Below are 72089 nucleotides of genomic sequence, written 5' to 3' on the forward strand. Positions count from 1 at the left end.
AGCTGAAGTGTAACAACAGGCCAAAGCAGCAATAGATGCTGTAAGATTAAATTCCTGTTTACAAGCTTTTTGTTTTGTATTACTGATAGCATTCTGACTATATAAAGAAGCCTTCAAACAAGTCCAGACGTGATGCTGTTTTTATTGACAGTGTTGCAAGAGAGCATCGCGCCCATCTTGAGATGCTTTGGATTCTGATTAGTGCCTCTCTCCGCAGAGGCAGATCATAGCAGTACCCTTCAAACACTCACAAAGCTTCACCACCAGCAGCACTGATCTGTCCGTACACCAGTGTCCACACCAGGCATGTTTACTGTGCTGGTGCCAGGGTGTACCTAATCATACCCATTGACATATTTCTAAGTCATAGACTTTAACAGACCAGGTCGCATTAACAGGAAAAAAAAAAGGAATCAGGCCTTTTTAAATCTTGAAGTTCAGGCCAGGCCAGTATTGGACATGAAAATGAAGTATGTCATTCACTGCCCAAGATACTCTTGTACTAGCAATAAATTTACCTGATACATTTAAGTAGATGGAAGATGTCACAGCTCATCTGGACAGAATTTTATCAGTAGAAAGGTGCTTTCCATACTGCACAGTTTGTTTGCTTTTCCATCCAGCTATGTAGGGTAAACTGATACAAAATGTATTGCATACTACATTAACAGTTTTAACTACCATGCTATGGTATGGATTATAAGACAAACAAAGCCTAACCATTCAAAAATACTCCTTTTATCACAAGACAGTGAATAAACTGTAGGAAACTGAAAAGGATTTGTATTTGCAAGTGACATTAAACCATTCTCTAGAATTACAAAGAAATGACTTAAGGCAATTGGACAAGATTATAAAATTATATATTAAGTTAAACCTACAGTAAATGAGTAGATTTTTAAAAAACTTTTCTTGGAACAAGGACTGTCTTGGTGATATATGAAGTCATGCAGTAAAAGCAGAAAAGAGAAAGAAATCCTCTGTACACAGCATTAAGGAGACATACAGGAAAAGGGTTGATATAAAGGGTTTATCAAGGTCAATAAGACAACACTAAAGTAAAGTTATTGGCTACATGCATTCATAACCGTAAAGTGATCTCACAAATGGAAAAAATAAATGCAAGGACAACAAGGAAGCATTGCAACTCAAATGATGTTTTGTTTTTAGTTGATTATTGATACCTTTAGTTTTTCATTAATGCTACTTCCTGGCAGCATACACTAGCCTCAGTCTCAGCTTGCCTAATTTTTTGTTGTTGTTGCTGTTTTTGTGTATGTTTGTTTTAAGGGACAGCTCTTCAAACAACTCAGTGCCTGCCACTTTTAGGGATAACAGCAACGTACAGCTTCAAAACATACCAAGCATTACTGAATAAACAGTAATACATAAGTTACAAATACAAAATCTAAGCATTTACATATGTATCACATATAATTTAACTACTCAGTTTCACCCACAAAGTAGCCATACCATGTCAGAATTTGGCCATATGTTATAGGAACTAATGCTGTAACTTCTCCAAAGGACAACACTGAATTAATACTATGACAACATGTTTTGAAAGACAGAAGAATAGGATTTGATAGATAAAGTTGGTTAAAGATGTTTGTCTTCAAAATATTTCTTAGCATGACATTCAAATCCTGTCAAAATTAAGTCTCCAACCCTCAGTAAAGTTTTTTTTTTGGGGCTGCCAATAGAATTCTACGTTACATATCCATAAACTCCACAGCAAGATTTTTATATTTTACAGAGTTTTGAGTACTGGCAATAAGGAAACACAAATATTCTCAAGTATGTCAGACAAGAAGAGCTGGACTAAATTCTGTTGCCATATAAAGAAGTAGTAACATTGACAGTAGATTTTGGAGCAGTTCAAACTTTATTTTTTCTATGAACAGACAGTGCAACAGTCTTCCATTAATAAAAAAATCTCACTGTGCACTGTCACCAAATCATCAGTTTGCAATTGTGCTATAAGGGTAATGGCAATTTGTGGGTTATAGGAGTTCCACAATATATTAAAAATTGACATGAATGCATTAATTGGATGTTTCTATACTAAAATGCTGCTGTACAGCACTCAACTTAGCCAGACCTTTCTCACCCATTAAATAATTTCTTTACCAAAAGTGCTTGTTCTGTGATTATTGAACCTAGCTGAATTTGACAATTTAAGCAAGAATAAAATTCCACATAATCTGTGGAGTTCAGTGGTCACTTAACAAAATAGTACCAATCTACATGAGCAGCAATTAAAAATGCTTAAAAGGAAGCATATATGTCTTCACGGCAGTTAGCAAAATCACCCCATGTCTGAAAATGTTTTTATCCTTCAAAGCCATATAAGAAATTATAAGCAATCTATAATGCACTGCATCTTTACAGATCAATGAACAGCATCCCAACATTTTCAAATACTTTTTTCACTGCGCATAGTTCACATTGAAATTAATTATATTGTTTATATATATACATACACAGTAGATAAAATTAAAAAAAGTAAAAGACATCTTGTATAGTGAAAAACAAACTTGGAGGGAGACAGCCCTTAAGTTTCTACTTCAAGACATAAGCTAGCAAACTCTCGCTTTCTTCAGATTCTTTTTGATGCATTATTTTTACTTTTAAGAAAACAAAGAATGGAAATGTAGAAATTGACAAAAAGCTGTACTTTCAAAGAAAATAAAAAGCCTATAATAAATACAGTAAAATATAACATCCATATCAGGATGGATATACACAAAAATCAACCCAGATTAATGCATGGCCTAAGCCAGACTTTTAAAGTACCTTTTAGCACGTGCCTGCAAGTAAAACTGTCGTGGAGATCAAAACCAAGAAATAAAGTTCTAAGCTGGAAAGCAACAAAGTTCTAGCATAAACCATGCAGCAAGATTCCTTTTCCAGAGGCCAAATTCAACATTTGTAAATATAAGAAAGAAAAAAATAGGTAAATGCTTTGTACTGAGACAAACTCCTAAGAGCAACAGGACACTTACTCAAAATCAAGCGAAAGTATATAATGGCTTTCTGTGCACTTCAAGGCAATTATCTCACCACAAAACAGTATGGCTTGTATATACATTACCAGAAGTTTTCCCATCAAATCTTTAATTTACTCTAAAGAGAACCCTCAGTCACTGAACCCTACAGGGTTTGGCATTGCTCCAGGCTGTGCTGGCTGGCCCAAGGCAACTCTTGTCATACTTACCAGGTACATCCGATACTGTACATAGAACGTTTAGTAGAAATAATTCAGAAACATCTGAAGTATATTGCACGCTACCGTCTCTAAGGTAAGGAGATTTGCTTTCTGGATAAAACAGCAGTTCTCATAGCATCCAAGTGGTAAACGTTTAAAATGTTCACTTTCAGGAAGTGTTGCACAGAAATGAGTTTAAGAAAAATTACAAAGTAGCTGGTGTGGATAATATAAACAGATACCTAAATGAGTGTAAAAACTCTTCAGAGAAGAATGTGTGCATTTCTTATGAAAAAAGGATCACAAGCTTTTCTATATAGTATTCCCTACCACCACCTGGGATACCAGGAAGACACAAATAACGTTCAGATAATGATTTAGTCTACTCAGACTAAATAAAGGAAGGAAGCTAACAGAACTTTCAGAATTACAAAAACGCATAGCAATGTGCCACAATAGATCTATTTTTCAACTGCAAGACTTCAGAATCTCTCTCTTGTCTAGCACAGCATTAAGTCTCTTTGGGTCAAAGTTTGCTAGGATTTCTGCAGAAATTATTGCAAAGGCAAAAGGAAACCTATTACTTCAGCTCATGTAGAAGGTTATCCGTCATCTGAGTTGCAGTTTGCTCGGACCAATGTTTTTTCTTAGTTTAGCATAACCTGGCAAACTCTAATAGTGCTTTTCCAACACCAATTTGTTTGATCCCAATCAATAGTTAAAAATCTCTGGCCTTCCCTTCAGTTGCATCATTATCACAATTGTCTTGCATCTGCCCTCTTCCACTTTTGAAGAGCTTCACTACATGAGGTTTACAGCTTGGTGTAATTACTGACATCCTCTTCAAAAAAGAAAACCCTATACTACCACCAGCCACCACCAATTCTCTGAGAATCTTTAGAAATCCATCAAAATTGATCTTCAAGAACTGGTTCTTCCACCCCTCATTAATCCCTCCCAACCTCCTTTGCAAGTATGGCTTCTTTCCACATGGCATTCCCCCTCTTAGCTAATCAATACAACTCACAGGAGTATTTGGAGATCATTCACAACACAGGATTGTCTGGACTATTACTTAAAGACACCAAAGCCATCCATTACCCAGCACGATGCTTAAGATGGGAATTGCTGCTTGGGGCACATGACAACACACAGATACAAAACAGACTAAAAAGAGTCCAGAACTCCGTGTGAAAAACACACTTCAGTGCAAGATGCCCCCAACTTCTTTTTTCCCTGTAAATTCAAATAGCGTTACAAATCAAGACCTCAGGTTACATATGGTCTAAATCATTCTTACAGGTCTTCGGCTCATTTGCCTAGTGATGTGTATATACTACTACTTTCAGAATACTAATCTTCAATAAATTACCTACATCCAATAAAAAGGTGTGCCTTATCTCGTGCACATGAAATACAGGTACCAATTTTTTTTTGTAGACATGTTAATAGTTAAGAGGGATAGAGACGGGAGGGCTCTTCCCACGCAACAAATGAGAGTTCACTCTATTCCCCCTTCACCAGTCAGAACAACAGCTACTATTCTTTACTGACCCTTAAACTTTTCACTACCTTGGTATAAATAATAAATACAGATGAAAAGCAGCAAATTCCATCTGCCTTTTGAACATGACCTTCAGAGGAAGGGGTGAAATGAGGAACAGCGTGGATTCATCTTGAAAACCACCTACCACAGTGCAAGAGTCCTGTCCTCCAGTACAAATCTGACAAGCTGCTAACCGTGCCTCATAGCATTAGATACCTCAGTCCTTTTGGCTAGCGGTTCTACCTAATCCAATGACAACAAGCTGAACACAATTATGCTTTCCTTTTCTAAAAAGAACACATTTGAAATAAAAGCAAGTATAAAGATACAAATCATGAAATCACGGATCAAGAGTTGAGACAAATGTAAGCCAAAAGATGAGCTTTCAAGTATTCTGGAATGGATGTGGCAGAACATGGCTAAGGATTTTTTTATTTTTTTTTATTTTTTTAAAAAAGGCAGTGAAAAAAAAAATATATCCACAGCAATCAATGCTAGCAGCCTTGATATCAAAAAATAAAATAGGGAAAAAAAAAGAAAAAAAAAAAGATAAAAAGCATATTCTCCACCAAAGATGGCAATAGTCCAGACCTCCAGCTCTCAGGATTCTCAGAGCACATAACTCAACTTCTGCATAAAACAAAGCTTCTAGTACTTTACACTATGCAGAAAAGTCTAAAGATATGACTCAGATTTCAGTCACTACCTCCCAATCCCTAGCTGCATAGTCCTTTCAGTTTCTTGTACTAGCTCCACCACTCTCAATCATGCATTAAACTGATTCAATTTGCTGAGAAGAACGATTTTCACTTTTTCTTTTCATCTCAGTCACCTACTTGTTTAACATCTACCAAATCATCTCAGTGCAACATGGACAAAGCTAGGTGCAAGGTAGAATGTGAAGCATGAAGCTGGAAAGGAAAGAGGAGCACAAATTCTTCCTTTTCAGTAGCAGTAAACTGAGACACTGAACGGCTGTAACCCTGCTCTTTTCATCTGTAAGGATGTAACACTTGCCCTGGACAACTGCATTAACATCCTCCAGATAATATTGTAGTGCTGGGAAGAGAAAGGGCCCAGAACATTCATCTGAACAGATTTAACCCTGACCTGCTTGGCAGAACACACTCCAAATTGATCTAACAAATATGTTCCCAGCTGCTGAAGAAATGACAGAAGTTTAAAGGTCCGACCATGGAGCTTTTAAAACAAGAAAACATACCAGCACAAGTCAAGCAACCGTCGTCAGTGTTGCAAAACTGCTTAAAAACGCTCAAATACTAATTTTAAAAAGTAGTTAAAACCTGGGGAAAAAATATGGCAAGTGAATAAAATATCCTGCATTGTTTTTATCAGTAAAATGAAATATCAGTGGCAAAATATTTTCAATTTTGTATTTCTGAATTACATTTTAATATATTAAATAAAGGCTCATATTTCTACTATTCTGATTCTTTGAAAGTATTTATGAGCCTGATAGTCTGGAAAGTTTGTATACGTCCTGGAAACAATAGGCCAACAATTACCTGCATTATAAACCAAATCCCACATCAATATTCCCATCCTTCTGGATAGCTGCAACTGAAAATGGAGTATCAATTACTACAGCAGTTTCATTTTCCTTATTCAGTTCAACACTCAACTGTTCAGGTACTGCTACTTTTGAGACCAAATCCAAACTGGAACGAGTCATTTCAATTAAAACCAACTTTTTTTTTTTTTTTTAAAGAATTAAGTTTGAACAAACTTTCTTTAAGAATCACCAGAATTCACAAGGCTTCACTGCAAGCGTGCAGCACAACATAATTCTGAACTGCTTTACCAAGGATACAAGAAAATATACTAGCTTTCCCCTCCAAAGTTAGGTATTATGTAGCTACACTATCCCAAAGCTTTGTGTATCAGCAAGACAATTTAAAAAACATTAATGCTATAGGTCCCGTCCCCCCTTTTTAAATTAATTTAAATAAACTTTTACATACTAAAAAACAGCAAAAACAGGACAAGAAAGTCTTATCATATTTAAGATTTTCATGACAACCATTTGTCTAATCTGTTCTTTAAAAGTTACTGGCATGGGAAATTTATGGTCTCTTTAGACTTTATCTTTAAAGCCTCAGATGTTAACTATGCTTGGCCAGACTTTCAAATAAAGTAATAACTAAAAATCAAACATCCAGAAGAGGATACTGCAACACATATGCATTAAAACCTTATTTTTTTTCACAAAAATAGTTTTTTCAGGTATCAAGATGGTGTCTTTTTCCAAAACAGAAGCCATCATATCTTGAGGGGAAAAAAACATTCCAAACTTAAAGCAATTATTGACATAAGGAAGAAGGTTTACTACCCAATAATTTAGTATATGTTATTATTATTATTTTTTTTAAAGACACTGTTTTCTTCAGCTGTACAACAGGTATCCTCTGGAGAAAAGAGGAGACATCTCAGTACTACATAATTCCCTCTCTGGATATCCATCACAGGTTTTGGGGATTACTGGCAGCTTTGCCTCAAGAGTAGCTAAAAGTAATGAACGATGCTTCTGCATTCCACCATGAAAAGGTCCACACGTATTTCCATTCAAGGGTAGTAATCTATTTTAAAACAAGAATTTATTGTGTTATAGTATAAAGACACTAAACACAAAACAAAGTGTTTAACAACATCAACATTGACACAAAATAAAAGCAAGATCATTTCAAGCCAATTCTGTAACCATTTGATGTAAGAAATTCCAAGTGAAAATTACATACACAGGATCACCCTACAGAAAGGATGGCACCACCTTCATCTAATTTAAGCCCCTTTTCAGGGCATCATAGTATTGTCAGAATAGTTGCATTATTTTGAGGGCTTGAGTGGTATATAGGTTTTGTCCTTGCCCTCTGTATATAGGTGAACTTACCAACAGATCTACGAGAGAACCAATGGAGGCATTTCTACTGTAAACTAAAAGACTTGAGGTAATTTCTCTTCTAATCTATCTTGGATTTCTATTTCTCTATTATAGAGGGTTTCATAAAATTAAAGAGCAGCATAAATTTGTTTTACTTCATCGTAGTCCACACGATAGCATAGGTCAATAAAACATAAAATGCTTTGCATTACAATGCAGATCTTCAACAAAATACATACAGTAATAAAGCTTCTCTGAAACCATGTATTGTACCTAGGGCAATCCAACATATGAAAAGATGCGTGTATCTGACAAGATGCACTTGAACCACTTCTTCAGACACGTGACCTTGTGTCACAATAAGGTCTCTTCATTGTGGACTATTTGATAGGATCCATTATATGAACCAGCTATATGAAAATACATGAATTTCTCAAAGATGCGACAATCTTTTCAATCAATAATACAGAGCAGCTAACAAGAACATACAGATTAAGTATTCAGATAACTGCTCTTTCGTAAGAACCATTTTCAAAAATAACTGATTTGATTAACTTAAAACAATAAAATTTAGCTAAACAAAAAGTTAGGAGCACAACTATTTCATTTGCTTAAAATGATTATTTTTGGCTCTTAAAAGAATCTGAATTCTATGTTTTAAAGGCTCACTGTGAAAGTATATATACACATCAAATTTATATCCAAAGCTAGATTTTACCATTGAGTTTTAAAGGCCAAGAAATATTTTCAATACAGTAGAAAAAATAGCAGTTCCTGAAGAATATTGTAGCCTTACTTCACTGACAATATCGATAATTAAATTGCTGTACAAAATACTTCTCTAGAGTAAATCCATTTGAACTCTATCCACCCTGAGTTATGCATCTATGTTTTTTAAAAATGTTTTAAACATTAGGTAACAGAGAAGTATGTACAAGGCTATAAAATTTGTCAGTTATGATACAGCAGTAAAAAAAAAAAGTCATTATTATCAGCCAAATTTTTGTTTATTATTGTAGTTACTCATTCTGGGTTGTTTCATTGTTATTTTTCTGTTTTTTTGTTTTGTTTTGTTTTGTTTTTAATCAAGCAGATACTTGATTTAGACATTCATGTATTGACCACTTTATTTTTATTTTTTGAGTGCAACAATAAGGCAACAGTAAAAAAAAAAAAGTCATAGAAATTTTGCATACGTCGTAAAGGTATTAAGTTTATAAAAGTGCTTCCTAAAAAGACAACCTAATTGCAGTATCAAAATATTACAGAGTGGTGAGAACAACTATCTATTTCAATAAATGTTGCTCCATAGAAAAAACGTTTATATGGTTTTAGGCTTTTTCATCTTTTTTTGGTGAAGTAAAAGCCTAGAAAAAAAACAAAAAACGGTATGGCTGCGTGGGACAAGAAAGTTTAAGAAAATATATTTTAGTCTAAACTTAAATAAGAAGGTCCACACTTTTTTGTCAAAACATTAAGCCTCTGTCAAAAATGTATTTTTTTTCTTTTTATAGTACAGGATTAAAAGACAAGATGATGCTTACAAGGTAAAGAAATAATTTACATGAAAATATCTTCTGACAAAGCTTTTCAATCAAAATATTGTTTTGTAACATTCAAACATGACATACAACAACAAAAGAAACAGTGAATGCAAACAAAAAATGTTATATGGATTGCTTTCAAACACATAAATAAATGAAATATTGGTGTAGGCAGTAGGGCTCATGCTGATGGCTAGCCGGAAATAACAGTGTGCAATCTATTTGGAAAAAGCTCTAAAGTACAAATTACAAGCCCAATTACGGACTGCAGCAAGTTCAGTTATATCACTGCCATCCTCTCTTATCTCCAAAATAAATTCTTGATTAAATCACTCATACCCTAAATTACTCATACCTTTGCTTCAGAGATATGAATAACTATATACAAAAAGTAGTTTTATTTCACCATAGGGATAACATTGTACCTCCCTGCCAATGTTACTTGAAAAACCTTCCACGTCAAAACAATTTGACAGCAGATAAACAATTTAATAAATATGTAATGATCTTATTACAGTCCTTCAGCTAAGCATGTTAACTCATGCTGCTAGTTTTGTGATCACAGTGCATAGAATCCAAATATAAAAGAATGGGGTGGCTTTTAAGGTAATGGTAGATCCCTTGCTTATAATCCAAATATATCTGAAACTTTCACAAGCTCTGTCATGCATCAATCTTTTTGTGGCAGGAGCAAAACCTTTCCCTGGTACAATGTCCATTGCCGGCAATGGATGCACCAAAACCGCCAAGGAGCTCAGTGTTATTGCACAATATATGAAGACCTGGAATTCTTCCAAAAGCTTAAAATAAAAATAATGGAATTATTCTGACATTTCTGGACACCTGCATTAATACTGTATGACTAATAAAAGCATGTCAGTTGCATGGACTGAACCAGCGATCAACATGCGCCCAGAATGCACACTAGTAAAAATGCAGTCAAAGGAAGTAGTCTTCATTGCCTATAGGTCACTTCCAGTCAAAGGTTAAAGTTCAAAGACTGAATGATCAAAGTGCTCATTTTCTCAGTAGGACTATCTTCTGCTACGAGGATCACAAAATGGTGGCATCAACATGTGTCATCTTTAAAATAAAAAAAGAGTATTTATGGAAAACATGTAAACATTCCAAGTCCAAGTTAGCACGGCGCTGTACGCAGAAGCAATTCCTGGCATAGATATTAACATGCAGCAGTAACACACCAACTGAGTAAGCTTGCAGTTTTGTTCAATAACTTAGGAAAAAAAAAGGTGAGATTTAAAAAAAAAAAAAAAAAAAAAAAAAAATACTTCCAAAACACACATACACCTCTGAGCACATTAGTATTAGCAAATATTCCATTAAAAGGACAGTAATTTCCACATTTAATATTTAGAAAGCTACTCATTAAGAAAGTGAAATACCAAATATGCTTAACATTTTGCACCCCTTCAAGTACAGCAGATTTATCAAACTGGGAAATCCTTTATCAGAAATATGTAGTGATAAGAGTCAGCAGAGCTGACTTCTGATGCTTCCACTCTCAACCGTTTTTTTTGTAATTCTCAAATGTCAACACAAACTATAGCTGACAGAATTATGCCAAAGCAATAGATTACTACTGCAATACTTAACTTCAAATGTGAAAATAACTTATATTCATTAAATTTTAGACACTGTGACTGAGTATATTATGAAAAAGAGTATTCTAGGCCAGCCATTTCTGTGCTATGCTTTAAGATTTAAATGCAAGTATTTGCCTGAACAAGTTCTTCCTTTTAAACCTTCTATTCCACACATCAATTTGCGGTATATTTGCAGCTGGCAACAGTTGTTATTAAGCTTATTAACAGAAAGGAGACTTCCTGTCTGGTTATTTTTAATGCACTTACTTGTAACCTCGCAGACACTGAAAAAGTTGTCCTATAAACCATACAGATTACTAAATCTGTAAACAGTAGAAATAGAAGTAGCAACAAACAATTCTACATTCTCACTGGAAAATACTATGTCCTCAATACTATTACTAAAAAAAAAAAAAAAGAGAAAAAAAAAAGAAAGGCAGTTTTTCTGGTAAGAAGGCAAGGGACAAAAAAATTTACATGTAAAAAAATGGGGCAAGGATGCAAGAGAGAAGGGGTGTACTTTAAATGGTGTACTCAAAGTTTAGAACAAATACCATGGAAAACACTTCCTTATTGAAAAAGAAAAACTGAAAGCAGTAAAGAGGTGGTATTTGAAAATTAACACCATCACACTATTCTTTTTCACAAAAATATACCTCCTGACTATACAAAGAATACAGAACAGCTTTATTAAACCAATTTCAGCCTGGATGACCAAGAAAATCTTATCTGGAAGATCCTCCTTTGTCTTTTAACACAGCATGACCAACTTTGAAATTGTCAGCATGAAATTCAATGTACAGCTAAAGGAGACATTGGATAATCTAGAAATATTTTTAGTTATCAAAGAGATCATTAGTAAGAGGAAACAAGAGTTTTGAAAGACAGCTTGCAAAGACACTGAGTTTGTAACAAACAGGCTCTGTAATTCTGCTCATGGAATAAGTTGATTTGCTGAGGCAGGGATGAAATGAGAGATTAAAAAACTCAGTAATAAGATAGATGCACATAGAACCACATTTATATGTCAGAATGTATCTGTAAGTGCTACTTTATGCCTCTATGTTTACATTGGTTTGCTTTACATCACTTCCCCATCACACACTGCTTGTTCCCAGCTAAACAAATCCCAAGCACCTACTGGAAAACAAAATAATCTTCAAAGGCATATGTTAAAAATGATGACGATCTTCCGTCTTTTCACAATACAGATTCAATTTCACATTACAGCTAAGCTAGTTTAATGGCTACTTGACAGCAGAAGCAGCAAAACCACTCTGCATCTCCCTCACAGGTTCCCTTATTAGCACTGGCACTTAACTGTTTTTCTTTCTGGGCTTTCAGATTTTTCTCCCCTAATTTACCCAGCCCAAAGTAGTTCAACCACAAGGTTAGATATGTGAGACTTCAGCTGGAGCAGAAGCAGGAAAATAAGATGACAGAGCCACCTCTTCTAAGAGCTTGTAAATTTTTTCAGGTATACCTCAGCTTGAACATGGATCTTTTCCAGAAAGAAAGGGTTAAAATTAGCAGGCAAATTACACTTCCCATTTTAGTGTAATCCACCATGTCTTCAAACCAGTTAGGAAAGTACTGAAAATTGAAAGATCATCCTCTAGAAACTTTTTAGTATGGCCAGAAGAGAAACAAAATTACTATTAATTGAGAGAAGGAGCAAGGGGTGCACAAAATTTTAGGGGGGGAAAAAAAAAAACTCCAAAGTTTAAGAAAACTTTTGTCCACCAGAAATCAGTGTTTTGTTTTAATATATATACAAATTTAAGGGGGGGAGGGGAAGCCCAATAAACTTTAAAATATGATCTACTTTGTAATTAGTAATTTAAAAAGGAGTTAAAAAACAAATGAAAATATTATGAACAAACCAGCAAAAGTTATTTAGATAACTGACTTGTTTTCCCTTGCCTCTCTGGTTGGAGGAAAGAGTTTCCTGACTTTCAAAAAACAGCCAGAGAGTAATTACTTTGAAGTAATTAAATGATTTGTTCAGTAGACTATAAGAAGCTTGATTTCTTTGAGCCACAGTTATATAGCAAATTTCAGAGTCAGATAACCACATTTCTTCTCATACTCATTTGGAATTTTGCCTGTTTAACTCAAATTGAATTTCATGAATAAGAAATCAAAGTAGTATCTGCAGAAGGTTCTCCTTAAGACTTCAGTCCTGAATCAAAAAGAAACTCTAGTACAAATTCAAAGTAAACAAAGCATGTTTTAATCACAAGATAAAGCCACTAAATTAAAGTTAACTCATATCTCTTTAGAAATAACTAGCAAGTGAAAACAAAATTAAAAGTCAATAACAAATCTCCCAAAATTGCCAATAAAGAGAAAGCAAAACTAGAAATAGTTAAGGACCAAGCACATTGCAAGAGTGAGAAAAAAAAATGATTACTGAGTAATTTAGTGAAGATGAAAAATCCAGCCTATTATCCTTGTAGACAAGAGTATTATTATTCTTAGAGCCAGTTTTAAAAACAGCGTAATGTACAACCACGTGATAAACAGTCCTAAATTTCTTACATACTTGATAACCCCATGACATACAGCACTTCTCTTGTTGTGACTGAAATCAACTTGTTTTAGAGAGACTACTGGAGTATTATAAGAAACACAGTTTCACTCTGCTACATTACCATTTATCAAAAAAACATGGGGATCAGCAAGTTTTATAAAAAACTCATTTTTTTTTTTTTAATAATTATGGACACTATGAATTTAAGAATTTAAGTATGAAGGCTTTAGCATTTGCCTCTCCATTTCTGCTATCTCAAATTACCTGACCTCACTTCACATACAGAACAAAACGTGTCCTGGGGTGGGGAGACAGTGAAAAAATGAGGGTGTCTTATGACAGAGGCTTCAGTGAAATGTAGCAGTTAGACCAGCTCTTCTTGCACCACTCTAGCATGTAGTATTTTCTACTCTAATCCAACCCTTCCCCAAACACATAGGCTTCTGATAACCACCATTTGATAGTATTATCCTAGGGAAAGCAAAGAAAGTACTGGCCAGCAGGAGAAGAGAGAAGGAAAGCATAGTCCATCTCTACCATCTGCCCACTCTTCCTTTCCTTTCTCACCAACAGACCAGATAGGACAAGCACATACAACCAACCCCAGCTCTGGGAAGTTGACAAATGTTGAGCCAGAAGAAAGAAACCACACAGTATAAAGTCAGAAAGAGAGCAGATGGTTAGAGAAAAAAAACAAACAAACAAGCCACTAGCACTACGGACCCTGTAGTAGTACTATACATAGCAATTTTGGTGTGTATATATATATATATATATATATATATCATGTACCTGTAGAATCTTACTACTACACTACTACTACACTACTACTTAGGAACTATTAGTTCCTAAGAACCTTTAAGTCAGCCAACTGTCTCACAGTGAAAATTCTGATGAACAGTGGAAACTACTGAAAAAACAATGCTGCTTATAAACATATAGGTGTACTTTTAATGCAGTGAAAGCTTTTAAAGTGTTACCACCAACAAAAGAAAAAAAAAATGGTTTAATTAAGGACATTCCCCACCCATACCTTAAGACTTGTCATGGACTGATGCAGTTTACAAGAACTTTTATTCAAATTCAGTCCTACAATGTAAAACATGAATCTGTATTGTTTAAATTTCAGCCAGGAATTATTAAATTATGATATAAAGAAAGTCACAGCAGGTATTTCAGAAATGGGATTTTCATAAATTTTGGAAAATAATACTTTTAGGCTTTGAATGAATTTACACTACTTTCCTACATTTTAAGTGCCTTCAATCTAAAAGAGCTACAGAATTTCTGGTCCTAGTTAAATACTTACCATGATACCACCATTTTGTTTTCTTTGGATTCTTGTTACATGTTCTTACATAAAATGAGTTATCTGGAGGTCGCCTCTGCAACAGAAGAAAAGACCTACAAATAATCAAACAATCCTCATATTGTAAATACATGAACTATTTAATAAGTTTAAGAAAGGTTATCAACTGAATGCAATGACAACGAGGTAGCAAGCAGGGTGAGGGCCCTTGTAAGAAAAACTCAGGTAATGATTCTTACTGGAGATACTCAAGGCAAGATTCCATGAGAAATTCCAAACCACTTGAAGACAGATTGGGGTTGGGAGAGGGGATAATTAAAAAAAAAAAAAAAAAAAAAAAAAAAAAGCACGTAGGAAAAAAACAGCTTTTTTTTTTTTTTTTTTTAAAAAAAAAAAAAAAAGAATAAATTCCTTTGTGGTTTGGAATCTCATTTTTATATATTGAGTCCAATTCACATCCATAAATCTCAGCTTGGAGTGGGTGAAAAATGAGCTTTGTTTAAGCTGTCATCAAACAACTATCTATATCTCATCAACACTTCATATTCTTCAGCTGTCTTTATAAGTGTCATCAGAAAGCAGAGAATATAATACAAAGCAATCACGTGATATTTTTCTACCAAATACACATGACTATGAGTGACAGGGATGTAACAAACACACGTTTGGATATCACAGATATACAAGCTCTGACCAAATTAACTTCCACGGAAATTCTACTCCAAAACAAATGGTCAAGAGCAAACAAGTAGCCTACTTTACAAAAGAAGTCTGAGTGCCATTCATTTATGAACAAAAAACATCTTAGACATCTGCATTAAATACATGTAAATAGTCACTTTGTACTGCCTTTAGAGACAATCAATTTACACAGAATGGTATGAATTTAACTCCACAGTTAGTACAAGTAGAAGGGTTCTATCCATGCTGCTTTTCCAGCAATATGAGCAAGTCACCATAAAAAAAGCTTAAAAGAACTTACTACACCGCAAGTTTGCAGCTCTAGCTTGGCATTTTTTCAATAATAGAAATGCAGATATAGTACATTTACCTATTTTAGAATTTCAGAAACAAGAATCTTACTTTGCAAAAAAGAAAACCAGTAACTGCCACTTCCTCTACTCCAATGGTGCTAAGAAAAACCATACCTTTTCTTTGCAGCTGGAAAGCATGCTAATAATGCTAAGACAAACAGATTGCACTGAGAGCGCTGGAGACCAGTCTTCTGTTAGAATGGACAAACAGATATGACCGTTGCTATAAACATGTGGATGAACAGGAATATTGTCACCAGTAAACATGACCTAAAAAAAAAAAAAGAGAAACCACAAACACGTGTAATTTATTTTTTGTATTAATTGTTATTTATCGTCCAAGTTTTACTTAAAACTGCATGGCTTTTGGAAAAACAGCAATATCTTATTTAAGAAGTTGATTCTACCATTTTCACTTAAAATAAATGAGGCAATTTACCACATTAGATTCATTCATATTTGCAAGCAATTAATTGGAATGTAAAATGAAATTACAGAAGCCTTATTAACTAGTGAAGATGAAGTTGCATAGATGGTTAAATGGCAGTTTTTTTTCCTACAAATATCTATACAGAATAGAAAAAATGTAAAGGCAACAATATCAAACCAAGATTTTTAAATCTTGTAGCCTCAGTCTTTCATATCCTAAGAAATACAGTTGCATAGCCAAAACACTGGATTTTAATTGTTTCATAAGCCAAAATATTATACATAAGAAACATAGCGAGACTTATAAATGAGTATTTCTATAATCCTGGACACAACAAAGTAAGTTCTGGACAACTCATAAAGAGTTAAATGAACTAACCCAATTAATTATAACTTCTACAACCACAGTATGTTACCACATAGGAAATATTTTTAGATCGTTACTTTAAATAGAATTTGTTTTTATTTAACACAGGTGAACAACAAAAACAGCATTGAAAACCTTAACTCTTCTATATTGAAAGATAACATCACAGTCAAAAAAAGGTTAGAAAACCAGTTTTATCAATTATTGCTCTTACAGAAGTTTCTGTCAAACACATGGTTAGCTCAGGACCAATGGAAATGGAGTAAAAATGATATCCTCACAGCAGCATTAAACTCCTGGACTCCTTATCCAACATAACCACTGTAATCTGTTATGGTTATGAATGGTAGAGATTTGTTATGTCATTGTACAATATCCCACAGCTTCTTAAGTATTTCATAAGTTCACGTACATGCGCACACACACACCCATCTTGTTGTTGCCTACAAGAAGTATCACCTTAATCACGTGAACCTGAAGGGAGAGAGCTTAACCTGTTTGCCTAATGGCATGGAGTCTTCTATAGCAGCAGAAAAACTGGATGCAGAATGATCTTTCATAGATATTTAACAGGTATTTCTTAAGCACTGAAGAGCTTGCCTTCATAACCTGTAATGTATTTCATTTCTATCTAATGTCTTCACTTTACAGGAAAACCAGAACTAGGCAAATAAGTAAAAGCACGCATGTTCTGACAGATAACATATATTTAATGCAGAAAACAACCAACTGATTAAGCAGAGGAAGTGTGAACTGTCAATTCACAGTAAATAGATTTACAGGAGGGAAAATTATAGTCCAGAGGTTTGTAATATAAATGAACTCAGCGTACAGCAGCATGATGAAAATTCTAGACATTACAACAATCAAATACGCAGTACTTCAGTTCTTAATTGCCTTTTATGCTTAAAAAATAAATACATCTGTGTACATATACTGATCTAGATTGCTGTTTTACAATAAATTGCATACAGCCACACACACACACATTGGGTAATGAGCACAAACAGTACCTACTTGGAACCTTAAAGCGATTAATCTCTCATAAATAACCTACAAGTAGTTCACTGCAAGCCTGACAAAATGCAAGTGACAGTTTGTTCCTTAAAACCTGAGACTGAAGAGTCAGCATTGCAGTTTTTAACATAATACCTAAAGATACGTACGTTTACAGTTTAAGTGACTCTCATAGCTCCTTGCTTAAGCTTCAACAGCCATGAGAAAAGCAGAGATCACTCTTTGAACTTCAAGCTGAAACAAGGCAAGAACTAAGGAACTATCGCTTTTCTTCTTTCTTTCTGAGGATATCAGAAGTGATAGCCTAACACCTCTTACAAGCCTTTTTTTTTTTTTTTAAAAAAAAAAAAAAGCATTCCTCACAGGTAATGGACAGATAGATGTACAGAGCTCATTCTGCACCCTGGTAGTAATGCTGCAATTAATGTTAACATGAAAACAATATAGTAGTTTATACCTTTATTCTAACCACTAGATTTGTAGGCTTCTCAAAGAGATCAGGTATTTATGAGAATTCACAATTACGTTTTTTTTGGCAGCCATATTAACCATGGCAGCAGAAAAGATGCAAGAGTTTTAAAAATGAACTAGAAAGTTGTAGTTAAAGGCAACAGGAGAAGGTATGAAGTAGTTATTTGTTGTTCACTTCTACGCTGCAGTAAAAAGCACCTTCCTACTTTGTGTTGTTCTTTCATATGATACAAGTGTCAAAAAAGCCTCCAGTGTACGCCATTCTTTCATCTCCTATGAGAACTTGTTGATTCCAATGGATACTATAGCCCACTGCAGACTCATTTCTAAAAGAAAAGGCATCTGCACAATATGTTTAATACAAATTAAAGTAACTTTGTATTAGGATATGTGAACAATATTAATATTCAGCACATGCCATGCAGCTATAACCTAGAGGTAGAATTAAGCAGGAGGTAAGAAAGCAGTTACCTGAGGCGAATCAAAAGGATACCGACTACTGAACTTAAATAGAAGTTGAAATTTCTCCCCTTCATATAGTGTTCCTGGAGCACCTTCCATGTCTACAATCCACCTAAAGAATGAAGAAAAAAAAATAGTATTATAGACTAATCAATTATAATTTCACTCCTGGAGCACAGAATACATCAAATCAACTACTAATCGGCCAATTTTCTAAACTTTCAATTAGTATCATAAGAGAATAATGCATACAGCCCACAGTTAAAAAAAACATGCTTAGTATTTCACATGCATGCATTGCTATAGCACTACAAATTATACATTTAATTATGACTTGAACTGATCACAGATCCATCAGTTCCCAAGTAAATAGCTGTTACATGAGCCAAAGCTGACAGAAAAGACTTGTTCCAAAGTTTATTCCTACATAAAATCGGGCTGGGAAGGGAACAAAGTAGTATGCATCTGTTTTCATTTTTCTGTCAAGGAAATCATCATTATAGTTTACTAAAATAAAATCAATATCCAAGAGGGAATGGGTAATGCTGCTCTTGAACTTATTATCTACAAAAAAGTTAGAAACAAAATATTACGCAATCTGGTATGTAAGGGAACACTAAAACTGTAAAAGCTAGTAATATAAAAATGAAAAGGTCACAGTAAATTGAAAGCAGAAAAAGGATGAGTTGCAACTGGAATTAAGATGCAACATATCACAGTATGCTATTCTTCTGCATCTATTCCTTCCACTGCAACATGAAATTAGTGGTTTTTTAAATCCAGTCAAAATAGATTCTGTATAGTGTTCAAGACATATTACAACACCATGCTATCTCACTTCTGTCATTTTGGAGTTCTGTTGTTCGTTTAATACAATCCTCTGTAGCATCACTTCCCTGTTTTTATCTTTCACCCTTGATTGAGTTTTACACATTTGAGGAATACAATAATGTAAAGATTTATCAAGAGACTACAAATGGCTCAGACAAAAACACGTACATCACTCCCAAGTGAGGCAGCTGAGATATTTTAGAACGCATTCAGAAAAGCCAATGTCTCCTTCAGCTGGCAGTCCTAATGATCCTTTTCTCAACCCCTCTCCTCCACCCTCATACCATATAGGCTGTCCCTGTATTTAAGTGGTGCATATTTTTCATCAAGAAAAATTGCTTCTCCACTGATCTCCCCTCTTCAGGAGAAACATATCTTTAACAGTAGGAGGGTAAAGGAGGGCAATGACTGTCCTGGGGAAGAGTCCTTTGATTGCAGGGCAGGTGACACTGAATGTAACACAGTAGAACTGAATGGCACTTACAGGTGGCAATGACACTGCTGGGAGCCTCTGGGTAAATAAAGTGTTGTTGTTGTAGTAGGAGTCCAACCATCCAACCAAGATGACAACACTGATGAATATTCTACAAATAATTAAGGGATATCTCTAGCTCAACTGCCCTTGTCCTTATGGGTGACTTTTTCTTCCCAGATATAAACTGATAATATCACACAGCTGATAATCCATGGGTCCAAGAAATTCCTGAGACAAACTGAAGATAACTTCTTGGTACAGCTACTAAGGATGCTGATTAGGAAGACTGCCCTCCTAGATTTGTTTTCAAATCTGGAATTTATTGAAAAAACACCTGAAATAACACAATCATTTGTTTTCATGATGGGAAAGTCCTGCTTAGTAACTTAATTGCCATTTATGACAAGGTTACTCATCTGATTGACCAAGGGAAGCTTTCAATACTTTCTGTCACAGCACCCTTCTGGAAAAACCCTCCAGCATGCAGCTAGACAAGTACACAGTATGACGGGTGAACAATTAGTTGATGGGTCAAGTTCAAAGGCTTATAGTAAATGGGGTTGCATTGGGCTGTTAGCCAGTCACTAGTGGGGTGACTCAGCAGAGCCTCCATTTTAGGTCCAGTTCTCTTCAGTGTTTTTATAAATGACCTGGACTGAGGACTCTAAGATCACTGAGTACGTTTGTGGATGACACTAAATTAGGAAGAGCTGTTGACTCTGTCAAGAGTAAAAAGGACTTGCAGAAAGATCTTGATAGATGGCTGAGCCATCACCAATTATATGAAACTTACAGAAAGTGCTGGATTTGGTAGTTGGGATGGTGTAACTCTAGCTATACGTTCAGACTGGGGAATGAGAGGTTGGAAAGCAGCCCCATGGAAAGGGATTTGGGGGTGCTGGTTAATGGCACATAGAATCCCAGAACTGTAGGGGTTGGAAGAGACCTTAAAAGATCATCGGGTCCAACCCCCCTGCCAAAGCAGGTTCCTCAGAGCAGGCTGCCCAGGTAGGCGTCCAGATGGGCCTTGAATATCTCCAGAGAAGGAGACTCCACAACCTCCCTGGGCAGCCTGTTCCAGTGCTCCATCACCCTCACCATGAGGTTCTTCCGCATGTCGGTGCAGAACTTCCTGTGCTCTATCTTGCAGCCATTGCCCCTTGTCCTATCCCCACAAACCACTGAGAAGAGGTTGGCTACATCCTTCTGTCTCCCACCCCTCAGATATTTGGACACATTGATAAGATCCCCCCTCAGTCTCCTCTTCTCCAGGCTGAACAGACCCAGGTCTCTCAGCCTGTCCTCATAGGGAAGATGCCCCAGGCCCCGTATCATCTTTGTGGCCCTCCGCTGGACTCTTTCCAGGAGATCCCTGTCTTTCTTGTACTGGGGAGCCCAGAACTGGACACAGTACTCCAGGTGAGGCCTGACCAGGGCAGAGTAGAAGGGGAGATCACCTCCCTTGACCTGCTGGCCACCCTCCTTTTAGTGCACACCAGGATCCCATTAGCCCTCTTGGCCACCAGGGCACACTGCTGGCTCATGGTCAACCTGTCATCCACCAGGACCCCCAGGTCCTTCTCCGCAGAGCTCCTCTCCAGCAGGTCGTCCCCCAGCCTGCACTGATACTTCTGGTTGTTCCTTCCCAGGTGTAGGACTCTACACTTGCTCTTATTAAACCTCATTTGGTTTCTTCCTGCCCATCTGTCCAGCCAGTCCAGGTCTTGCTGAATGGCAGCACAGCCTTCTGGCGTGTCAGTCACTCCTCCCAGCTTTGTGTAGTCGGCGTACTTGCTGAGGGCAGACACTATTCCCTCATCAAGGTTGTCGATGAAGATGTTGAACAAGACCAGACCCAGCACCAACCCCTGGGGAACACCGCTAGTCACAGGCCTCCAGACAGACTCTGCGCTGCCAATCACCACCCTCTGAGCTTGGCCAGTCAGCCAGTTCTCAACCCACCTCACTGTCTACTCGTGTATCCCACACTTTCTCAGCTTTGCTAGCAGGATGTCATGGGAGACAGTATCGAAAGCCTTGCTAAAGTCAAGGTAGATGACATCCACTGCTCCTCCCATCTACCCTTATGAGCCAGTGTGCCCTGGCAGCCAGAAGGGCCAACAGTACCCTGGGGGTGCATCAAGCATAGTACTGCTAGATGGTCGAGGGAAGGGATTGTCCCACTCTGCTGTTTGGCCTCACCTCAAGTGCTCGGTGCAGTTTCAGGTGCTGCAGTGTAAGAAGGACATAAAACTACTAGAAAGTGTTGAAAAGAGGACTACAAAGATGGTAAGTCTAGAGGAGAAGACACATGAGGAGTGGCTGAGGTCCCTTGGTTTGCTCAGCCCAGAGCAGAGCAGGCTGAGGGGAGGCCTCATGGCAGCCTGCAGCTCCCTCACGAGGGGAGCGGAGGGGCAGGCGCTGAGCTCTGCTCTCTGGGGACAGTGACCTGAGGGAACGGCATGGAGCTGGGACAGGGGAGGGTCAGGCTGGGGGTGAGGGAAAGGTTCTGCATCCAGAGGGTGGTCAGGCACCGGAACAGGCTTCCCAGGGCAGTGGGCACCGAGCTTGCTGGAGTTCAAGAAGCATTTGACAATGCTCTCAGACACAGGGTCTGATTTTTGGGTGGTCCTGTGCAGTGTCAGGAGTTGGACTTGATGGTCCCTGTGGGTACCTTCCAGCTCAGGATATTCTGTTCTGATTTATTCTAGCTGCACTTTAGATGACATTTTGCTATGTCTTCTGCTTCTACATTTATACACACACTGCACCAATACCATTCAACTTTATTGGTCTTTGTGATCCAGAATCTCCACTTTCAAGTTTTTAAACTAGTTTCATTTATGAAGAAAATTCTGCCCGGACACTGCTCCTTTTATGGTCAAGGAATCACTAGCACCCATCTTTCTGTTCTTTTTTTTTTTTTCTCCTTCCTTTTTCAGCCATCTCAAACTTCTAATTATTGGGTATTAAAAAAAAAAAGATTAAGATTGCTTAAAGTTTCAAATGACATAATTACATCATATGCTCCAATTAATTTATTCAGCTCCTTTCAAACCCTGGAGTATTGGTACACAAATCCATACTGCACCAACACAAACTTCAATTTGATGTAAAGTCTGAGAACACGCTACTTTGCATCAAAAACCCTTGAAGGGCAAAACATGATGTTGCTAGTGTTGGGAAGCTAGTTACAGTGAAAATTTGAAAAAAAAGGCCATAAACTGGAAGTTTTTATTTGCATGTATGAAAATTGCATGTAGCAGAAAAAACAATGCAGTAGCACTCTGACAAAGATATCCTAAAAAAAACGGAAATCCATGAACATAAAACAGATTACTCCTTTCACATCTCTTCACCTTCTGTAAACTTTCCCTTAATTGCTATTTTTGTTTATGCAAGTGGAAAAGCTCTTGCAAAATTAGATTGGATTTTCTTTGAGAAGCGAAATACTTTTTTTTTTCTTGAAAAAAAGGAATCTAAGTAAAGCAAGAAACAATTTTCAAATCACCAAACGTTCAATGGTTTGCTATTAGTACCACATTCTGGATAGTGCTATTTCAACTTGTTTCAGTCATACTCTTCAGCATCAAGGATCACAAAAAACCAGTACCATTTAAAAAGCAACAGCAGTATTTAACTCAGCTTACGAAAAGCACTGAAGGCTCATAAAACCTCATGTAGCATGGTCAGTGCCAGCATCAGAAATGCAAATGTTAAGCAACATCACAAGTCAGCTCAACTTAGGTATTTAAATTGATCCATTGATCAGTCCAGAACATGTAGCCTGAAATTCACTCATAGATTTTTATATCTGAAAAGATTTTTCTAACATTTCTCTGAATTAATCTAAGAAAAACTGACAGAAAATTGCCTTTTAAAGTCAACACAGCCTGTCTTTGAATTTCAGTCAACTGAAAAAAACACTAGTTTAATAAGGAACAACACCTATCGATTTCAATTAATTACACAGAATATTTAACCATATTTCTATTTCAGTTTTGCACAGCACAAACTACAGTAAGGTGGGAAGTCTGAAAAAAAATGAATTTGGACAACTTAGCTCTTTAAGAAGTTCTCTCTGCTTGCTTTAGAAAAAGATGATGGAAATTAATAACTATGAAATGCACTCAATAGAAATAATTATCATGGTTTTGGCTGGGCCAGAGTTAATTTTCTTCGCAGAGGCTTACACTATGCCTTGTTTTGGATTTTTGATTAAAACAGTGGCAGTAAAACACTGATGTTTTAGCTGTTGCAGAGCTGAGACAAGGACTTTTTTTTTTAGCTTCTTATGCTGCCCTGACACCAAGGAGGCTTGGGGTACGCAAGGAGCTGGGCGGGGACACAGCCAGGACAGGTGACCCAATATGACCAAAGAATGTCCCATACCATATGGCATTGTGCTCAGCAATAAAAGCTGTGGTAAAGAAGAAGGAATGCGGAGACATTCAGAGTGATGGCATTTGTCTTCCCAGTAAACTATTACACACAACGAGCCCTGCTCTCCTGGAAGTGGATGAACACCTGCCTGCTGATGGGAAGCAGAGAATGGAGTCCTGGTTTGGCTTTGCTTTGGAGTAGCTTTTGCTTTACCCAGTAAACTGTCTTTATCTCAGTCCATGAGTTCTCTCATTTTCACCTTTCCAATTCTCTCCACCATGCCACATGGGGACAATGAGAGCAGCTTTGTGATACTTAGCTGCCTGCCAGGGCTAAACCACAACAATAATGTACAAAGTCTAAACCAGCTACTCCATTATTTCATTAAAGGAGTTTCACAGGTTAGTAGCTATGAGAGACTGTTAAATTAAAATATGCAGAAGCTTTTACCAATTAACATTTTGTTAAACAGTAAAATACTTAGTACAAATTTAATGAATTCATTATTCGTGTTCTGAGAGTGTCTAGCGCATTACCGTAATACGCTTATTAAATTTTAAAAAATGTTTCATTCTCTAGATAAGAAACAAAAGTTCAGAATGTTACTTGGAACAAATTGTGAAAGTGGCACAAGGGAACTTTCCATGACATACTTTTCAATTTAGTAGCAAAAATTAATATATATATACATATATATATACTTACTGTGTAATTGAATTTTGTACACTCTTTTCATTTAGAGTCATTCCTGGAGGTGGATCATTTTGCAATGCCAATAGCTCTTTTTGTAATCTTTTCTAAAAAGAAATTGTACAAAATAAGTTCAAATATTAAATGAAGCTCAAAAATTAGCACATGCACTAAAGTAAGTTTTGAATCAATTACTAAAAGGTAAAATGAGTTTTATTTAAAAAATTAAATCCAAAGTGAAATTGAAAGGGGAGAAGGAAAGGATCCTCCCCAAGAAATTAAACTGAAAATTCACAAGCTTTATATAAGCTTAGCGTTTTTTCATTATAATTTTTTGTAACATTGACAACACTAAGTGAAGCGCTGTTGCATTATGAACTACACAAGAGTATTAAGGATTTTGTCACACTTATAAAGATATCTATCACAGCTCTACAGTTAGCTGTAAACGTTTCAAACTCACCAGCTAGCATTGGATAATTCTCCAAGACCTTAAAAGAACTCTTCCTTTCTCTCTCTCATTTAAGATGCTTATATTTGGCATCTGTGCAAGTATTTTCCTTGTTCCAAGTCATCCCAAAGGACAGAAAACAAAACTAAACAGGATTATGTTGTTTTGTAGAGCACAAACTATTTTATAACTAAAATATCTTCAAATCTCCAGATGTGTAATATTTAGGGAAGAGTTATACCAGTAGCTCAGGTAATTCTTACTTCTTTTGACAGGGATAAATTAGTAATTACAACCATTTCTACAACAACAGAACTGTTGCTTATAATTTATGTTATGAGGGATACACAACCTGTGTGAAGTGTTACCACTGGCCATGCTTTCAAAGTGCATTTTCTCTATAAACGATGCTAAGGCCCCCATAGCATCTGTACAATTCACCAACAGAACAAGAACCAAATTAGAGTCCCGGTGTTCAATTTTTGTTTTTTTTTTGCATAACGTCTGAGAAAACTTCAGATAGAATCACAGAATTGTAGGGGTTGGAAGGGACCTTGAAAGATCATCAGGTCCAATCCCCCTGCCAAAGCAGGTTCCTTAGAGCAGGAACACAAATTGTTATATTTTTTATACACAAACCATATTTAACACCGCTAACATGAATTAAACCGCAAAGCTCCCAAACCATTTTACAAACCCTCAATTTGAATGGCAGGAATGTTTTGAAGTCAGTTGTCTTTCTGATACTTTCCAAGACCATTGACACATAAACCTCAACCGATATGCCTGGTCACACAGATTGTCATACGGAGAAGTACTTTAAAAGTTCGGAGATGAGAACCTTAAGCGATAAAGAAAATTCAAAATCTTTCCCTTAGGACCTTTGGAAATGTTAGGCAAAAACAAAAAAAGAACAAATGTATAGGAGAACAGCAAAAGAATCAGTAGATCTATTTACTTATACGTGTAGACCAACTACACAAGTGTCTTTATAAAGGAACATAAAATCCATTTTAAAATTAAGAACACCCACACTACAGTACTGGTATCTGATCAAACAGCAATTTGAAGAGAAGCAGTTTTGTTTGTTCTACATACTACAGAAATTTCTGAATTACCATCACTTAAAATATCAATTGAAGTTTTGATCTGTGTCTCTTTTCTAAATTAACCTGCTTTTCTGTATAATAGTGTCAGCCATTCTTTCATTCACCTCATCAATGCAAAAATATTCTCTCCAACTGCTTTGCAGCTTTTCAGCTCTCACATCTAATATTTATGCTTCTTTCTACAAGAACAGTAACCCAAGGGAACGGAGAGTAGAGAAGAGGAAATAAATGTATACACAGTCAGCAGAGCACCACTGAAATGACCCATTCCTCTGATCTTCAGCATCTGCCATTACCTTCAAGGGGACCTGTCCATTAAAAGTAAATAATATATATGGACAGTACATTGTCCATCAACTACAATACAAAAATATAAGATCCAAAAGTGTACCCTAGAGATACTCATTATTTACCTAACCAGTAAACAAAATTGTTTGTCTTTAGAAATGTAATACTCTCCAAGTTAACCAGCCCAAACAAGTATCAACAGAAATTCAGCCTGATCTGTATTCACAGCTCTCATTAAGAATATCAATAAAATATGTTCAGGTTGTTACCCTACAAAGATGAAAAGAGCACGTTCAGCAGAAAACTGACATGTTATTTGAATATTCAGCCACAAACTCAGTAAAATGTGTTTGCCCAGAAAAGCAAACCTGCAACATTACTAGCATGCAGGAAATGGGAACAAGCTTTAGCCAAGAAACTTACTGCTTTTAGACAAGGGCATCCAAAACCAAAAACTGACTGTCCCTACCTATCACCCTGGTGTGTTCTGACTAGCAGGAAGTTCCTAGGAATAGCTTGTCTGGAAAGGCAGGAAGGGGATTAGGGAGGATGTCAAGAAACCCATCACTCTTCTGGACTCATTCTTCATTCAGAAGAACCTCCCAAACAAAAGCAAGTATCAGCAGAAAGCACTATTCCCTGCAACCTTACCACACCGCCTCTAACTGCTCTCAGTTATCAGCTCTGTTCTCCATTATACTTTGCCCTTATGTATTTCATGTATCCCAACAATGATTCACTTGAGGTCAGGAGGAAAAATAAAAATATAAAAGTGAAGAGGATCTCGCAAGATCAAAAGCTCAAGACGCTGTCCAGTGCTCTCTAGAAACTGGAACAAAAGGGAATCGTGGCTTACTAACCAGAATTCATTCAACTACTGACAAACTGTTTTAACAGGGGGGCAAACTAGTATGTAGAAATTTGTCTTTTAACCGGCCTGTTTGGTCAACTCATTCCAGTGTTGGACTACCCTCATGGCATGGCAAGTTTTTTCTGTATCCTATTGGAACACCTCATGCTTCAGTCTGCCTGCTACCCCTTGTCTTCCTGCTGTGCATCTCAGAGGAGTCACGTTCTGTTTTCCCTGCACCCATCAGGTCACTGCAGACATCAGCACGATTTTCCATTTGCCTCTCTTGTGAGGGCTGAGCAGCCTCTTGCACGTCGTGTAGCTCAGCCTCATCACCTCAGGAGCTGCGTGAGGTACTCCCTCCAGCACACCAGGCCCTTCCTGTAGCAGAGCTTCTGATGGATGGCACTCCAGACATGGTCTCCAGTGCCAGGGAGGGGAAGAAGCACTTTCATCACGCTGCTGCCTACATACTTGCACATACAGCCTAGGATGCAGCTAAAGGCAATCAGAAAATCTTGAGGATACACTCCCAAAGCTACCATGGAGGACTGCTTTTTTAATTCTCTCTTACCACAACTTAAAATAAGTTGTCTCACGTAGCATCTCATTAATATCAGCAGTTAGATCTAGGGTTTTTTTTGTTTGTTTGTTTTTTTAAATACACATTTAATTGAGGCCCTCGAGGCCCGCATTCATACAGTTCAGTTGGGAAATTGAGCTCCTTGTTGTCACAGCAATTCAGAAAATTTCCAAAGTTTAAATGCAACAACTTGAAATTGATTCCTCTTCAGTGATTAGAATTATTTGTGCTAGCTGACCAAACACATTTCAAAGACATTGATTTCCTTAGAGTAACACCAAGCCTAAAGACTACCGTATCATCATGCAGAAAACTAGAACCCTGCACTGGTAGCAATAGTCATTTAGTTACTTTATTCTGTTGTTATTTCGTTGTGTTCAAAAGACTGATATACCAAGCACACACACATTACACACAAAAGGCACCCTGAAACTAAGGTTCTGAAGTTAAACATTTGGAAAGGGATGGTTTCAGAGGGAGAGATTTCCTTGTGTTTTAAATCGATAAATATAGGAAACTGCTTTTCAGGCACAAAATTCTTAACAATTAGGGGTGGCACACATAGTGGGACAAAGGACACTGGATTAACACTTCTCCGATCTTGGTGATCTTGTTTATAGAAACTTAGGGCTTGCTGACACCTTCGGGAAGTCACCTCTTCATCTTTCTAACAGAACGATGGATCAAAGATTTGTAAAATATCCCTGCAGTTAAGCCTTTAACATTTCCCATACCACCCTATCTCTGCCTCTTTCACTGCTTTTCCAACTGGAATAGTTTTCTTTGCAGTAACAGATCCAGGTGTGTGAATTATGCCCAATCACTTCTTTTATTCTTCATGGAGACAGAATCCTTTGACTATTTTCAACTTACTTCTGTCCTCGCCCAATCTTCCCTAAACTAAACCCATGTAACTCTCTCAGCTTCCTCCCACCTCCAAGTCTCATTATCTGTGCATTTCATTTGTGCTGCTCTCTGACTCCTTAACTACATATATATTTACACACCACACAGAAGAATGTTTCGTCACTATCCTTCCGTGCCATATCACAGATCTGCTTTTTCTTTATAGCAGCACAGTGCTTTTTACATGCTTTCAGTCTGCATTCTGTACTGGTTTGGGTTGGGACAGAGTTAATTTTCTTCGAAGTAGCTCCCGTGGTGCTATTTTTTGGATTTGTGATGAAAAACAGTGCTGATAACACACTGACATTTTAGTTGTCGCAGAGCAGTGCTTGCACAGAGCCAAGGTCTCTTCTGCTTCTCACACTGCTGTGCAGTGGAGAGGCCAGGACTGCATGAGCAGCAGGGAGGGGACATAGCCAGGACAGCTGACCCCAATGACCAAAGGGATATTCCACACCATCAAATGTCATCAGGGTTAGCAATTAACAGCTAGGTGAAAGGGGGGGAGGGGGGGGGGAATGTTTGGAGTTGTGGCTTTCGTCTTCCCAAGTAATCCCCACACAAGATGAAGCCCTGCTCTCCTAGAAACAGCTAAACACCCACCTGCCAAAGGGAAGTAACAAATGAATTCCTCACTTGCTTTGCAGGCACATGCAGCTTTTGCTTTACCTATTGTCTTCATCTCAATGCGCAAGTTCTGGGTTTACCTTTCACATCACACGATGGAGTGTGCGAGCAGCCACGTGGGGCCGGGCTGCCTGCTGCAGTTAACCCAGCACAGCATTCGCTCCCTGCTGCACTGGTTAGCCTGATACTCCCTTATGCTTCTTCCCTCTCCTTCCCCACTTAAATACACTGTACCTTTCTCTCCTGAAAGCCATTTTGTTGATTTTAATCCTCCTTCAGTTGAAGCTTCTCCATTTGTTGTCACTTTCATATTTTGTGAGAACACTTGCACGCAGCTTGGATGATCAGGATGTAAGAAAGCATGAAAGCCGACGCAGACTTGCCCTCAAAAAAACCCTCTGGCAGGTCTGCTCAGCCCGAAGGAACAAAACACCCTTTCTCAGTCAGACTCTCATGTGAAACAGAACAATTTTGCTACAATCAAACTGCATCTGTGATACCTTGAGATACCTCTGTAGTTAACAGGACAAAAAAACACATTAATTTATATCACAGTTTTCTTGTTGGCTCATTCAAAGGCCAAAGTAACACAAGCAAAAAAAATATTTGCATCATCAGAAAACACCTACTGCTCTGTTTTCACAGTAGTTACTACACAGCAAAAGAGGAAACCATGGTAGTTCAATACAATTTGCTCTAAAAAAATAGCTAAAATGGATTTCCTATTTATGTACAAGTTAATTGTCTATTTATAGCCTGTAGGTATCAGAGACCATTCAGTTCAGCAATTTCCAGAAGCCACTTTTTTTTATAGGAAAGCAGAAGAATAAAAATAGTATTTACCATCTGGAAACTCACTCAAAATAATTGCCAACAAAGCAACTCAGAATCAGTTGCTTAAACACTTAAAAACAACAACAAAAAACAAACACACAAAAAAACAAACAGCTGAATGCTAGTGGCAGACATAATATCCAATACCAGAAAGCTATTAAATCTGTCCCATTTGTTTGCCATGATTTACTGCCTCGTTGTTATTAAGTATCTGTCATCTGTTCTTTGCTTTCCTTTTCCATTAACAGACTCATCCCTTTCTTCATCTTTCTTTTAGCTGATTTACAAAAAACTTTCTTAATGATTTTTCAAATCTATTAATTTAAAACAACAAACCATGGGTAGATTTCACACTTACATGCTTTCCCCTTCCTTTTATATGGAGCATTAAGAGTGACAACTTATTTTCACTTTGTTTTGTACAAAGTCTTTTCAATCTTCAAGTCACTAAATAGCTCCTCACGTAGCCACACACAGTCAAGTTGCTTTCAGCCTCTCCGCCACCTCCTGCCAGTCAAACTACAAGACAGCACAGCCACTCACTCCCACAATAGCCTCCATCACTCACTCAGATGATTCTATACACCTATATGCCCTTGGGATCACTGCTTGCTGTATTGTCCTTTTCAATATCGTAAGACCATCATTCCAATGCTTCTGCTACTCCACCGTAGGATTTCATACAGGCATTCCCTCCCTGCTTGTCCACTTCTGATTTAAAACAACTGAGAAAGAAAAATCAGACCGCAAACATCAAGTTACACAGGCAATCTTAATTTGAGCTCTTCCTTATTTTTGAGATGGAGGATTTTATGCTAAACAATGTTTTAATACAACTTCCAAGTAAACTAAAACTAAAAAGTATGAAACTGGTCCCGCATTCACTACCTAGAGGGAGAGGGATGAAGAGAGCACGAAGATCAGAAACCCAAGACCGGGTAACACCACAATCCTTCAATTAGGATGACCAACTGCAAGACAAAGAGTAACAACACAACCAGCAGTTTACACAAGTGTTTTCATGAAGGTGGAAGCCTTTGAAACCACGATTACTAAATTCACCTACCTCGACAGGAAAGGGTGATTCAGGGATGAAACCAAAGAATACAGCTTAACAATGATCCAAACATCAATTCCAAAGGAAAGCTTACTGCAGTGGCTGAGTTGCCTGACATAGCAATGGCTTGTATCCTACAGCTAATTCTGTCAAAAGGGATTCGTGCAGCCCGCTCTGATATCCTCCACAGATTTTCTGAAGCGTGAAGCTCCTCAGACTTCTCAAAGAATATGGAGCAAAGAACAAAACTAACCAGGTGTCAGCACAGCAGAATTCCTGCCAGCTCCTCACAGAGCTCACAACAAACTACCATTTTAATCCAGAAAGATGGCAGCCACTGTCTGTTACAGTTTGGGTTTAAATACATCCCCAAAGCCACCTCTGCAAGGCAAAAATATACAATTGTCTTTATCAAGTAGGGTACACATCTCTCTTTTCTAGTTCTGGATCTGGTGTGGTAACATCTCAAATGCCACAGCTAAACTTCTCATTTGTATTGATTCACACACAGAATCACACAAAGAAGCAGAGGCAAGGCATATACAAAGATGCAACGTGAAATCGTGGACAGGGTAGAGGTTTAGAACAGAAGATTTGGAGGTTGATGATGCGAACATTTCAGAATCCATCTCCTAGAATCAGACAGTTTGGTTACTGTGCACCCTTAAGCCAGATGTTATGTTACAAACATCTATTAACAGAATCAAAATTGCTTCACTGGTCTCACAAGGAAATAGCCTGTATTCCTAAAGCATACATGACAATACCCCTGTCATATTCCCCAAGCCGGGGATCACGTTTCTGATTCTACCACAAATAAGGCTCACACCCAAGGCAGACAGCCTTTAACCCCAATTTCCTACAAAGCAACAGGGCACTCTAATTCATCCCCCACCTCCTCCCATCATGAAAACTTGCCTAGCTCTTGTAGATATGTAGAAAATACCTTTCTCAACACCTTTAAAACAGAGCATCACCATCATCAGGTGTCTAATTCCAGTTCTAAACTCTCACAACAGCTTTGCCCTTCCCTTAGAAAACTGGAGCCTAGAAAGAGTTAAAGCATAATAAAGCTACATGCAAAAAATATGTATGCTTACAGCCAAAAGTAAGGTACCCTTAGCTATAAGGGTCACTGCCAACTATGAATATGTACATGCTGTTGAGAGCTACTAAGGCAGCCAACAAACACTGTTTTGGTTAAGGCACTGTACTGCGTAACTGGAGTAGGCAAAGCACATGCACTGTTACATTGGCCTTGTCAATTAGCAGGAAAATATTGATGCCATAATGCAATCAAATTTGACTGTGTGCCCATAGTCCTGGCTTATTATATCCTCAGAGCTGAATATACTTCATAAAGGTAAATGATACACAGAAAATAAAATTGAAAGAGAGCTCAGTGCATATATTCAGGCATCTTATCTTTGCAGTTCTTGAATATTCTACTTTCTGGTGTTTCAAGAAATGTTGCATCAGATATGCAGTGTCTGAAATGGGTAATCCGAGAGCTAAATAATGAGTTGCCTTAGTAAGATACTTTACCTATAAGCAACCTTTCAAATGGACTTGAAAATTTAGGAATAGAGAAAAGTGCTGAGCTGATTGAACCAAAAGGAGATTCAGTACAAGACCAGATATATTAAGGACAGTGATAAGAGGTTGGTAGAAAACAGTTTGTAAGGGGAAAGCATTTTTATTCTAGTAATAGAGCAGAAACCAGAGTGGAAAATGTGTAAACAGAGAGAAGAACAAAGAAAACAAGAGATAGAACAGCAATTATAAAATATCATGCACTAGGAAGGATAAGTATCCAAAATATCTGCTCGTCAATTTTGTTAGAAACCTATTTCCAAACACTATTTTCATTCCTTCTCTTTGTCATGATGATATACGGAAGGAGCAGCCTTCCAAGGCCGTGCCTTCCTGAACACTGTGAATTCAACTCTTTATCTAGTTCGGAGATCTGCAAGGAAGAAAAGCTAACTCATAAATAGGAGTTAAAAATTAATCCCACAGGGGCTCCAATCCTGCTGCATGCTAGTCAACGCGCTGCATCCCAGGGAGACCCAACAGTATTTCTTCAGTGACTGCTAATGATTCTCTTGCACATCCAGAGACTTAAGTGGACCTAGCAAACTGCTAGCACAAAAGCACTGACAGGCCTAGCCTTGATAGAGCCTTGCCAAAGAATTTACATTTCCCTTATGAGCCACTAGCTGTCACCTCCTCCCCCATTCCAGTTACTAAGTGCCTCACAGAAACATCCTTTCCGATTTGGGGAAGTTTTTATATCCGGGAGATGTCCGCAGAGATATCTCCTTCATGAATGGAGGCAAACGGTAACCTCATACCAGAGCAGGAGCTGTCACTAGGCTGCAACACCAGCGCTGTGACAACACCGTCACGTTGCTTCCTAGCATATCTGTCACAGGCCTGCTAGGACAACCTCCCAGCCTGAGAGAACAAGACCAGGGACAGCTCTGTTTTCAGCATTCTTGTCCTTTCCTTCGCACATTTCTTACTGAAAACCATCTCAAATTTCAAGACGTATGGAATTCTAAACACTGGGTAAATAGCCCTGGTTGTCAGACAAAACAAAACAAAATCTATAGAAAATGCATTATTAGCAGCACAAGTCTTGCTGCAACTGATTCCATGTTTCTATTATTTCAGTATTCAATTCCTGAATAGACACCTAAATTTAAATACCAAAAGACTCTCAAACAGAAGAGAAACAGGTAAAGATTAAAAATGCTGATTTCTAAAAAGAAACATCTACTAAGGTCAAGCAAACAACAGAAAAGATGAAAGAGACAGTTCCTAAAAAGCTCTGTTTCCTAATAAGCAGCTGATTCAAAAAGCCCCCGCAGAGCATATTCCATTAACCAGGTAAAATCATTCGGCCCAGACTCTCCAGCACACAAACCATCCAGATCCTTGACTATCACAATCCTGGGAGAATTTTTCCTCATCATTGGAAATTTACTTATAGTAAATTTTAATCAAGGCCCAAAGGAGGAGGGAAGAGAGATCAATTGGCTGGATGCGCCCAATTAGAGCTTCAGCAGGACACAACAAAACTGCTTTGCAGAATAGTATGTCCATAAAAAATAATGCCAGGATTTGAGTTGCGAGAATTGTTTTTCAGTTTTGTCTATTTTTGGCTGAATATCAGGTTTTCAATCTGTACTCAGAGTGCAGAAGCAGATTAGTATCCTCCTCCTTATTTCTAATAAAACATGTTAACATCTGGCAACCCAGTTCTACAACATTATTTTCCCAGACCAATCCGCAGTTCAAGTCCCCAGCATCAGGCATTTTGTGTGTTTCTCTCTTTTTCAGGGAGCCTAAAGGCAGCGCAGGAAGCTTTTTAACGAGCTACTTGTAAAGAAGTTCCCACCAATAAAGGTTTGTTGTTCTGAACGTTCTAAGGTCTCACTAGGGTTGGGTGGAGGTCGTTGATTTCTCAGTTCACTAACCAGGAGACTAGCCTCACACGCTCCATCCTAAGATACTCTAAAATAAAGCACGAAATACTGTGAGGTAGGGATTTCTCAATATTTGACTGGAAGGTCAAGGCCACGCAGAGTTCTTCTAAAGGGCATTGACTTCAGGTCACTAAGAGGCAAGAAAAACCTGAAAACAGAACTGCAACACAATTAAACAGACACCAATAACCGCACACACAAAACCACTCTGCACACCACAGTCTGAAAAGCTTTTTCCAGATAATCCCATTTTTGACAGTAAAGCTGTCATTTTAAAGCAAATTAAGTGAAATCCACTAATGAAGAATAAAATGAACCCGACAGCTAGTAATCTGCTTTTTCAAAGGATTCTTCAGATGTAACAATGGCCAGCACAAGCCTCAGACAGTACTAACAAGTCAAACACAAGTAATTCAGTCTTTTAAGGACAAGCGTCTGACATCATTTAAACTGCTTCAGCTAAAGCAACGAATTCAAGATAACAGCAAGGACTGGCATAATGAGGGCAACCATATGTCTACCAGGGAATTTCTCATCCTCACAGAGAACGTTCCAGAGGCTGATAATCGAGATAAAAAAATTGTGTGCTGACAAAATACCTTTTGGGAAGAAAAGGAAGTAAAAAAAGTCAGAAACAGCAAACCAACAAGATTTAAATATTCATCTACACCATACCCCTTTAAATACTCATCTAAACCATACCCCATACCATTTAAATTTAGGAAACCTCAATGCATTCAGTTTCTTTGTCCCTTCTCCTTCTTGGCCACCGATTTCTAATCAAGAAATAAAATATTTATGTAAACACATGGCACAAAATTCAATGAAGTGTTTTATTCCAGCAGATTTTAGAGACAGTATTTGCTATACTCCAGTAAGCTTAACAAAATGTATTGACATATATACAGGATCTTTTTTTCTTGAAGCTGATCAAGCAGTATTTAAGTTGAATATAAAGATGACAACTCTGATTTTATCACCCAAAAGAGTTTTAAAAATAACTGTGTGTGAAAGGATGAATAGCATTCTCAACAACATCATTAATTACCACCACCAAAACAAAAGTTTCAGTAATTCCTGCTCTCTCCCACTGTTACTTTCTGTCCTTTCTCATTTAACTTTTTAATACTGGTGCCAGGGAGGCAAATGGTGGGTTCCACCTCCTTCTCACCCCCAACACCAATCCTGGTCCTTAAATTAAGTGCTAAAGGACAGATGGGACAACCTGCAAGAGCTTGTACAGATTCCAGAAGACTTTTTGAGACTTCTCATTCTACCATGAAAGGTTGCTTAGTGGCTCTTCTTTTGCTTTAGAAGACTTAAAATGTATTTGTAATTTGCTTTTAATTAACAAAGTTTTAGCAGATTTAAATTGTAACATTTCCTTTTCCTCCCTTCAAAAGGAAAAAAGAAAACAACCCGAGTTCCCAGCTGTCAGTCCTACTTCAAAACAATGCAAAATTCATGAAATTTTTGCCTACAAATCCAGAGCGAAAGAAAGACTTTCATCCTCGCCACCACCACACCAGGAAGAACTTCAGCCTGCAAAAGCTTGCAAGCTTCTTCTTTGGTTGTCAAACAAGGCTACATCAGAGACAAGAGCATTTGGGTTTGTTGCACCCAACCGTAACAGATAAATTCAACAGAAGTTGGGCCTCATCTCTGTCATGTTAATAGTGGTAATTTAATCCCATTATCTCCCACAGTATTCACCAGTATAGCCTATACCTTTATATTATAGAAGTGAAGATCCTTTAGTCTTAAAGCCTTAGCTTGAGAGCATTTGACCAAACAATTAAAGAAAGTGCTTGATTCACTACCTTGTGCACGTTATTTGAGCTAAGCTGCTTTAGCTTATTATTTACAAGCTCCCAGAGCTTTCCAAGGGTACGGCTTAACAAGACAGCATTCCCTGGCTTTTGCAAATCTATTGTTTTCTCTTTTTCCCTTCTCAGAGCTTGAATAGCTAGGCCTAAAAGCAGGAACAGCGCATTATCAAGATGAGCAAGAAATATCTACAATCAACTGGGATAACAGTTGTTTCCAGTAAATATCTGCCTGTTCCAATTTCCCTGATTTAAATCATACATGTGTGGATCAGATAGAAATATTCAAAATTACCAGGTTGAAAGCCTTCATGGTTTTCCATATTTTAGCTATAAAGTTGGCCTATTTGGAAGAAAAATCTGCTGATACCTGTACATTTAGGAAAAATAAAGTCTGCCACTCCTTTCTTTCTATGAAGTGAATTCTTCTGTTCTAGACCCCAGGTTCTGCAGCTGATGCACAGTACAGCATTTCCCAAAGTATTTTATAAAGGCAGATGCAAAAAGTGAGACTCCTTAGGGCCTAAAGCCATGACTCTTATTTTATTTATCTTCACTGAACTAACAGCTGCAAATTTGAAACTTCACTGGATTTTTCAACTCACCTCAAAAGTTAATTAAAAAACAAGATTAAACTCATCTTGGTAAAACAAATATAAATTCTGTATTATCTCACCTCACTGTAGCATGGCTTATAGCCAAAACTAATACACTACGTACCGGTACAGACTGATAACTGAAGGTTACACAGAGGACTAACAACCACTTAGTGGACAGGAGAAATGTTATTTCCTCTCCACTCATTCTGGTCTCAATTACAATACATCCATCTTTCAGTTTTTAAAATATATATATTTTTTTGTTTTTTTAACCTTTCAATGGTATTTCACCAGACACCACTAAATGTTTCAAGTCGTTAGTAACTACCAGTAATCTCTTTGTGTTTGTATCCCAGAATTGACTGTGTAGCTACAGTAGCCACCCATTTTCTTTTTAAATATTTAATTCGACATAACACAAACAACATCTTGCACTGTGACCTTCAACAGCACCAAACACGCGTGCACCAGCACTGAAGTTCCAGTCAACTGAAAGCTTTACTTGATAAAGGTTTTGTTTTTCAAGTTTTATTATATAGATTTTAGAACTTCTCCATGGCCAAATTATGTCAAAGAGAAAATTATGTCCCAACTACTAAATAAAATTGCTGTCAATACTGAAGAACTATTGAGCAATAAACAACTGCCCTGAGAGCAGCTGGGAAGAGAACTTCCACTGGGACAAGAAGAGCAGGTGAAAAATAGAAACAAGGAAGCTTAGATGAAAGTGGGCATATTCAGAACATTTTATTTTCTTATAATGCAATTATACTGCCATTTTTTCTTGAGATCTCACTGGCTTGTACACAGTTTCCCCATCCCCTACCCCACTGATAAAAAAACACTAGGGTGAAACCTGTGGGCAGCTTCTATGTTACCACCAGCTTGTGTTTTGTGATCGAGCTGCTAGTGATCTCAACTAGCATGAATTCCACGTTGTCATTTGGCACAGTTATTTTGTTAAATGCCTTTTGTTGCAGGTATTTAGGTATTTAGGAAGAAACAAAAAATCTGTTGCTGAAACAAGACTTTTAATGTAGCGCTTTTTATTTTGACGTGAGCATGTGTTTGATGGTGGCCCACCAGCGGGCAGTTTTCAAGGGCAAAAAAAATGTCCTGATAACATAAAAGCATGCACAAACACAAGGCTAACATTCTACACTACAATCTTTGCTAAAGCTGTTTGTGTCATTAATTACATTACCCCTGCATTTAATCAGATTCAAATATCTGCATGTACAAGCCCAATGTGCCTAAATTAATGAAAAGACCAGAGGTTATTTTGGTGCTAAACACCTAAAACTCCCCATAGATGTGTTTGTGAAATCTGCTTAAATATATCCAGTCATAAGTCAGAATTTCAAGAAACTCAGTATTAGGAAGAGAGGAAAGGTAAAATAGCAGTAATTCAAATGTCAGCATTATAAAGTGAATCTTTCAAGTTTAGATGCAAGCAATTTGATACCTGTGGGCTTAAGGAAAGGCAGTAACTGAGTATATAACACCCACTGTACAGAAACAATGCATTTTTAGCTAAACTTCCTTGGTTCTGTTCTTTACCCACTCCTCCATTCTCAATGGAAGTTCTGTGTTCACAGCAGTCCTGAGAACAACTGCTTATTACTTAATATTTCTTCAGTATTTGCCACATTTTTATGTTAGCTCTAGCTTTAAGAGTAAGGATGCTACACCAAATTTTTGCAGGCAGCCCTTTCACTTGTTCTACAGTACTCACAGCTTTTCAGAATATTTCTTCTCCCCTTCACAAAGAAGTTACACAAGCTTGCACTTTTTCTGAGAAAAATCTTGGGGGAAAAAAGCTGCATTTGCCTAGAGGTTAAACCAACCCAATGACGAATCAGTCAACGCTTCGTACAACACAGTGATTAAAAAGCAAAGCACAGGATCTCATCAACATGGCTTCTATTGTTCTAGAAAGAGTGTTACAGAAAGCTACCATAACAAGCGTCTGTGCAGACAAGTCATAATAAACCTAAACCATGCACACAAAGGCTCATACTCCCAAGTTTTAAGTTACAACACATCAACTGAACCACAGTAGCTGTTCAGGTTGATCTTCATTGATATCAGCAAAAAGAGTTTTATTTGATAGTTTCAACACTTTCCTTTTAGGATGACTTCAAATATGCCAATCAAATAATTTTCCCTTAAGTTAATCACAGAGATTTTGGTGGATATGTAAAAACAAGGTCTACTTGACTGAGGGCATCACAATGTTGTAGAAATTATGGCATTTGAGTAGCTCAAATAAATTTTTGTCATTTCTGATGTATCATTTCTACTAGAAATATCAACAAGACTGCCATAGTGGTATAGTAATAAACTATTGGTATTTTACAGACTGCAATGAGTTGCACAAACATTTCAGACATTGGGTATAAAAAAACTGTATATAATCACTTTTTTTTTTTTTTAAGTGAGGCTACTTACATATTAAATGTTAGCAGCAATGAATATGTATATAATTTTGATTGATTTTTCCATTCAACAGCTTCCCTTGTAAAATGTTCTTCATGCTGAAGATTTGAACATTCTTCGACAGAAAAGTTCAGAGCTTTGAAATCTTGTTCACCAAGGAAGGTACCCAATCTTAGGAAACTTAATAATTTTACTAAAGTCAGTTTAGGTTTCCTGCTTATTTACAACAAAGGTTCCTAGGCAATTCCTTTTCCATTTCTCTAGTTTTTGAACACAGCATAAATGAATGTCTAAAACTCAGGAAAAAGTCATTATTTTCAGAACATTACACAATTGGTAGCCCATAAACAACAACAACAACAAAACAACTCCATAAAATTCCTCATCAAAATACAACAGAAAATAAAAATTAAAAAAAAAAAAAAAGGAAAAAGAAGTATGATCTTACGGCAAGTATTTCTAAAATGGAAGCAATTACAACATGAGAGTCACATTTTCAGGAAGAGAGTATTACCTCCGCACATAACTGATCTTTTAGACAACATTTGTAATTCCTGTGTCCTAAACAATGATTTTGTAATCATTATTTCCCTTTTACAAAGGGATCAACAGGAATGAGGGTGAGGCAAGCTGCAGAAGGTCATTTAATAGGCCAAACACAGAGCGTAGCCTTGGTTTATAAAGCCCCACAGACTGCCTCCATCAAGTTTCACAGCTGTCACTTCCTTATGGTTTTTTATGTAGCTTTATAAAAAGTTTCTACTTAATGAACGACTGTCTCAATTTTGCACTTGTGGAAATCTGAATGTTAAAAAAGGGATTACCGAAATGCATTCGACAGACTGAGCTGCTAAATCGAAGACACATCAGCCTGTCTAAACTGCTGCTAAATCAAGAACGTTCTGTACAGTGTGTTCAAGTGTGTTCAAGTTCTCGATCCCTTCCCATTTCAGTAACTCTGAAAGACGTACAATTTTTTTTAATGCCTCTAAGCTCTGCCAGCAGCATTTCTACCCCACAAGGCCCGGTGTTTTGACACTTTAACTCTCGTTAGCACTAAATCCAGGCTATCAGAAGAATTAATCTGATTGTTTGTATGCTCCTTCTGGGTCGTCCCATTACTCGTGACAAAAAAAAATACGAGTTATAGCAGATCGGAACGAAAAGAAGAGAGATTTGAAAAGAAAAACGAGAAGTGGGGGATCAACCGCATCTAAACGCGAGATGAAAATACAAATAATAAGGAGGTGAAGCGGAGCAGGTGAAAGAGGAAAAGCCAGGCCCACAGCCGCAAAGCCCAGCGCTCTTTTGTCCTGGGCACGTCCCGGAAAGCCCGGGCACAAGCCCTCCACGGTGCCCGAGCGGATCCTGCGGCTGCCATCCCGGCCCCTCCGGAGAGGTGGTCGCAGGCGGCAGCCGGCCGGCAATACCTGTCGGGCAGCAGCAGGCTGCCTGCACCCCGCCGGCCCTGCGGCAGCCCGGTGCAAGCACGCAGAGACAGGCGCTCTCGGCCCGCAGCTTCCCGGGGGGACACCCCCGGAGGCAGGGCTCGGCCCCAGCCCCCCTTCAGTCCCCTCAGCGCACCCCGCACCCCGCGCACAGGGCCCCGACCCCGCTCCCGTCCCCTCCCCTGCCTCTCCCCTCTGCCTGCCCCACTCTCAACCTCCCCTCACCCCTCCGGGCGCCCTCCAAGGGCCGGGCCGGGCCGGGCTCCCCTCGCTACCCCTCAGCGCCCCGCAGGCCGGGGCGCGGCTGGCGGCCGGCCGCTCACCTGCATGGACGCCATGATGGAGCCGCCTCCTCCTCCTCCCCCCCGCCCCGCCGCACCGCGCCGCGCCGCCGGCCCTCGCAGCGCCCGGCTCCGTCCCCGCCCGCGGCCGTCACGTGGTGCCGCCGCCGCGCAGGCGCCGCGGAGGGGGCGGCGCGGGCGGGGGCAGGGAGGGCGGTGAGGCGGGCCGGTGTTGGGCCGCCGGGCCTCGGGGGCTGCCCGTGGTTGTGCCGTGTGGGAGTCGTGTTTTAGGTGGGCGCGCGTTGGGATTCGGCGTTTTCGTTTCCTGGGATGGAATATGCCCTGTGCTTTGCACCCGGTGCTTGTGTGGTAGCTCTGTAGGTGAATAAAAACGCCCACCGGGAGCTACAGTCCGCGAATTAAGCACTTTCACAGAATCACAGAATCATCGAGGTTGGAAGAGACCTACAAGATCACCGAGTCCAACCTCTGACCTAACACAAGTCCTCCACTAAACCATATCACTGAGCTCTAGGTCTAAACACCTTTTAAAGACCTCCAGGGACGGTGGCTCCACCACTTCCCTGGGCAGCCTATTCCAGTGACTAACAACCCGTTCAGTAAAGAAGTTCTTCCTAATATCCAACCCAAACCTCCCCTGGCGCAACTTTAGCCCATTCCCCCTCGTCCTGTCACCAGGCACGTGGGAGAATAGACCAACCCCCACCTCGCTACAGCCTCCTTTCAGGTACCTGTAGAGTGCAATAAGGTCACCCCTGAGCCTCCTCTTCTCCAGGCTGAACAACCCCAGCTCCCTCAGACTTGTTCTCCAGACCCCTCATCAGCCTCATTGCCCTTCTCTGGACTCGCCTGAGCACCTCGTACAGCAGCTATTTCATATATATATATATATATATATATATATATAGCAGCATTCCATTTATTCCATGGTATAGTATCCCATACCTAGCTGATCCTCAGCATAAACCCACAAAATAATGGTTCTGAAGACAAATCTATAAAACCCATAATGTTAGTGTGTGCATAAAACCAAGGGTTTAGTAGGCAGTGATGGCTAGACCAGATGATCTTGGAGGTTTTCTCCAACCCTAATGATTCTATGATCCTGACTTTATAGCTCGTTATAGCTCCATCTCCTCGCTGACCTGGCTGCATGTTCCAATAATTAATTTTACAGTATACCTGCCCTTCCTTGTCCCTGCACATCCACATTTCATAATGATGCTGAAGAGTCCCCTTGGATCACCTTTGCTCCTTGGTAACACCTGAATTTTCTTTTGGAGGTGGCCTAACCGATACAGATCCAATCCAATGACCAAACAGTTGTTCTCAGCTTGTATGTGCCTCTGAAATCTGCCACCTTAATTCTAGGCCTAAAGAAAAGCTGTGTATCTGAAAGCTTGCCTGCTTTCTTTAACGATATTACTTGGCGTGATGCAAGGTGCTGCTCCCTCTTACAAGGTTTACTTTCCGGAATGTATTTTTATATCCTCAGCTTTAAAGATGGCTAACTAGAGGAAAACAAAAACCCAGCATAATGTGGCATCAGGTTCCAACTCGTGTCCAGCGTGGGCAATATTGCTGTTGTTAAAATGAGCGTCCAGACTCTTGTGGTTTGCATAAAAGGAGCAGCAGAAGGCAGCAGGAGTATCATTCCTCTGTGAGCTAGCTGCAGGAGGGAATGAACTTACGGGCTTTGGAAGAATTTGCTGATGGCAGAACTGAGTATGTGTTGATTTTTGAGTAGGAAATGAAAGTAGCCTACTAAAAGGGTGGAAAAACTTGCAATGTAAGCTGAATCCTATACTTTTTGTCCTCTAAATCCACCCTAAATTCTCAGTCACAAACACTAGGCTCCTGAAGCCATGCAAGCTGGCATTGCACTACTGCCTTCATTGACATTGAAGTGTCAAGAGTCGTGCCATTGTGTTTTCCCTGGAAGTCAATGTTAACATATGATCTCTCAACTCATATTAGGTTGCAGAGGATTTGTTGCATTTGGTGGAGGTGGAGGTTTCTTTTTCCTGCCGTTCTTCAGAACTAACTTAGGCAGTTACAGTATTAAGTGGCACTATTACTGTTTTACTAGATTTTTTTTTTTTTTCATGATTCAAACATATGTTTATCCCCAAATACATTTGTGCCATATGCCACAAAGATAGCAAGAACATCAAGTTTAAGCAGTGGACATGTGTTCAGCTATAAACATGGACATATTGACTATTCATGTTGTTGTCATCACAGGGAGATAAAACTGATTTGGGTCCATTGTATTCAGTTTCTTAACCATGTTCTAGAAAACACTGTTCAAGGTCAGAAGACATGAAAAGTCCTAAGTGTCTGAATGCCAGCAAGCTAGTTTTGCATGAAAAGAACAGCTTTGTAGCCTTATGCTAACTGTAACCAATAAAAATACAACTTCCACTCTGTAATAAAGAAAAATTCTCTCTGGCCAAGAAGATGCTTTAGCAAACATTCTTAACCTTTTAACTACCCTTAAGTTCCAGAAGTCTTTTTTTTAAATTTTATTTTATTTTATTACAGTAACTTTTTGATCTTAAAAATAAAGGCACCTACCACATTTTGGACTAAAATATTATTTACTGAGATAACTTCCTCCAGTTGCAAATTCCATTCCTGAGGACAGCAGACATGAAAAGCAAGGAACAGGGTCTGCCCTTTGCATAAATGATAAAGCACAAATGGACTACTTCCCATCCTGTCTTAACTGAATGTGTAAGAGACTGAACAGTCATTCTGCAGCTGAAACTCATGACCAGAACCCATCTGCCATTCCTAAATTCACTTTGAATAGTTTACTCTTATACCAAAGGTATTTTTTCTACTACACACCTTTGTTTTTTTCAGGTGTCATGCAATTGCATAATACATTTGTGCAACATTTTTATTCCTGTTTTTTATTGTTTTTTTCTCCTCCCCCATGTCTCCATCACCTGGATTGCAGGCAGCGCTTTTTAGTGACTGTTTGTACAGTGCATAATGCCACAGGGATTCAATCCCTCAAGCACAATAAGGAAACAAATACTATTAGCAGACTCTCAGGAAGTTTTTATTTATTTATTATTTTTTAAATGAATATCAGTATTTTCTTCCTTAAATACTGTTCTGTTCCTGACTGTGATGGCTCATAGTATTCTTTGTTCTAAATTACTCTGTAATCTAAACAACAAAAAGCCCCAAATCCCAGAGTGGGAATATTTCACAATGAGTTGGTTATATTGTAATTTGCTGTTCATTTCAGCATTGACCTTTACCTATACAAAACATGGGAGAAAACACTTGTGCAGTTTAACCCTTCCTAATCTCGTACAGATGTAGAGATAGCCAAAGCAGTAAATGAAAAAAATTTGGTGGCTTTTTTTTTTTTTTTTTAATTAAATAAATCTTTATTATTATTTGGCCAGTGCAGTCTCATCCTGCACAAGTAAACTTAAGTTTTGCCAGAAGCTTCCAAGTTTGGAGTCCTAGATCCGAAATACTCAAAACTTTAGAGGTAAGAGGACTTTAATGTGGTATCTTCATTATTTCAGGAGGTATGTTGCATTGATCTGATCAAATACATGATTATGACTCATATCTGATATATATTTAGTGCAAATCATGAAATTGCAACTGTACCTCCTACTGAAATTGTACCTGAAAACATTCATGAATGGGATCTAAAAACCCATTTCATGGTTTGCATTACCTATATTTACAGAAAAAAATGCAATCAATATTCAGTCTGCATTTATTAGATAATCTTCTGAACTATCTAACCAGTTTCACAAAGGTCATATATGTTTCTTGATTACGGTTTTTATAGTTTTATATTCCATTCCCTCCATTATCATTACCAAACATTTTTTTTCCTCTGGTCTCCCTTTTTCCCTCTACCGTTCTTCTGTATACCAAACTACCACAGCCTGTTTCTTTAACATTTCTGCCACTATAACACGTGCTTGATTTCTTTTGTCTTTGTACACTGTACTTTTTTGTAGCTTTCCATCTTATCTCTATCTTACACAGAATTTAACTGCGCATTGACATTAACCTCCCTTTGTTACTCCAGTGACATAGCAACCATAATCTGCAGTGCCAGGAGACTACGTCTCAGGAGCATGGAGGACTACATACCTCACAGAGGACTTGTGCCAGCTTCTTCCACTGCCAGTAAGGGTGCTGAGCTTAAAAAGTCTGTGGAACAGAGATCTGATAAACACACGCTTGATGCACCTGCAGAAAGCAGTCTGCGTCATGCTAGTAAAAGGTGTGGAATCAAACCAAGACAAAATTATATCAAGAAGACAAAATAAATCGCATACATTGCTAAAACTGAAAAATACCCTACATTTTCATATGTCTTTGACCTGTTGAAATTGTGTTGCTGTTTTATTCCTTGCTGATAATGCAGGGTTTTCATCAGTGGCTTCCTCCAATTTTACCTTACTCAGTTCTGAATAGTAAGAGGCACATTTGTCGCTTCTGTCCCAGGCCTGTTAAAGGAATGAATGGAAGCAAGGTGAAAGGTTTTACCTTATTCCTGATACAGGAGAAAACACAGCATGAATGATGCCATTCTCAGATGTCATGTCCTTCCATTTCTTCCCTTACGCAGGATTTATCAATTTTGCAAGTGATCTGTGGCTTTCAGTTTAGCCACAGGAAGACTGAAACCACTGTTGTGGTTTAATCCTGGCAGGCAGCTGGGCACCATACAGCCGCTCACACACTCTTCCCCCAGAGGGATGGGGAAGAGAATCGAAAAGGTAGAAGTAAGAAAACTTGTGGATTCAGATAAAGACACTTCAATACATAAATAAAAAGCTGCGTGCACAAGCCAAGCAAAACAAGGAATTCATTCATTACTTCCCATTGTCATGCAGATGTTCAGCCACTTCCAGGAGAGCAGGGCTTCGTTGTGCATGGTTACTTACCAGAATATTTTTCCATCAGATCAGAAAAAATAACCTGGCCTATTCTGTGGACACACAGTTATAATTACTGCCAGGGAAGAAGGAGAACACATGGCCATGGCAAGAAGGGGAACTGTCTGTTTTAGAAATATGCTGCAATCGCCATTTTGAAGTAACTGTCAAGCCACGCCTTTGGCACCAGTACTCCTATAACTCATAGAAATGCTGTAAAGATAAATACTTATAAAGATAAAAGCTATATAAATGTAAATAACGAGGATGGTGTAGGACCTGTAATCAAAGGATAGGTAAATAGATTTAAAAGCTTGTTGTTATGTAATTATGAAAAGTTCTGCCACATAAAAGCATCGTTATCCAGAGCCCATGTAAACAGGTTGATTGCTCCATCTATCAAATACAAGGGTTCAGACTCTGCTTGGTGATAATAAATACATTTAAGATTCAAATATAATTGTCGTTTAGGTTGTTTGTTTGTTTAATCTTTATAAAGACTCTGAACAGAAAGCTTCTCAGGTAAGCCCAAGGGGTATGTGAATACCTACTGATTTGGTTATCGGAGATGCACAGAAGTGACTTAGAAAGAAATTTTCAGATCTGTGTAGCTGTTTAGTCATGCTAGTCTAGAAGCAAGATACATTTGCTGGAGAAAAGACTTCTTGGGTGGCTTACAGAGCTGTACAATGAACCATCACAGCTCCCGCACGATGAAAAGGAGCAAATCCTCCAAATGTGCACATCGCGCTGGGCATTGCCATCACCAGACCCTGCCTGCTATGTACAGAGCTTACAGAATTTGTTTGCAGGCTCGTACACTGAGATGTCACTGATTCAGCCTGTTGGTTAGGCTTTTTTTTTTTTCTTTGTTTTTGTTTTTCTTTGTTTTGTTTTTTAACATCCCTTGGGAAAGACTTCATACAGAATATGATGTTAAGAAAACAAAACGGATGAGAGGTTACTCGATTATTTCAACAAATATTTTCAGGCAGTTCTCTTGTTAAGTCATAGTTATTTATTACAGGTTAAATATTTCTCACAAGTGCTCTATGACAAACCTGAAGGCAGCTTCAATGATAGTGTGATATTGGGATATGATTTACATGTTTCAAGTAATTTGCTAGAAATAATTCTGACTCAAATGGAGTCTCACTTCTGGAAAGCATTATATGTCCAACCTAGTACGGTAATGCAGGAAGCTTTTTCCTGTATCAAAAAATAGATGAAATGCCAAATGCAAATAGATCCTAGATATTTTTCAGGCTCAGTGATACCAAACGACACCAAGAACTACTTATGCAAGAGAGAATTAGCCTGCCTAGCAAGTCTTCTGTTGTTTTACTGAGCAGAATATCAATAATTTGTAGCAACCTAAGACATTAATTACACATTACTTATGGTTTTGTGTAGTAGGGATTTTAAAGATAATGGTTTGCTATTATTAGGTGCAAATAGGATATCCGTAGTATTATTTTTACATGGGAAGAAAAGCCTAAGCTATGAATTCCTATGAATTCTCATCTGAAAATGCAGTTTTAATTAATTAACAATATTGAAAGAATTCATAGTATTTGATTTTAACTTCAAAAGCATTTGGCAACCAGTATATAAGGAATACCATTAATTTCCCCCCTCAGACTGCCTGTATTCCCCCAGACTCATTAACTGCATGAACCTATCCTGAAAACCAGCAACTTTACCATTGTACAGTAAGTTTTTAATTTATCTAAAATCTCTAGAGTTGTTACTTTCACCAATGTAAAGTGCTGAACATATTTTAAGGACAATTTTAATTTTCCAAATTTTACCCTCAAGGAGTGAGGCTACAAAATATTACATGATTAATGTCTTGAAAATCGCCCGAGTACATAAGTTGAAGAGGAGAAAAAGTTGAAGTAGTCCATTTGTCACAAAGTAATTGTGATCTTACATCATTATTCTCCTCCCACAGAGCGTGGGAGGAAAATCCTCTACCCGGTAAGCACAAAACATTAACATGGTGATGACCAAACTTTTTTTTTTTTTTTTTTTTTTTAATCTCAGTGACCTTTCTCCCACAGAAGAGGGATTGCACCATAACCTATGTTTGTAGAAGCATCGCGCTCGAAGCTTTGTTTCATGACATGCAACACTCGTTAAAACCTGAACTGATAAAGTCAACATTCTTCTCTCTCGGCTGCCCTACTGACGACACTCAAGCAAGCTTTGTAGATGACTAATAATCACAAAATCTATGTGCTCTTTTCTGGATCTTCCCACTGTTGTGCAACACATCGAGGTCACAGCGTTAATATGTTCCCATAACATTGCCACCTAGTGAGCTACATTTAAGAAGAAATCCCACTCCAATCCAATTTACTGTTTGTCAAAAAATCCTTCAAAGTTGGACGTTTTCCATGGGAAAAAAACACCAAATGCCTCGTCTGCTAATTACAGAGCTTTGATCCGCCTGTATTTTAAAAACGTTATAGTTTTATTTCCAGATTCACTCAATCTTAAAATAAGAGTTCCTGCTATCTTCTTCTCTCCCAGTTGTTGAAATTCAGCTTACAGCCCAGCCTTCACCCTCACTTTCAGCTAGGAAAATCTGCTATTTCTCATTAGCACCAACCAAAACATGGCCTGAAAAGTTTCTTCTTCTGTGCCACTAATTCCCTTGTCCACTTCACACTTCATTATATAAACCAATAGGTTTAGGTAGGTCAGAGGATAGTAAAAACTATCCCTTTGAATGGGACAGGAAAAACAAGGAAAGGGGAAAAATCAAATAGCCACTGCTGCCATTTATAACATTGACGTAATTTGTATACGTGAACAGAAGCAACAGATTTTCCACATTTAATACCGGTATTTAAGAAAAGCCTTTTACATATTGTGTTCAATGCAGTTGTTGAATATAATGGCCTGATGAATCTTTCTTGAACCTCAAAGCCAAAAATGAATTTAAAGTCCTGTAAAACAGTGTTGATTGTTCCAGATACACAGACCACTTCATGTTGGGAAGCCACCAGAAACTTCTTCAGCACCTAATATGAAAAATCGTAATGCTGTAGTATTCTCCTCATTGCTTACACTTGGTAAAGAATTTGCAACTTTTTATGGCTAAATCACTACTTGTTTAAAATGTTAATTATCAGATACAGGACTAGCGAAACAAGCAAAAGGGAGTTCAGTATTACAGGACACACAAAGTCCTTAAAGGCTGCCTTTAAGGACTCTTCAAGGCTGCTTAGGAATACCAGGCATTTTCAGTATGCCAAAACTCCTTTGGAGAATTGTGACTAGCTGCAGTTAGTGCTTAGATCTCTTCCAGCTTCTAACTAAATTCACGAAATTCTTCAGAACTATGAAGAAACCTTTTAATATTATCCATGGTGTTTCACCAAATACTAGTTTCAATATTAGCAGTTTGCTCACCACACAGTTCGTGAGAATTACGATTCTACAGCAGAACACCCGCTCTAAGAGGTCACAAATCAAATCAACAGAAACACAGTTTTAAAAATTTTCAACTTTGAAATTTATTTAGAACTCAGGGGTTAAGCGTGGCAAGTTTCCAATTGTCTGTTAATAGCATACCCATGTCACTACCAAGTAAATTGCACTAATTCCCTCTGCCCCCCTCCCCCTTAGAAATCTGCAGGTTAGTTTGCTTAACAGCCAGTGGTTTTGCAAATAGTGTATTCTAGGACACTACTGCATTTCCTGAGTGTTCAAAGCTTCTGTATGATACATTAAGCTGAAGAAAAAAAGAAACAATGAAATTATCATTCAGAAATAAAACAGCTATTTTAAATTACTGCTGAAGTATGGAATCATAAAATGTGATGCATTTTGACAGGAAATTGTTTTGGGTTACTTAAAAAAAATATTTTATGACATCCTTTTTACTTCAGTTTTAAACTAAACAGTTTTGAGCTTCAACTCATTAACCTCAAGACTATTAAAAATGGCTGAAGAACTTAAGATTCGCTCAGACACAAATGTAGTTGGGACTAAAATATCCATGTCAGTACTCCCTTAACTTTTAGGGTATATTCCTAGTGGCTCTAACAAAAGCAGCATAATAGGGTGTTTCTGGTTTTGTGTTCATTTTCTTTTAGTGCTCTTGAAAATGAGTTACTAATAGCACTGACCAGAGTGCTCAAACATAGGATTTCAGACAATCGCTTTGCAGTACACTTCAGCTTTATCATGCAAAACCAATCTAGTTATAAACATCCCCACACTAAACACGATAAATTGTGCCAAAGTATGTGATGTGAATAAACGTCAGCTAATCTATCAACACATTGACATACGTCAGCTTGTCTATCAAGCATTGCTCAAGTCCAGAGTAAGATTTCTTTTGTCAGAACTGAACTCCTCCATGGGCAGACTGCATAGTCTATGTATAAAGTTACCGGTTTTTGCATGGAAAACCTCAAAGGTTGTACTTATGTTGGCAATAAGGTTTAGAGAAGAGTTTTAACCCTCTAAATTCACAATCAGTTAATACATCAACGAAGAGGTCCCACCATCTGTCAGCAGGACTTTTCTATAAAAGACCACAATCATTTCTTAATCAAAAATCTGAAGCAGAGACAGCCGATGGAAATGCTAACTACATTGTTCTTGCATCATTTTTCACAATACATTCTCATTTACAGATGACTTTGGCAGAAGGGTTCTTCAGGCTGCGACTGAACAAAAAGCAACTTCTTGTCTCAGTTTAAGCTTTTCTTTTTTCTTTAAATGGAAATTTGTTTCAAACAAATAATTTATAGTATAGGCAATTACCAACAGGAATTACCAAGAGGTGATGTTTCACTCTAGTATTATGTGAGTGGCTTGCCAATCCTTTTCCTCTAAAAAATTTGTAAAAACATTGGAAATAACTATTATTTTTTTTAAAAAGCTCTATAAACATCTGCTTAATGCCCTTTCCTTCAAATACAAGACCTCCACATGTCCCGTCTTTTTTTTGTGGATTTAAGGGAGAGGTCAGAGAAGAGGTAAAAGATAGGATAACTATCTTTTCAGTTGTTATGATAGAAAATTTGAATGACTACTGCTCTAAAGATTAAATACAGACTTCACATAATCCATCACAACAGTGGAAATAAACCATAACTGAAACCATATAAAATCCATATCAGGTCAAGTGACGGTACATTAAGAATAACCTTACATGTTATACAGAAGGTAATGCAGACAGATTAAAAGCCACTGTCAGTACGATCATAGTCTTACTGTACAGACAGGTGACTCAAGTATTTCTAATTACTAAAGGGGAAAAATTAGGTTATAAAAGAAAAACGCATCAAACACACTTTCTTCAAATGTCTATACTATGATTTAAATTAAAAGCCTTAAACATTCTCCTACATACTTCACTTCCAACTTAAATGGAATATTGCTGTCAATATACAAACCTTAGAGAGGGCACTTCTAATCTAGTTAGTATAACTATGCTAAAGAACAGCTATCTTACAAAGGAGATTAAGTTCAGATGTTTAGAAACTTTAACAGTAAGAGAAAGTTAGAAACTTTAAACAGCTACTTGTGTTTAACTATAATTACCTTTTAGAGAACATTAGACTAAACTCCAGTATTTTATACGGTCATTGTATTAAAAGAAACTTCTACCACATCTAAAGGATAAGGCATAGCCATCTACTAATTGGCATATTTGTTTATTTGTCTCGGTTGTGAAAAGGTCCTTATTTGTGTAAGCAGCAAAACAAATTTCAACTGAATGATTGCTATATGCAAAAGGACTGAAGGCAATTGCCTCTGCAGTGAACTTTACAGTTCTCAACAGCACACACGCAACATGCTATCTGAAAAAGTTACTAACTGAACTACATGTATTAAATACTGAAAAAAGTTTTACATTTTTATTATAATTTATTTTATTTAACAATCTAAGAAGTTTGCAGCCATCAGAAGTTCCAGTGCAATTTCAGGTGCAATTGGGAATTCAGGAATCTCCGTAGAGCTGTTAGTATAGCGGACCTTGTAGGTGAAATACATGCATACTTTGGATAGGACATGGGATGGGATCTCTCTAAAATTCACCTCATTTGTTTCATTTTCTGCAAACTGTCCTGTAGAAGAAAAAAACAACAAACCCAAAATCAGAATCTCAATTCACTGCAAAAATGAAACACTTCACTACGCTAATACAATGCATTCCAAATAGACTTGCTAGGTCCCGTATTCCTAGGTATTACACTCTTCAATGCAAAGCAGGATGTGCCACATTCACAGCCCTCAGGAATATGAGGATCCCTTGCATTTAAAAAACTTTGTTCATTTTGGCTAGAAAATAATAATAATATTCTGAACAACTACACCAGAAATTTAGGTTCAATTCTGATGCTTGCTTTTGATAGGTGCTCTAAAGCTGTAGCACATTCTGCGATAAAGCCCACACTAACAACATCTACAAATAGAAGTATCAATCTATATTTTAGCTAGCTTTCTCAATAAAAGAAAATGGTTTAATATATATTCCATATTTGCATAGGCACACTTATCAGTTTTGTTTCCTTTGTTATCCGACTACCTTTCGATTTCTTGGACAGTTTCAGTTGAAACCTCTAAAGTTACATTAACTTGCTGAGCTGTGAGAACAGGCAGGCAGGAGGGAAAGGAAAACCCAAGTTTGGGAAGAAAGGTTACATACAGCAGGGGTTTATCCCTATTAGATTTGAAGAATTTATCCAAAGCTCAAATCTCAAAACTCAAGTATATTTGAATCTTTCTTTTGTGTCCTCTAAGGATGAAATTTAGAAGATATGACATCATCTTGTCATTGGTCCCACTGCCATCCTACTGTTATATCTTTGTCACCATTTTTCTCATCTCTCAATTGTAAATTCATTAAGGTGAAAGATAATATAAAGCCTACTAACATGCACTCCACATTTATAGGAGACCCAGCAACATGTAGTTACCAGTACCTCCATAGGAATCCCTTTCATAGTAACTAGGAAACGGAGTTATTTACTAATGTCTACACATATTTGTGTAGAAGTACCTGAACATATGTACTGAAGCCAATCTGGCTTGAATTCTATTACAGGAACAGTAGGAAGCAACACAAATGTTAGCATATTGAAAATGCCACAATACTGAAGGAGAGAACATACAACCATCAGTGAGATGATGACACACTTAAGTGGACAGCAAAAATGGGTTTGCAAGGAAAATTATTCATCTTGCAAGTATGTATACAGCATGTGCTTAAAAGCTGACTCCTTTACAGAGTAGATTTTCTAGCCCTCTGAACAGGCTACTTTGCCTTTTACTTCTTCACATTGTTATAGACTGGAACAAATTCAGAGCAGATATTGTAACTACTCTTCCTCTTACAAACCTGGGAAGCTGACAAAGACTAGATCAGACACAATAGATCTGCTATGTATTTTCAAGCACAACCATTACAATGACATACAGCAGAATATTAAATTGAGAACTTTAATTGCTCAATTTGCCCCAGTTGCTGAGTAATTTCAAAGTATAGTCAGCAAACAGATCCTTCCAGCAATCAGAGGCCCATGTAGACTACTGTCCACCACTCAAGTGACCAAAGAAAAATATATGGCTTGAGGATAAGGAAGAGGGAAAGCACAAATGTTAACTTCTCCCCACTCTCTCCTCCACCATTCAGGCTTCAACAATTAGTTCAGACACTTCTTAAACTGGAGGTAGTCTCATGCATCTAGCAAAACATGAGGGCTTTCCCTTCTGTAAATTTATCTCCCTCCTTCAAACTTAGGCTTACTTTTGCCATTAAGCTCAGGAACTCCTTGCCATAAGATTTTGTGAATACTCAAAGTTCCACCACAGAGGAGGAGCTTTGAAGAGCTACCGGCTCGTTTGTATTGAATTTGACAGCTGCAAGTTTCACATAATGCCCTCAAGTTCTCATAACAGGGGAAACTCATGGCAAGAACATCATAAGATGCCAGCTGTCCAGAAACAGAGTCCAGTTATATGGTATACAACACTCCACAGAGGTAGACTGTTCCAGTGGAAACAGAACTTGTCAGGTTTTGAACAAGTTATTATTTGTTCCAGCTTTCACTCACGACGTTATATAAATTTAAACAGTCCAACAGAGAAAAAAGACATGAAGGTATTAAATCTTTTGTACCTACCTGGTCCACTCAACATAGCTTTTATTGTTCCTGATGTTAACGCATGCTCTCTTTTTACAATGAACTCATGGCCATCAGAAGATATTAACTTCACGTACATAGCATCTGGGCCCTCGCACCCACCGTATGTTTTCTCTTCTCCATCTATGGTGGAAAACATTAACAGTTTCAGAACACAATAACTGATTCATATTACTAAAAATGCAAGCTGCAGCTTTTCCTGTGACTAAGTTTGCAGACAGAAGAACCACTGACTACCACCAAAAATAAGAGAGAAGAATTTACATATTTGAGGACTTCTCTGAAGAGTTCAGCAACCTATTTAAAAGGAGGAATTTTTAGAAAAATGTAGGATTTTTGATTAATATCTCCCCTCTCTCCTCTGTTCATCACCAAATTCTGACATTTCAGAAATCTACGCACAGAATAAATTTTCTTTTAGACAAATTCTCAAGTGAACAATATTTACTTAGTATGAGAACGTGCTATTTCTTCCACTCGCAATGCTATCACCTTGCCTGTCAAGCTAATACTTACTAGAAGTCATAATAAATACTAAAAAAGTAAATCACCAAAAAGTCATCTAAATATTTAAAAATACGGACTGCAAGAAAAAAAAGAGCTTTTTGAAGCACAGCAGGAATGACAGCAGCCCAACAAGGTATTTTTGTACTAGAGAAATGAAATAGGATTCATTCCTTCCCCACTGCCCAGTCACATCGACAACATTAGTGCACACCTATATCATGACCTTCGGTGAAAATGCACCAAAACCAGGGAAATTTGGAAAGCCTCCCAACACCAGTTTTGACTAGGCTTTTTCTGTTTCCCTTCTCTATCTCACTATGTACCTGCTCCCTGCTTTCACTATAAACCCTAATCTTCCTTCCCTTTTTCTTCATTCATTTATTCTCTCATAATTAACAGCACTACCTTTAAGTTGAAAAAACAGTACTATTGTTGCCACCATTGCACTGTTCACTCCGTACGCTCACACTTTCCCCTTCTTGCACTTGCCCTGCCTGTTCAGGCAGCGTGCTCTCTGGGGCAGGAACCACTGACTGCTTTCTGCCCATGTTGTGCTTAGCACTACAGGACCCCATAGCACCAAGATGACTGCATCTGTACTTGGTCTTCATACATTTCTGTAAAATGCTGAGTAATGAAGACCATAGTAATTTTAAAAATTAAAAAAAAAAAAAAAAAAACTTTTTAAGTGCAAAAACACCCACCAACCCAGTAGATCTACCATTTCTATCATATTCAGACTGGACAGCTAATGCCTTATTTCAAATACTGTATTTTCTAAGGGAGTCAAGAACTGATGTAAGTATTGCTTCAGTTTTATTAAAAATTAATATTTGAACTTACGGCACATAAGACTTAATTTTCAGAACAGTATTCATTTTGGCAGAGAGGTAAAAATGAGAGTTATGAAAGTTCTTACAGCTTGGAAAAGTGTAACAGAAGAGATCTGTACACTTCTAGAAAAGTAATTTCAAGTATTTCAGTATTTCATGATCGCACGTAGAAGTACAGAAGATAAACCAGACACTACAAACTTGATGTTTGACTGTTAGTGTTGTTTCTCCTTCCGACAAAATAAAAATAGAAATTACATTAATTGTGATATATTGCCTTTCATTGTATATAGTGCTATAGCAAATACAATACTCCCCCCATTCAATTAAGTTGCTTTGTGAATTACAAGTTAAAATAAAATTACCATATAACTATTGCCAATTTTAAGAAAGTATTGTCAAGTGCCAAAGAAGCTAAAATACTTTCAGGAAAAGTGTAGCTAAATCCAGAATCTGTCCAACCTTGATTCATTAACCATCATTTGTAGCAAGACAGATAATGACAGTTTCAGACAATTAGTCAAATCTCACACACACTGTAATTTATCAGTCAGTGCTTATTATGAGCTCTCAGACAGAATTAGACAGGCTGACCTTAGTAAACAAAAAATATTTAAGTCGGTATATAGTGATTTTTTCTTGTCCTCTATCTAAAAGTCTTTTGCTATAAACCTAAAGGCATCCTATTTTAGCATATACATTTTCATCAATAAACATGTTAAGCTCAATGAAATTTACTGTTTGATAGAAAAGCTCTGAACAAATTGTTCAATGAACAAACATTCACTTGAGAAATTCCTCTTAAAAAGAAAGAAACATCTGTAGGAAATTCCACTGAGGTTTCAAACTACAAGAAAAATTAGTGACAGGGTCGACAATTAAGGCCTTGCAACTCACCTTCTCTACCAGAGTAAGAGAGAAAATGTTTCACATAGGAAACAAGTCTAAGAAAAATCAACTTACCCATTCTCTTTTTATAAAAAAATTATTTATTTTCAACAGCAGCTTTTGCAATAGGAGCGTCTGAAAAACACAAATGACAACATTTGCAGTCAGCAGTCCAATTTCTTATGTCAGCATTAGTTACTAGTCTTTATATTGCTATAAACACTATTAAATAAAAGAACAATGATATACAACATGCAACATTATGAACACTTAACCAAGTTTACAAGTTTTTTGTACGTTTTGTTTTGCTTTTGTTTGTTTGATTTTTGCTATCCAAATATCCCTACCAGCTCGCCTCAGTCTAGTATTTCTAAACTGTAGCTCTTGGAAGAAAACGTTCCCCTAAGGTTTTTAAAAGCCATTGACTTTAAAGCCAGTGTTACCTCAGTAGCTTATTACCTTTATTACTATGGACACCACCCCTGCAATGGTAGGGGGGAGGTAAAGGAGGCAAGTTCTAGCACAATACAGAAGGCACTTAAGAGACTAACCAGTCTGTCCACAGGAGAAAAGAAGCCAGAGAACAGCTCAGTATGATGTGAACAGAGGAGGTAGATTTATCGTATGACTGTCCCAGTATTCAGGAGAGACCTCGACAAGCTGAAGAAAGGGGCCAGCAGGAATCCCCTGAAGTTCATCAAAGGAAAAGGCACCTTTGGAAGAACTGCAAAGTAGTCCATGCACCAGTACTTCCTGGGGGCTGACCACTAGGACAGCAGCTTTGCAGGAAGAGACCTGAGGGTGCTGGCAGACACCATGTTGAACATGTGCCAGCAACATGCCCTTGCAGCAAAGCAGGTCAACAACATCCCAGGCTCATCCCAGGCTGCTTGAGGAGGCATGCTGCTGGCAGGCTAAGGGAGGGCATCCTTCCCCTCTGCTCGGCGCCAGTGGGACACATCTGGAGTCTGGGTCCTCTGTACAAGAGGGACTGAAGGGTGTCCTGCAACTGACCTCAAAGATGAGCAAAGGATTGGAGCGCGCCTGTCACATAAGGAGAGGCTGAGAGAGTTGGGACAGTTTAGGTGGGAGAAGAGAAGGCTCAGGGCGCAAGCTAATCAGTGTGCACTAAATACCTGGCCTTCCAACCTGTCCTTCCTAGAAGATTGACGACGGTTCCCGACACAGACGCCAATGTCACCTAGATAATCTACTTCGGATATTTAATGCAGGTATTCGTGTGGTGTAGAGCCAGGAGCACCACAGCTTACAAGCTGACACACAGCCTGCTGCAGACATTTTTTGCCACAGAAATGAATCTGAAGGGTGATAGAAACAGAACGCTTATTTGCATAACAAATCCAGTATTTTCAGACTCAACATACATTTCTTTACACCAAACCGCATCTCTGCTGAGGAACAGAAAGCTTTGGAAGAGAAATTCCACCCACCTGCTGCCCTAAAATTCCTTTCATGTCTGCAGCTCTCCCCAAACATTAACCCAGCACAAATCAATGACATCCTGTTGTGTGCCCACACGTCCAGGAAAACATGACCAGTGATTCTGGTTGGTTTCCCAGCCGACACCCGGAGTCAGGGGCAGCACAGAGACTGGTAAGGATTCTGGCAATTCATTTCACTGCTTCCAAAAGCAATGAGCAACAGCAGAAGCACGAACTGCAATTGCAGTAAAGGACCCCAGAGCAGGAATGTGTGAAAAAACAGAACAGAGACAGCTTCCCATATCTTCTCCCTCCTATAGCTGTTGTAAAAACTTAGCAGAAAAAAAGTAAGCAAGTTGAGGAGGGAGCAGAAAGATCTGGAAGAAGTTTCACAGAGATTCCTGAGCAAAGTCAAAAAGAATTATATCTTTAGAGGATGCAGCCCCTTGCTATTACAGATGGCTTCACTACTCAAGAGTACTTTGGTGCTGAGTGTGCTGATTTGTTCCAGCTCTTTTTCACAACTATTCTGTGCAAGCAAACATGAAATGATCTGAATGGTTCCTCAAGCTTTCACAAGAAGGCACTCTGTTAAGTATACCTAATCAAACTACACACACATTACCAGAAAAATAATGGTTTTTAGGTATCTGTAGAACACTGAGCTAAAAGCATCCTCTGTCTACACCGCTGTTGTCTTTGAAAGTGATCCCAACTTGACCGAAATATTTCAAAAGATTCTTTTCCATTGGTATAAGGCAAATCTTCTACCAGGTGAAAAGTTCCTGAACATCAGGCACACTCATGAATGCCCTTTGAGGCTCAGTTTGTGTAGATTGTCACACCTCAATAACAAACGTTGAATGCCTTTGTCATTTTCAAAAAGTCCAGTAACTCTTACAAGGAAATTACATTCAGGTGCCGGAACAGTGGCAGCACAAAAGCTGATGACATCTTTCACCTGTTTCAGCAGGTTCTGTGAACGGAAATCAAGCATCCTGAAGAGTATCTGTTACTCAGGAACAGAAAGGATACCTTACATCGTTACTCCTGTTTCACAGAAGAGAGCATCACTTGTGCTACCCCTTCCTCTAGCCACAAAACCCTCCTGTACACTCCAAGAGAGTAGTGAAACTGCTTATTTTTATGAATAAGCATGAGTGATGCCATCATACCAGTGGATGTACTGCTGAAAATAAAGCGTTTCCAATAGAGTCCCCAGTTTCCAATACAAATAATGCCACTAAATATAGGAATAAGGTCAGGCTAGTTGGGGAATGCAATTACATTGCCACTTTCCAAGGTGAAAGCATAATTTGAGGGAGCTAACACATTAAGCCTGGGGAACCAAGACAATGTCTACACCAAAATATTGGAGCTATGGCAAAAAAAAAAACACAGTATTTTAATAACATCAACTGAAATGTACTATCATATGACGAGAGAGAAAAAAAAACACGGCTATTAACACCTAAGAAAAAAAAAAAAAAAAAAAAAAAAAAAAAAAAAGAAAAAAAAGAAAAAAAAAGAAAAAAAGAAAAAAGAAAAAAAAAGAAAACATGATCAGGCTTAGTGGTCAATTGTATGAGATAAAGGAAAACAGGATGCAAGTTGGCACGCTGGACTAGCTAATACCTAAAACCCAAACCAGCCATTTCCCTGAAAACAGGAAAGGGGGGCTAATTAGATGCAATCTGGACTAAGCAAATCATTTGGGGTTAAATAAATGTGGTAAGAGGATAATCTTAAAAGGAGAAAAACTGTCCAACTATACCCTGTGATGTTGCAAATGTGGAACATTCAGACTGCAAAAGAACTACTAGTTCCTCCAACAATGATACAAAACTTGTTATTTTAACAATGTTGCCAGAAAAACTAAGTCAGGTTTAGATGAGACAGAAGTGGAAGGCACTGTAACAGAAGGGGAACAGAGCGTCACACCAAGAAGTGACTGATCTTGAAAAATGGCATACTAGAAGCTACACGAAATGAAACTGTACAAAATGCAGGAATCCTGCACACAAGGACTGACTTCTTTTACACAGCCAATGGCTCATCATTTGGAAGTGTTAGTCTTTCTGTGGTCAGCTATAAGATGATGCAGCTCTGAAGTATTTAAAAAAATAAAAGTAAGGGGGGAAGGGTAGAGGCACATACAAATCAAGGAACTTTTTGCAACAGAGACAGGGAAATATTAACGCTGTTGTACCATACATACTCCAACTTGTCTGGAGTATCACATGCAATTCTGATTACCTGTTTTCAAGAAAAAAAAAAGTTCAAATTGGAAAAACTACAGAAAGAAGATACTGATGTGACCAAAGAGGCTGTAAAAGAAAGAGAAATTGAAAGTCTTGCTTGCTCAGTTTGGCAAAACAAAACTGGAATGAAGATAAATATAACAATTCATTAAAAGGATAAACAAAGAGGGTGAGGCATTGCCAAGATTATTCCTCAGTTTAAGTCTAACAAATGAGCATAAACTAACAAAGAATAAAGTTTCTATCACAACTCCACAATCCAAGTTTGGTTCTGAATACAGCACAAAAATAACATTGCATTGCTAAAAGCAGAAGACGCAGAAATCCTATCTACTTTTAAGAAAAAAGATCATACGTTCCACTATGTGACACATTCAACTTGTAAGCAAGGGACAGAGCTTGGTTTCACTCTAGTTCTTGCTATCACAGAATCATTAAGGTTGGAAAAGACCCCCAAGATCATCTGGTCCAACCATCCCCCTACTACCACTGTCGCCCACTAAACCATGTCCCTAAGCACCATGTCCAACCTTCCCTTGAACACCCGCAGGGACGGTGACGCCACTATGTCCATGGGCAACCCCTTCCAATGCCTGACTGCTCTTTCTGAGAAGGAAATGTCTCCTGGTTTCCAACCTGAACCTCCCCTGGTGCAACTTGAGGCCATTCCCTCTTGTCCTGTCACTAGTTATCCTGACATAACGTATCATTTCTGAAAAATAAAATTGTGGATAATGTTAGGAGTATAGATTTACTTCTGACAAAATATGGTAAGCAAAGAGCACGGAAAGATCATCGAAAACAAGAAATCTGGGAAAGCTAAAAAAAGCAGTAACAAACTGTTAACATCTATCAGTTCCTCTTCCGGATTAAGAGATGTTCAATGTGTCATGACACTGTGAAGATTTGAACATACTGCTGCTTGAAATGATTTTGTGAAAACCATCTTCTTCCCAACAACTACACCCAAGTGATCTGAGACAGTACTAACGTGATCCCACGCACGCCACAGCCTGTTTTCTTCAATTAACACAATGTTTCATAAGCTTACAGAAAAGTTTGTGGGAACAGCAGATGATTTACACCTTGAAGTAGAATATAGCCAAGTATCATAAACTATGATAACCAAACAACACAAGGCAAGTGTTCTTGTTAGCATGTTTAAATACGTTCTTATCCTCCTCATAACCCAAAGTAGAAATAATACAGTACAGTGAGGTTAGTTTTACTTCTCTCTTCTGTTTCTCTTGAAGCATCAAGTGGAAGAAAAACAACAACAAAAAAATATGTCCACAACCCTCCTAGCTTACTGCCAAAGCTGCACGCTTGTCTCCCAGGCTTCCCACCATTTTCAGAGTACCTGAAATACCTTGTATGTCTACAAGATGGGAAAGCAGCTGATGGACATATCCTAATTCAACTGGACACGTGCAAACACTGTGCAGATTCCAGAACCCCAACATTTTAGTCCAGTTAGCACAAGAAGATTAAATCAACACAAACATTTGCAAGCACTCAGATTCTTTGTTCCCACAGAGAACTCTCTAAAACTCAGATTCTGGTGCAGGGTAACTTCCAATTCTTTGCTGTACAATGCAGACTCACACAGGGCTTTTGTACGCTTCAACTGGTGACATTTCTGCGCTCGATGTGATCAACTTTTTGGAAAGTGTGGGACAAATAACACAAATGCCTTCACAATTCCTGGGTTAGTTGAGAAATCAAATGTGAAATTTTCTGGGTGTCATTTGTATATCAGGAAGGGTTACTCAGTAAACAAAGGCTCTTGTGTGCTAGAACAGCAGTCTCTCACTGTTTAATCCTAAACTTTAGTACTATTCTGGATCCTATACGCTATTTAGTTTAATAATAGCGCTCTTGAGTTTAGCACTCGTTGTTCAGGACACACCAAAAAAATCATTAGTGTAAATAAGGATTGAAGCATACTTAGAAAAACCATGAAAGAAAATTGGTACATGACGATTTCCCAATCAGCTCGTTCAACATCCCATGCCTGTGCACTACCATTCCAACACTCAGGGACAAACTGACAGGAGGTGCACTAAAGGTGAACGCTAGTTCAGACAAGCGGGAGGTGAGCTAGGATGCTGCCAGTGCAAGGAGTATCAAAGACCCCTCTTTATTTAAGATACACTTTTTCAAAGACAACTTTCTTTTCCAGTAATTCCCAAGAAAGAAAAAAAAGGGGTTATTGTTTTCTTCCTAACATACAATAAAAGTCCTGATTACTGTATACCTCTTGCTACTGGGGGGAAAAACAAGCTGATAGCATATTCCATTTTTTTTTCTTTATAGGGCACAGATTTCTGCCCTCTCATTATGAGCATTCATCAAAACCTACTGTTATACAAACCACCCCACAACAAAGATGACTAAACTCTGAACCCTTCCAGATAAAAGAAAACTTGTCTTATGTCCAAATTCCTTTATTTTAGAATTACAAAAATGCGTAATCTAAAGCTAAGTAAGCTTTCCAAAGATTTCAACTTGTCCCCACACAAACTATAAGGGACATAAGCATGAAGGCAAACCTATCAGAAGAACAAACATGAAGGTGGGAGACAGAAGAATCATCTCATTAGAGAATCATCTGGATCCCCTCACTGCACCAGTATTAAGTCTTTACATTAAGGTCAAAAGAAAGTAGCTAAATCTGTTCATCACCCATCCTAGTATGAAAAAAATAAAATCTCAAATAGCTTTTCTCTGATACAACAAGAAAAAACTGCCAAAAGTGGTTACAGTTTGTAAAGGTTATATATCTTACGCTTCCCAGTGTTGATGGTAAATCTTAGGGGAAAACGTTATTCACACTGCCTCAAAACACTAGACAGTTATCTCCAGATGTATTATGGAAAAACTAGCACTTATTCTCTTCTAAGTGACTCTTCATGTAACGAACAGCATTTCGCTCCTGGCAGTATTTTTGTCTTTAGTATGGCAAAAAGAGGAAACTTCAGTACAGAAAGGAATATTCGTAAACACGGGCACAAAGCTGCTCTTGCTCTGGAGGTACCTCAGCTGTCTGCTACTTGCATTTTCCTGGCCTCCTTCCAAACTGAACTTTTGCGAGCGATCTGCTGCAAAGCCAAGTAAACAGAGAGAAAGCCCACGACTATTTAGGCATCCCTATTGCGCAGGGCTTACTTATATCGCGACCTGCGATATCAGACACCTTCACCGAAGCCCCTTCAGACAGCACTGCGCGGTACAGGATAACGCCGGCCGTCGGAGGTGCAAGCTGGTGTCACTCGGTCCCTCCCCACGCGTGCACCTACAGCCGTGGATATCTCACCGGCGTGACAAGCCCTCCCGGCGGCGCAGGCTCTCCTCAGCAGCCCGATTTCCCTCCTACCCCCGGGTGCTGACAGAAGCCGGGGAGCGGTCACCCACAGCCGGGCAGCCCCTCTCCCGGCGGCCCCCACACCTCCGGGAGGCCCCCAGCCGCCTCCAGCCCCCGCCTCCCTCCACCCCAGCCCCGGCAAGGACCTGCCGGAGGCCGAGGCCCTGCCCCCGAGCTCCGGGAGGGCCGGGAGGGCCCCGAGGGCTCCCCCCGGCCCAGCCCGGCCCCGCCGCCCCCTCACCCGTCGGCGCCGCTCCCTCCGCCCCGCTCGCAGGGCCCCCGCCGCCTCGGGCCGAGCGCTTCCGCCAGGGCACGGCGTAACTTCCGCTCCCCCGCGCCCTGCCCTTGGAAGGGAGCGAGGCCGCCCGGTCCCGCCATGCCGCGCGGCGGGGCGCAAGGCACGCTGGGGGATGTAGTTTCCCGTGGGCGGGAGGGGGGCGGCCGCCATGTTAGGAGCGGGGCGGCCTTGCGCGGTGTCCTCCGCGAGTCCCGGGCGGTGCCTGCCTGCCGGGGGAGCCTGAGCGCGGGGCTGCGCCGCCGGGGAGGCGGCCCGCCGACATGCTGCTGCTCCGAGCCGCCGTCTGCTGCCGCCGGGCCGCCTCCGGCCCCGCCTGGCTGCGGGGGGCCGCCGCGCACCGAGGGCCGCCCGCCGCCTGCCGCCGCCGGGACAGCGCGGGGGGGCGGCAGGTATGGGGGGAGAGGTCTGCGGGGGGGGGAGGGGGGTGGTGGGCCTCGGCCTCACGGCGTTCTCCTTTCTGGAAAGAGCGGGGAAAACGTGGGAAGAAAGGACTGGGAGAAGACACGTGGGGTAAACCGGGGAGCTGCTGGGGATCGCCGGGCAGCGCGGCTCGGGTTTCCTTCTGCAGGCTGGCTTAGTGCCAAATGTGTGCTCAGCGGGGGTTTGCACCGGGACTTTGAGAGCTGCGGTCTGGGAGGCCTTCCTGCAGGCCGTGCGAAGAGGGGATGCGAGTGTAACGTTTGTACATCGCTTTGTCGATATTTAATGCTGATTTGAAGTAACTAGTTGGAATATTATAAAAGTAACGAATCAGTATATTATTTGAAATTTCTACGTGCCTCACAGTACATACCCTGACTTTAATTCCTAACTCGGGATACTGACAGTAGTAGCATCAGGACAAGGAGAAACCTTTGTGAAGTGCAGATGGGTACTGATGGTGCTTGCTCTCGTCTTCCAGGTTACGTCTTTTCAAGCATGGGCTGTTCGCAGCCTCAGCACATCCGCCCCTGCTGACCACCCGGAACATGGAAGATTAGTTTATAAAGGAAATTTGGCAAAGGCGGTGTTAGGTATGCGACTTGAAGAGATTTGATCTTTTTTTGTGTGTGTTTTGTTTTTGTTTGTTTCTTTAAAAACTTTTAAATGCACTGTTATAAAACTGAATGTTCTTTCAATCTCTGCTAAAACCTAAATCTTACGTACAACAACAACAAAAAATCTTGCAGTCTTGCTTGATTTTATGCTACTGCACTGTGTAATGATTAATGTTATTTTTTTTTCTATATTTCAGCTAATTTTAGGTCTGCAGGGAGTTCTGATAGTACAGTGCAACTCCATAATTGCTCAGCCTGCTTCTTTTTCTCTTGCAGCCTGTGGAGTGCATTTCTCAACCTAGGAGCCAACAGAGACTAGCTGTAACTGACATTACATTCTGTATGCTTTTTAATGTTACTGAAATGCCTATGAAGTAGGCACATACCATGATGAAAAGTGCTGTTTGTAATAAGACTTCTGTTCATCTTTCTTTGACCAGCTAATGTTCCAAAGGCCTAGTGAAAGTAGCCTATTGAATGTATTTTGTTATGCCTTTTGGAAATGAAGAAAGAAGTCTGGTTTGGCATACTTAATTTCAACAGCATCTTTAGACTTCTGGTTCTCATGGTGGCTCAAGGACTGGGGGTGATCCACAGCAGTGGTTACTGTCTTCCAAGTTGGATGCAAAGATGGCCATGGAGTTAGTATTGATTAACCTAGATTTTTCAACTTTCAGCACAGTGGGGGACCAAGCAAACTTTATGCTGTAAGGTCCACTGAATGTCTGCTTTGGTTGTTGGGGAAGGGAGAAATGCCTGGCCGTATCTGTGGTGATTGCTCCTGCCTGTGAGGTGAAAACTTCATACTTGTGCATAATTGCATAATAGCTGAGTTCATAATACAAACAGAGCCAGCTGCTAGCTTTGATAAACCCATTGTGAATATATAAACAAACCATAAGAGCAGAAGGAAGAGAGTACTGAGTTTCCTGGTCCTTGTTAATGACTTCATGTGTTTGAGAGTTTTTTTTAAAAGTGGATTTTCAATAACTTCAGCAGTTCAAGTAATGACATAAATTTATAGTAGCAGACTGTGCAATTATAGAGACAGTTTTCCTCATAAATATTAACCTTGTTTTTCTCTTCTTGTTTTATGTAGGTGTGAGGTTTTTCTCTTACTCCACCAGCGTATTCAACCTGTTCATGGTGCCCTACATCATGCTCAAAACTGGCATTGGATTTGATAGTCTGCTTATACAAGCTGCCTTTTATGGGTTGATAGGGTTTTTTACATTTGTAACGCCAGTCACTTTGCATATCCTTACAAAAGGATATGTGATTCGACTCTATTATAAGGAGGAAATGGACACCTATACAGCTATTACGTACAATGCAATCCTGACAGAAAAAGTGACTGTCTTCCATCAGAAGGATGTGAAGATTCCAGATATCACCAAGATGTTTACAACGTTTTATGCTAAAACTAAATCAATGCTTGTTAATCCACTGCTTTTCCAGAATCCTGAGGATTTTAACCGTCTCATGGGCTATGACAAATCCTTATATTTTGATTTTGAGGAGGAAAAGGAAAACGGTGAAAATAAATAACTTGAAGATCAGGAATGTCACTTATTGTTTATGGTGCAGAGATATATATGTACAAGCATGTTATGTTCTATTATATTTTCTTAAGTGTCAGGTAACATTTGAGTTCCCCAAATGTGTTTTGGAATGTACTGAAAAAAACGGTTCTAAACAATGTGCAGTCTTTCTTCAAAGTTAATGACACAAAACATACTAAAAATGCATATGTCTGTCTTGTGCTTGCTCTTCTTGATTTAGTTTATTTTTAACTATCCAGGAGAACGGTAAAATGCATGGGCTGTGCTGCAAACTCACAATCTCTGTTGTAAAATTCATATTAAAAAAATGATCAACATTTGTTACCTGTCAAGTACATAGTTAAATTTTTAAGATCAGAGAGAAATTGCATTTAATGCAAAAAGATAGGGGTCTTTTTTTCTTTCATTTTTTTTTCCTCCTGATGCTGCTCTTCATACCCTGAGAGTGGTGTTGGCTTTTACTTAGCCAGGAAAAGTCTACAGAAAGCAGACAGGTATTGTTACTAGTTCCTTTCAGAGGTCTGGAGGCCTCTGGAGAAGTTAGAAAGAACATCTGAGTCACAAAAAGGTATAGTCAACAGGTACTAAATGATGTGTTAAGATAGAGTCCCATTCCCAAGGAACACTGCTCCCAGATATGGAAAACAAGTAGCCTGTCTTTTCTGTGTGTGCTTGGGGGAGCATGTTAGCCTAAGAACTGTGCTGTGAAAATCCTGTCAAAGCATGCTGTATTTGGACCAACTTAGAATACCAGCAGCTAGTGGTTAAAATGGACTCTTTCACCATTTGTGAACGTTGGGGATGCTTTGTAGAGCTTGTGCCTTAAAAAGTATACCTCTTGATTTTTAGCTCTCCAAAGAAGGACATCTTTAATTCAAGTGAAGAGCATTAGATCTTTTCATGTGACTTTCCATGCTTAAATTAATTCTGCACTCTGAACATGTGAAACTTGGATTTAAATGTTTTTAATCCAAGTAGAAGTTTGTCACACAAACTGACAAGTACTTGCATAAAAATAATGGAAGTCCTAAATATTTTCAGACTTTAAAAATTGCTGAATCAAACAAGAATACGTACAGAATTCAAACTGATCCTTTCATATTAGGAGTTTACTTTGTAAATCTGATGCTTGCTACTAATTCCTAATTAGTCATCCTGATCCTGTGAATAAAGAAAAAATAATTATAACTACATTCACAGATGTTTCCTAAGTTCTAGCCAAGGAAAAAATGTATTGAAAAGTCTAAATGTATTCTAAAACTACTACCCCAATTTCTTCTTGTAGGTTGACACTGTAGATCATTTTAAAATAACTGTGTTTTTAAATATTGTTCTTACTGTTGAAACCACTCTTGATATAATTGCTAATTAAAAAGCAAAACAGTCCATTGAGTTACTTTTGAGGCACATTTGTGCTGGAGCAGCTTTGATTTGAAAAATCTGATTTAACCCCCTTAAGCCAGTATCACTCTATAGGTAAACGGTAATATACAAAAATGTATTCAACGCGTCATACTGAAGACAGGAGGCCAGTAACAAGCAATTCTGATCACTTGGTTGTAGTACTTGTCCTCAATGAAGTGATGTTTTACACCTAATTAAAAAAACGTTCATTCTTTCCATGTCTGTGCTCATTCTCTTCTTTTTGTGCTCACTGATGACATTCATCATCTTTAAATGCCAAATAGAGAGAGAGCGGGAACTCCTAAGTAGTATGAAAATCCTCAGCCTTTTCTTCTGCCTGATAAGAATTTTCATTGTTAAAATTTGGTATCTTTCTGAGTCAGATTTAAGCAGCAATAATAAGAGCTTTCCATCCCAGTGGTTAAGTTTCTCAAAGAAATTAGAGTCAGTAAGCAACGTTTCTTCTACCTGTTTGTCTCCTGTCAGTGAAATGCAAGCTCACTGGGTAAGTGGCTTTTGAAACATAGATAATTTAAAATAAATAAATAAATCTCCAGGTTTTTACCAGCAGGTAGGTGGCAATTCCGGCTATGATGCAGTCTCAGAAGAATATTTTATACTTCAAAATGTGCACCTTGGAAATAGTGGTAATTCCATAGCTTTTCTTTTAAAGTACTTTTATATTAAATGCAGTCTTACTAAAATTTGAAAAGAGTTTTTGCTTTCTAGCATTGGGAAAGGTCAAATTTACTAGAGATACACAGTATTCCACTGGGTCTACAATTTATTTGCTGCTAACTTGGCAAACTCTGAATTCAGGAAACAAACTGTAAATCTTCAAATCGTATTTCTTTTTATGGTCACCAAATAAATATGCCTTTGACCTGTTAGCATTTGCCTGTCCCTGTGTATAATTCCAGGATTCTCAGACTTGGCTGTTTTTGCAGTTTTTACTTGCAGTGTGTACTTGAACATACGTAACTGGTTTAGATCCCTTGTGGAACTTGCTGAGACCAGAAAACACTAGTACTCAAGCAACAGTAGCTCATTCTTCACATTAGCAGCAAAATGAAGAAATGGAAATGTAATTCAGAAACACTTTTTGATGTATTTCTATTTTACTTTGGCTGCTTAAAACCTGTCTTAATGCAGATATTTCTATTTAGATTGTTGTTACTCTCCACTTGCAGAACTGATCCTTCTATTGTACCATGCAATCTCAAGGTACTGAAGTTCAGATGCATTCCACAGCGCACTGAGTGCATTCCCAAGTGGGAAACTGAAATTTTTGGTGTCCTTCTAAGCTAAGAAATGTACATAAAAAAAAAAACAGGCCATCCTGGTACTAACAAATTCTGCAAGATAATTGATGTGTGTGTTTCAGTAAACAGATTGCTTTTAAGTCATTCCTAGTGCCAGATTGTTTTCATCTTTTCATTTATTTATTTATTTATTTATTTTTTAAGTAACAGCTCCATACTCTTCCCTGTTTTATTAATTTTGTGAGCTACCATGTTCTTCTTTATTTTTCTTCAGTTATGGATTTGGTGAAAAGCAATTCTAACTGCAAAGTTTTTCCTACCTGTTAATGTTTTCATCCCTGGTGCACGTAACTTGTGTACAACATGGAAAAAAAGTAATTTGTAAAACCTGATGCTTATACATGTGGGTAGAGATTCTGAAGGAAATGCTGATGTAGAAGCCCAGTCTTCTAAAATAGTTGCTCTACAAGCTGTGATATTTGAAAAGCTACACCTACCCTGGAAGTTGCCAGCTCCTGCAACCTTTCAGTGCTAACCCATCAGTTGTTACTAGCAGCTGGGTCTCACAACTTACTCAAGCTAGTACTAGTTTTTCTCAATCTGATGTGAAGAGCAGGAACATATATGACTCAGGCCTCCTTCCTAGACACTCGCTTCCTATCTGCTTCCAGCATTAAGAGCTTCCACAGAAGGTCATAGATGACTACTGTTTTCCCTTGGAAACGGAATTTGAAGATTTTTCTTTAGAGTTTCTGACTACATGGTGTTCTCTTTTAGGCATTCCTTTCCCTTTTTCTCAAGTTTTTGACTTTGTTGAAAATATTATTCATTAGTACCTATCTGTTCTTAATTATAAAGTACAATGCTTCTTGTCTTTCTTTATTTTTTATTTTTTTGTAAATTAAATTATCCCACAATCTTCAGCCTTTTCTTGCACGTGTAAAATATTCTGATCAGAAAATTATCCCCTTCTGATACTGCAAAGAGAAACCTTTAAAGCTCCAAGCTACTTCACACTCTTAACCACACTCCCTAAAATTAAAAGGTACTAGTTTCACTGGAGCAGGCTTTAATACAAACCAAAGTTATTGCATGGGCAAAGATGAAGAAAAGCTGTGCAGTCTTTTGTACTGTACTGTGGGAGCCTAATTAAGGTGATGGAAATTTAATGTAACTCTGCCATAAAAACTAAGAGCACATGAATTATTACAACTTAATTAGAACTTAATAGGTGGAAACTTGGTAAATTGTTGTAATTTTGTTGCCCTAGAGTTCCATGGTTATACTACAAATTCCTTTGTGACCCCATGGTACAGCATAGCCTGCAACAATTCGGCCTTGCTGAGAAATGGGACAAGTGAGCTAGCTAAGAGTTGGATCTACGGTAATAAGATTATACCACAGCTATACAGGCCTCAGCGAGCAGCTCAAAATAAGCTCAAATGAGCAGCTATTTTAAGCAGAGAACAAGAGCAAACAGCCAGAAAACATATCCAGCTGTCTCCATTTCTGGAATACCAGGGTAGATAGTGTTGCTGTGGTATGCTTTCTCTCTATCAGCCACAGGTAGGACACAACACTTTCTTCCCCCTTTACCCTCTGCTTTCTCTTCTTTCTGCCAAGTTAACCGTTTAATGTATATTTTAGAGTGTAACTACAAGTTTTGATCCTAAACTTGGCTTAGAGAGAATAAACTTTAAGCCTACTGGCAGCAGGCAAAGAGTTATTTCCAACATAAATGTTTCTACATTGTAATGCCTAGTCTCTCTTTGCTTCACTTTTAACAGCCTTTGATGGCTTAATGTGATATATTCAAATCAAACCACTAAGCCAAAGTGCATACAGCATTTTAAAATATATATTCTGAATAATAGACATTGCTCCTTTTCTGTCTTTCCACATTTATTTTCATGCTTACTCAAAAGACACAGACTTAGCAGTGGTGCGCTGTTCTGGGATCAGTCTCTCCTTGGCACTCTGAAGTACTCCATCAGGTGTATGTAGAGGACCTGAATCCTCTTGCTGTTTCTGGTCTCCCTTTCCATTTCCACTAGAATCATTGTCAGAGATGGGATGAGAGGATTTGTAAAGAGAAGTTTACCCATGAATTGCTACAATTTTCTGCTCTTCATGTTGATTGCCAAGTGGGTTTTTGTTTTGTGAATAACCACCTTCTGCCTTACACCTTATATATAGTCCCTTTATACTGGAGTGTCTTCAGAAGCAATCCTAAAACTGTGATCAGAAGCAGTAATAACGTCGTATTACAGCCGCACAGAGATTTTACTTCAGAAGATTCTACTTAATCTACTTTGCAGATGACATGAAAGTTGGGAGGTGGCTAACTCACCAGAGGGCCATGCTGGCATCTGAGGGACCTCGACAGTCTGGAGAAATGGGCTGACAGGAACCTCAAGAAGTTCAGCAAGAAGTGCACAGTCCTACACCTGGGGAAGGACAACTCCAAGCATCAGTATATGCCGGGAGCCACTCAGCTGGAAAGCAGCTTGAAAGAGAAGG

The 72089-nt window shown here is 38.6% G+C and overlaps 3 protein-coding genes across 3 annotated transcripts; 1 reads left to right on the forward strand and 2 right to left on the reverse strand.

Moving 5' to 3' along the window:
• Positions 1-7330: 7330 nt before the first annotated feature.
• UBE2W (ubiquitin conjugating enzyme E2 W) lies at positions 7331-41755 on the reverse strand. The gene is made up of 6 exons (XM_035317835.1): positions 41634-41755; positions 24818-24909; positions 18433-18535; positions 15792-15947; positions 14644-14719; positions 7331-10280 (listed from the first exon to the last, which is right to left on the reverse strand). Exons 1-6 carry the CDS (start codon positions 41646-41648, stop codon positions 10267-10269), a joined length of 456 nt encoding a protein of 151 aa, XP_035173726.1. The 5' UTR covers positions 41649-41755; the 3' UTR covers positions 7331-10266.
• An 8284-nt stretch (positions 41756-50039) lies between these two features.
• On the reverse strand, positions 50040-64371 carry ELOC (elongin C). The gene is made up of 4 exons (XM_035316907.1): positions 64248-64371; positions 57015-57074; positions 54691-54834; positions 50040-52632 (listed from the first exon to the last, which is right to left on the reverse strand). Exons 2-4 carry the CDS (start codon positions 57016-57018, stop codon positions 52442-52444), a joined length of 339 nt encoding a protein of 112 aa, XP_035172798.1. The 5' UTR covers positions 57019-57074; positions 64248-64371; the 3' UTR covers positions 50040-52441.
• A 71-nt stretch (positions 64372-64442) lies between these two features.
• Positions 64443-69197, forward strand: TMEM70 (transmembrane protein 70). Its single transcript, XM_035316904.1, has 3 exons — positions 64443-64693; positions 65206-65317; positions 66441-69197. Exons 1-3 carry the CDS (start codon positions 64565-64567, stop codon positions 66887-66889), a joined length of 690 nt encoding a protein of 229 aa, XP_035172795.1. The 5' UTR covers positions 64443-64564; the 3' UTR covers positions 66890-69197.
• The last annotated feature ends 2892 nt before the right edge of the window (positions 69198-72089 follow it).

The sequence above is a fragment of the Oxyura jamaicensis genome, chromosome 2 (assembly GCF_011077185.1).
Source record: "Oxyura jamaicensis isolate SHBP4307 breed ruddy duck chromosome 2, BPBGC_Ojam_1.0, whole genome shotgun sequence".
In the NCBI taxonomy this organism is placed as follows: Eukaryota; Metazoa; Chordata; class Aves; order Anseriformes; family Anatidae; genus Oxyura; species Oxyura jamaicensis.

What these genes read in the sequence shown, in the direction of transcription:
- UBE2W (XM_035317835.1), bottom strand. An exon ending in GTACAAAATTCAATTACACA is followed by an intron (nt 18,536 to 24,817) that starts GTAAGTATATAT and finishes TTCATTCTTTAG; the next exon opens with GTGGATTGTAGACATGGAAG. An exon ending in TTTCCAGCTGCAAAGAAAAG is followed by an intron (nt 14,720 to 15,791) that starts GTATGGTTTTTC and finishes CTTCTGTTGCAG; the next exon opens with AGGCGACCTCCAGATAACTC.
- ELOC (XM_035316907.1), bottom strand. An exon ending in AGCTATGTTGAGTGGACCAG is followed by an intron (nt 52,633 to 54,690) that starts GTAGGTACAAAA and finishes TTTCTTCTACAG; the next exon opens with GACAGTTTGCAGAAAATGAA.
- TMEM70 (XM_035316904.1), top strand. Translation starts at nt 64,565, where the DNA reads ATGCTGCTGCTCCGAGCCGCCGTCTGCTGCCGCCGGGCCGCCTCCGGC. An exon ending in ACAGCGCGGGGGGGCGGCAG is followed by an intron (nt 64,694 to 65,205) that starts GTATGGGGGGAG and finishes CTCGTCTTCCAG; the next exon opens with GTTACGTCTTTTCAAGCATG. An exon ending in TTTGGCAAAGGCGGTGTTAG is followed by an intron (nt 65,318 to 66,440) that starts GTATGCGACTTG and finishes TGTTTTATGTAG; the next exon opens with GTGTGAGGTTTTTCTCTTAC.